The sequence below is a fragment of the Mya arenaria genome, chromosome 5, assembly GCF_026914265.1.
Source record: "Mya arenaria isolate MELC-2E11 chromosome 5, ASM2691426v1".
In the NCBI taxonomy this organism is placed as follows: Eukaryota; Metazoa; Mollusca; class Bivalvia; order Myida; family Myidae; genus Mya; species Mya arenaria.
The window spans coordinates 78,023,875-78,095,963 of NC_069126.1; the positions used below are offsets into that span (position 1 = coordinate 78,023,875).

Below are 72,089 nucleotides of genomic sequence, written 5' to 3' on the forward strand. Positions count from 1 at the left end.
TGTGGGCATTGCACTGGTCCTTATTGCCTGTTTTTCTAAAACTTGAGTAGTACCTGGATGTGTACCAGTTACCGGATTTGGTTAGAATGATATTTTTGACTACAAAAATACAAACTGACTGCCCACATTATGTTTTGAAAAGGCAAACTCATCATGTTCTAACTATTATTTCACATTTAAGTTATAGAGTGCGTCATATAAGCTTTTTTGATGTGCGTGTATACAGTATATCTTTAAAATGTTCCATTGCTATAATATTATTTTTTTTCTTTTCATGTGCATGTAAGGATTCCATGCATTGCATGGTTCCATAAATGACAAAAAGCACTGTGTGTCATAACTTTCTAACATTACTAACACATTTGTTTTACTAAGATACTAATCAAATAATGTCAAAAAAGATTTTTGTAGGAAAACCTGAACATATTGAATTGATACAAAGGCAGAATGCATGTAAAAAGGAATTAACATTGATTGAACAAAATGTGTATTATGCCAGGAAAACACCAATGTTGATCTTGTTAATCCAGCTGGATATGAAACATTTGTTGAAGATATTGAGCGTTATGATAGGTCGGGACTGTGTCCGTATAAACTGCATAGTTCCTTAACGGGTGAGAGTCAAAAAGTTGCAGAATGAATTACTCATTGCGCATGCTGCGAAATGGCACAAAACATGTAGAAACAATGTTGGATTATGGAAATATCAACGTGCTGTAAAACGCCAAGCATCCTCAAGCAATGATACAGAGGAAAACCTAAGACTAAAAGTGACCCGTCTAAGTAGCGGCGATGCTGCAGCTAAAGTAATGACAAAATGCTTGTTCTGTAATAGTGACAATGGCCAAATGCATCAAGTATGCACATTTGATATTGATGAAAAGATAAGGAAATGTGCATTGGCGATAAATGACACCCTACTTCTTGCTAAACTAAGTGGTGGAGATCTAATATCACTGTGCTTACAGTGTGTCATTATTATCTAAATTCATCTAAATTATATACAAGTTTTTGTTACTTATACATCGATGCATCGGCAAGAGTTCGGATATAGTTCCACCACCAAACGTGCTTATGCATCGTATTTGCATACCATCTTCTTTCTCAATTCTGTGGGGATTAATTTGTTTTTATTTATCATTCATTCATGTACCTCCTGTAGTAAATCCTTTATATTGAGTATGCATTATCTTGATGTATCCTTAAATTGTTCTTTTAAAATAAAAAATAACCCTCTGTAGATCGGAAGTAACAAATCAACAATGCCTGCTTTAGATTAGGGTGTAGTTCATCTAATATTGACCTTTATCCCCACACTATCGTTATATCTGACTTGTGTGATTTTGGAGTTGTAGAAACTGCTAAACATGTTTCCTTCGATGTCAATAAAATCATCATTCCGGCTAAACACTTGTCTCCATTCTCCCTTGTAGTGTGACCATGCTTTTCGCATCATATTAAGACGCCATGTTCTAAGTATGTGTTAGAGTTCATTTCGGTGATGTACGCAAATGGAGCGAGCGCGAGGCCTCATGTCGAGACATCCCGCACCATTTTCTCTAGATCGCCGAAATGAACTCTTTCTTATTTGGTGTTCGCACTTACTTGACCCACTAGCTCCGCCCTTTGTGTAGTCACGTGGTATTTTGGCGCAAAAGTTAGTTTTATTCAATGGATGTCGGACGATGGTAAATTGTCCCAGCTTTTTGATATATATAAAAGCAAATAAAAGGGATAATTGTTTGTACAAAAATGGAAAAGCATCAAAACATGGATGTTTATAATAGGTTTCATTTTAAAATCAGCATAATTTTGATATTTAAGTAATTAGAATTACCTAGGTGTGTGTGGATAGTACAGAATTATGCTGAGATGACCTCGTTAAGTTTTTATTCATAATGCTAAACAAAAGATTGCACATTTTGGTACTGAGCTTTCTTGATTGGTTGTAAAATATAAAGAGCACATAAAAGGAAAAAGCGTCAATGAAATTTGTATTTGAAAACTGTAACAAAAATGTTTAAACTGCGCACTGAATATGTCTCAATACGATTTCATAGCTTATTGCACATCTATTTCCAATTCAGGTTCATGACGTAAACTTTAACTGCCTCTAGACAACATTCATTAACTGACAATGTTACTTCACACATTCACAGAGGGCAGAGCGATCTATGAAAAATAGACGACTTTACCAAATCATGTAGATCGGCAAAACGCTCTCCACGAAAATAAATGTTATAAATTTACCGTCATATCTGTTTTACATGATATAGAGATGCAGTAAATCGGGTTAATCCTCGTTTGTCATTGGCCCAAAAATATCTGCGAACACTAAAGATACGTTCACTACCTAGAGCTAGAGAAGCTCTTACAGCTGTTACAAGACGAATGTTGATGCTAGGCATCAAAGACGCGGCTGAATGGGTTTTATTGAATATAATACGTGAACAATATCGATACTCAATTGGCTCAATAAAGTCATGTGACAATAATATACAATTGTAAACATTCCGAATAAACACGGACATAACCGAACTATGACGGTTTAATATTTTTTTCTAGATCGTAGTTACTCGGTCGTCTTCGGCATGCGAACATTTTTTAGACTGGTACCTTGCATTATCACCGATAAAATTATTGGTGTCTGGTCGATTCGGCCGAGATGTCATCTCGGCCGGATCCTTTTCGGCCTACTATTCATTAATGTTTGTTTTAAATCGTGTGAATTACGCTATGAACTTTCTTTTTATATCAGTTAAATTTTAAATTGTGTTAATTTCTTTATTGCAACTTATATTTGTTACTAAAATCATGTGAATTTAGCTTTGTTCTTTCATTTAATATCACTTAAATTTAAAATAGTCAATTAATATCGTGTTAAGACACTTATATTTGTTATCAAATGCATATTTTAAACTTTTATTCACAATATGCCCGTAAATTCTCACATGCTTATTTACTGCCACAGCGTATATATAAATCATTTTCACAGAAAGTAAATTTCTAAAATAACGAACTCGTATGACCAGCGACCAGTCAATACAAAAAATACAGTAAAATTTATCCGTATAGACTTCCCCATTGACAATTGCAAACATGGATCCCTATAGATTTCAGGCCGCGTCTAATAAAAGTGATTATGTGTAATCTCATGGCGAGCTTAAGAATGACAAAATCTTTCTTTTGAATTCTCTTATCGTGTTGCAAAACAGTTTATCTTTGCATTAACGATTGTAGAATCGAATTGTACACACATTTGCAAAACCATTATCAAAAGCTTCTGCTAGTTTGTCAACTTGGCGTATAAATTGTGAAGTTGCAATATACATGCATTTTGCACAAAAAGAAACTGCCAGTATTGAAATAAAGAATTCTGTAACTGGAGATTTATTTTGTAATAAAATCATAAACGAGTGTTCATGGCACCTGTGCAAACTGGACATACTGACGTGAGTTACTTATTTAAGGTTTAAGAAATATTTGATCAAGGAATATGTGGCGGCTTGGCAAAGTTCCACAAGGGGCTATGCACTGGTTATTCTTATGTTTAAGATTCTGTTTGTTTACAAAGTAAATGCTTATAAAATTGTGATAATAGATCGACGAACGCTCAAATTTGTATCATCGCTATGTTTGTATTACATTTGTAAAGCTTTCGGTCGGCAGACCTATTGTGCAAGTGCACTTTATAGCACTGCTTCTGTCTGCTTGTCACTATCTTCACTTCCGTGTATAGTTACTTTATACAAAACAAACCCTCTCAAACAGCTGCACATTAATACACTTAACACTTTCAGTATGTCTGCTCTGAGAATTTACTATGGTGTGCTGGGTGCACACCCGCCTCCTTAAATCCGCTGATAGGCCCTGTCGAAACTCATCTTCAGTATTAAATACAAATGCAATATCAACTCTTTATATTTTGAACGATATAACGTATTATGTTTCTTTTGGTCAAGCAACAAGCGCTTTTGCACGTTTTATGTTGCTTTTAATTATGGTGTTTATAGAACTACGTGTATTTCTGCTACTGCAACCAAAATTCACCATTACCACCGTCAATTCTTCTACCAGTACTACTGACAAAGTGTTTTGCTTTGATTGTTTATTAACCTGTAGTATTTATTTAAAAGTATTTATTATGCTGTCATTTTTCAGATGAGTGGTTTCGGTTTCCCCTGCGTGGTCCATTGTGTGATACTTATGATACCGTCTATTGTAAAGCAGTGCGATCGTTCGTCTGAGTTTGGAGGCTACATGTTCACTGTTGTTGCAACAATTATCGAGGGTGCTCGTTGGCATGGCGATTGTCCGCTCCAAATGTTATTTACATCTCGGACCACAGACAATGATCTGTGGAGACTATTTATATTGACGGAACTTCAAACGTTTGTTCCAACTATAATCCACATTTTCAGGATTTGTAGTGGCTGTGGACGGACAGGCCAATATTACGACGAGTGCACGGGTTGTTGCCAGGAATTTGGAAGCCATGTATTGTTGGTTGTTGGGTGTTGGCTTATCCACGGATTTGTGTATGTCTTACTTCTAATTATCAAAACATATAGCTCGGTGTATAATACATGACCTTTTGTTATCAAACTTGCAGTTTACTGTAATCAGAAAACTTCCTGTTATTTTTTATAATGTAACACGTTTTGTACCAAGATCTTTCTCGTTTTTTGGATCTATTAAAAAAATACCAATCGATACCATTTTATGATTTAATGTTTAAGATTACGTTATTTGGTCTGTGCACGATTAGTTATCGACACACATCATGCACGTTAAGATAATTGACGGACATCTTGTATAAACTGTTCAAAGTCCAGTTTGTATGGTTTAACCAACGGCTTCAAATTATGTTTCTAGACGCTAAACTATGAACACTAGGAATCAAGACTGTTCACGTTACGCCACAGTATGTATTTATTACACAAACTTACACATCACAATATCTTTACTGTTAATTTATAAAAGGCTACACATGTTAATTGATAATGACTATTTATGAATATTATTAATCTTAAGGTTTGGCAGAAGAATGCACGACTGTTTAAGGAGAGCGGGAGACGGGGTCGTCACTTGACCATGTATGTCATCCCTTTCACGAAAGTTCACAAAGCCACACATGTACACAAAGTCACGAATGTTTACAAAGTCACAAATGTTCACAAAGTCACAAAGTCACGAATGTTAACGAAGTCACGAATGTTCACAAAGTACACAACCGATCACAAAGTCACACACGTATTGAAACTTAGAATCACCGTCGGGACCCTGTTTTCAGCTTTGTTAGGCGGTTACCTAATTATGTAAAATGTTTTTGCACATCGAATCCGCCATATGGAGCCCGTAAGGATCCACCACCGAAAAGCTTAATCTAGGACCGTTAAGGACCCCGGAACACCTCCCAAAATACCTTTTTGGCGATCGATATGCCAAAACACCGTGCATTGGGAACTAAGATTATGTTTAGTGTAGCCATAGATGCATTTGTTGTTAGGTTTTAAGTACTTCACACATTCAAAAGCAAACAGGGGAGCCAAGATGTATGACTTCCTGCTGAAATGGCATTTCAAGCAAGTCTGAGACTAGAATGGTCAGATAGAAAATGTTAAATACTGGCCACAAGATTACAATAAGATTTGCAGCATAGCTATTCAGCCTTGTGCAGACGGATTACATGGCGTTCACGTCGGACGAAAATCGACAAACTTTACGTGGTAGCATTTGAGACCAAATGAACTTAGTTCTGGTCAGCTGCTGTTTCTTGAATTCCAACAGATTATCAAACTCGGACATAATATCGAAAGTTTGCACCCGACATATATCATTAGCCCTGCAATGTACTAGAAGGAGTAACCCGTTTGTTTAGCAAAAAAAGACAATACATTTTGACTTGATTAATGGACGTTCTCCCGTATGCCTGCAAGACGATTTCACCGTTTTTGGGGCCGAGATTAGAGCCGCCTGCCCGCAAACTTGCCCTTAGTATAAGTGTTTATATGATCGATTAACCGATTCACCAGACTGAAATTAGGGAAGCCCATTAAAATAATGCTATAGCTGGTTATTTGACGATTTGCAATACACAAGAACTTAAATATTAAACGTTTATGCTGACTATGTCAAAATGGGTCTAACTTTTGTCAGCCATGGCAAAATTCTGGAAGTTCATTGTAATGAATTGGTAACAGATCGGGGACCTTAACCAGATTGGGGCGAATGTATCTGCGGACGGCCTGTGATCGCCATCGACCGGCCCTCTGTATCTGCTCAGCAGACATTTCCTCAATAGCGGCTGTGGTGGCCGCACCAATCCTAAACATATGAGAACTGAATCGCGTAGTCAAAACCTGCCACTCCCGATGCTTTTTTGAGCACCGATGTGAACTGATGCTTTTCATTCCGATTGGCAGATATGAATCAAATGAAATCTTGTAAAACTTGTGCATCATCATTGCGTCTAAATAAAAAAGGAGATTTGTATTGTTTGAAATGGCATCAATTTACAAAAATAAAATGCTGAAGGTTTCAATTGCACTTGTGCTAGCAAACAAGGTACAATATTATACATTAATTAATATATTAATTAATTCGTTCGTTCGATCTTTCGTTGGTGTCAGCCGTCTGTCATTCATTCATCCATCCATTCATCCATCCATCCATCTTCATTCGTTCGTTCGTTCGTTCGTTCGTTCGTTCGTTCATTTATTCATTGGTTTTGTTCGTATCACTCACTCACTCACTCACTCACTCACTCACTCACTCACTCACTCACTCACTCACTCACTCACTCACTCACTCACTCACTCACTCACTCACTCACTCACTCACTCACTCCGCTCCGCTCCGCTCCGCTCCGCTCCGCTCCGCCCCGCCCCGCCCCGCTCCGCCCCGCACCGCCCCGCACCGCACCGCCCCGCCCCGCCCGGAAAAAAATAATCTTAATATAAATCAACAAACACATTCAATAATTGTCTCATATACTATTTTGCTAAAATGTAGTTTATTATTATTATTATTATTATTATTATTATTATTATTACCCGGGATTTACGAAAATAGCTTAAGTAGCTTATTTCATTAAACCATATTTCTTTCTAAATCTTGATTGTCTATAAAAATTAGTTTAACGTAATCGTAGTTGACATAATTTCCTTTTTAAGTCCACAAACTTTTTAAAATGTAAAACAAATTAAAACACAACAAATAATAGTCAGCTTAGCTTTATCCTGTTATATTGGAGCCAGATTAGTTGCATGATAGAGCCAAGATTAGCATATGGAAGTCCATAAACACACATCTTTTCTAATATAATATATTTCAGCTACTATTTCTATCATCTACTAATTGGGTACGAATTAGAATTGATGACGTTACAAAATAAACATATTAAAGTATCCGAAACTGTATATAAAATATATAGTATATACAATAAATACTAAGTACATCAAACTTAGCTTGTTATTTCATCGAGCCATTAGTAACTGTGTTAAATCATGATACCCATAATGTCCCTCATATAGTTTTGATATCATTTGATATCATAGCTTACTGATTAATGATATGTTAAATTTATGACCAACCACAATCAAATGTAAGGTTATTATTGCAGTATATAATTGTGCTCTTAAAATTTTCGATTGTATACCTCTAACACATTTTTGTCCTTCTCATGAACATCTTAAAACCGTTTCAACTGATACGAAATAATACAGATGTAACCGGTTGTAACCGCGTAACCCGCTATTTGAGATAGAAAAAAGCACTTTTTCAAACTTTTCAAAAGCTTTGCTGTAACTCATTGTAACTAATGTAACTGCATAACTCTAATTATATGTCGACCTGAAAACTTGATTTTTGATGAAAATTTTCGATGTAACCGATGTAACCAGTTGAAACCAATGTAACCGCGTAACCCGCTATTTCAGATAGAAAAACAACAACACTTTTTCAAACTTTTCAAAAAACTGTGCTGTAACTCATTGTAACTAATGTAACTGCATAACTCTGATAATATGTCGACCTGAAAACTCGATTTTTGATGAAAATTTCGATGTAACCGATGTAACCAGTTGTAACCAATGTAACCGCATAACCCGCTATTTCAGATAGAAAAAAACAAACACTTTTTCAAACTTTTCAAAAACTGTGCTGTAACTCATTGTAACTAATGTAACTGCATAAATCTGATCATATGTCGACCTGAAAACTCGATTTCTGATGTTGAACTTTGAAAATTTTCGATGTAACCGATGTAACCAGTTGTAACCAATGTAACCGCGTAACCCGCTATTTCAGATAGAAAAAAACAAATACTTTTTCAAACTTTTCAAAAACTGTGCTGTAACTCATTGTAACTAATGTAACTGCATAACTCTGATCATATGTTGACCTGAAACTCGATTTTTGATGAAAATTTCGATGTAACCGATGTAACCAGTTGTAACCAATGTAACCGTGTAACCCGCTATTTCAGATAGAAAACACACACACTTTTTCAAACTTTTCAAAAACTGTGCTGTAACTCATTGTAACTAATGTAACTGCATAACTCTGATCACATGTTGACCTGAAAACTTGATTTTTGATGAAAATTTTCGATGTAACCGATGTAACCAGTTGTAACCAATGTAACCGCGTAACCCGCTATTTCAGATAGAAAAAAAACACTTTTTCAAACTTTTCAAAAACTGTACTGTAACTCATTGTAACTAATGTAACTGTATAACTCTGATCATATGTTGACCTGAAAACTCGATTTTTGATGAAAATTTTCGATGTAACCGATGTAACCAGTTGTAACCAATGTAACCGCGTAACCCGCTATTTCAAATAGAAAAAACAACAACACTTTTTCAAACTTTTCAAAAACTGTGCTGTAACTCATTGTAACTAATGTAACTGCAAAACTCTGATCATATGTTGACCTGAAAACTTGATTTTTGATGAAAATTTTCGATGTAACCGATGTAACCAGTTGTAACCAATGTAACCGCGTAACCCGCTATTTCAAATAGAAAAAAAAACAACACTTTTTCAAACTTTTCAAAAACTGTGCTGTAACTCATTGTAACTAATGTAACTGGATAACTCTGATCATATGTCGTCCAGAAAACTCGAAACTCTGGTTATATGTCGACCTGAAAACTCGACTTTTTGTGGTTGAACTTTGACTTTGTTTTCATTGTATGTAATATGTTCTATTTATTTGGCTGTAACTTATGTAACTATAACGTGAGATGGGTTACAAAATTCGAAGCTCTCATTTTATGGGCCGATTTTTGGCGCTAATTGCACTCGTAGATACTGCACGAGAGAGCTTACGGGACAAACCATGTCGTTAGAACTTTTTATGCTAAGTGTTTCCAGAGCACCAAGCTGGTTTGTTTTTGAATGACATGATGTAATGTTAAGTGTACTTTCCTAAACGCGATGTCATTTATAAAACAAATATTATGTTGGCGATCCCCTATCCAGAAGAATCCAACAAATATAATGATAAAGGCTGTAGAAAAAGGGATGATTCGTATCTATTGGTGCAAACAATGAGTAACTTCGAACGTGCAATTCTTAAAATAGGTGGTGTGATGGGCAGGCGTGTGTTTTTTTCCCGCTCGTTGAGGGTGATAGCCTTTAAGGAGTTTTATCACTCTTAACTGAGTTGGCGGATCTGGTGCCCCCATCCTTTTGCCCTTATATTTATAACCGATTGCTGTAACATATAATAGTACTATGTTCGAAACTCGGAAAACTTGGCCAGATCCTGTGCATACGATGGCATGGTGTTTTGGGCTATAGCCGAGTTTAAGAGTCTTTCAGCTTCGGCGAGTAAATGAAGGTGAGGAATTCCGAAAGTAAAAATTCCGGAATTTGGCCCGCCTCTGTGGCCAACTGGGGGAACCTCTGCCATATCTTTCGTGTTATCAAATTGTATTTTCCTTGGTTGGTATGTAACGCGCTCTAAAAACAATGTCATGGGACATGATTCACAGAATTAAGGGGCGAAGTAGGTGCACCACGCGCTTTGATTTGGTGACTGTTAAGTTTTTTCACTAAGCCCATATTGTCAGACCACAAGATCATTTTTTAGCGGAGAGACGAAGGGCCCAAATGTATAAGGATATCCAAACTGAAACTAGCTCTAAAAATGGTATAGCCTTTTTAAAAAACACACAAAAAATTGACCCTGCAGTGCACTGACCATTTTAAGAAAGCCAACGCCCCTGCATGTAGTATGCCGCGCCTAAACCGTTGGCCCCGGCGCTGTCATTCTTCCATTCTAAGATACCATTTGAAATCCACACAGACTTTAGGCATGTGAACAATGCCGTGAAATGAGTTCAAAAAATAACCAGATCATCAAATATTTTAAAGATTTTGTTTTACGGACGTAGAAATAAGGTTTGTGAATACCAATCATTGCATCGTACAGTCGTCTGCTAAATGCGCGTCCCCCCTTATAGCTTGACAAGCAAAGCTAATTTAACCGGCTAGTGATTATAATTCCCACAATCTGATTTTGCTGCGATTTATGATTTAACTTATTGACCTTTGTAAGTCTTAGATTTTTTCAGCAGGTACTCGAATTGGCGTAGTTACCGTGTCGATTTCGAGACCAAGAAATGTTAAACAAGTTGTCGGACCAGCGGATTTTTTCTCCGAGAGAGGAACGAAGACGATTCCAAGAGTACGTGAACCCATCGACCAAAATACTACAAATAATGGAATCTGAATCCCGGGGTCCCGCGAATATGATATCGTCTAAATAATGATTCGGAGATTTTAAAATTTATGCCTCTGATAGGGACCAATGAAGGAATGTTGCAAACATTTCAAAATGAGCGGGCGCGTAGCTGCAACCATAACTCATACATTTGTCGAAATAGTATATTGCCACCAAATTTCATGCATAGAAGATGAAAATCCGACGGGTGTATAGGTAGTAACCTGAATGCGGATTTATATCCCTTTTCACCATTAAGGCCTTGAACCTTTAATCAAATATAATATCTGCAGCTTCATCAGAATTAGAATATTTCACCATATGATACATAACGACGATCAATCCCGGCGTTGACGTTTAGTCCAGGTGGGTAAGAGAGATGTGTGATTAAACGAAAACCACCGGTTGATTTTGAAACCACTCCGATAGGGAAAGTTCTAAAATTTGACATTAGGTGTATCTTAAAAGGGCATCCATGCGTAACATAGAATATTTTTTTTCAATTACCAGTATGACCGCCAGTACTTTGGGATGTAACACGTCAGGCTATAGGTTTCTAGGCACGCACGTGACAAAAAGCAACTGTGTAACCCAGCAGACCTTTAAGTTTCTAGGCACGCACGTGGCAAATAGCAACTGTGTAACCCGGCAGACTTTTAAGTTTCTAGACACGCACGTGACAAATAGCAACTGTGTAACCCGGCAGACTTTTAAGTTTCAAGGCACGCACGTGACAAATAGCAACTGTGTAACCCGTCAGACCTTTAAGTTTCTACGCAAGCACGTGACAAATAGCAACTGTGTAACCCGGCAGACCTTTAAGTTTCTACGCACGCACGTGACAAATAGCAACTGTGTAACCCGGCAGACCTTTAAGTTTCTAGGCACGCACGTGACAAATAGCAACTGTGTAACCCGGCAGACTTTTAAGTTTCTATGCACGCACGTGACAAATAGCAACTGTGTAACCCGGCAGACCTTAAAGTCCGTGATAAATAGCAACTGTGTTACCCGGCAGACCTTTCAGACTTTTAAGTTTCTATGCACATACGTGACAAATAGCAACTGTGTAACCCGGCAGAACCTTAAGTTTCTAGGCACGCACGTGACAAATAGCAACTGTGTAACCCGGCAGACCTTTAAGTTTCTACGCACGCACGTGACAAATAGCAACTGTGTAACCCGGCAGACTTTTAAGTTTCTAGGCACGCACGTGACAAATAGTAACTGTGTAACCCGACAGACCTTTAAGTTTCTATGCACGCACGTGACAAATAGCAACTGTGTAACCCGGCAGACTTTTAAGTTTCTAGGCACGCACGTGACAAATAGCAACTGTGTAACCCGTAAGACCTTTAAGTTTCTAGGCACGCACGTGACAAATAGCAACTGTGTAACCCGGCAGACTTTTAAGTTTCTATGCACGCACGTGACAAATAGCAACTGTGTAACCCGGCAGACTTTTAAGTTTCTAGGCACGCACGTGACAAATAGCAACTGTGTAAACCTGCAGACTTTAAAGATTTTATGCACGCACGTGACAAATAGCAACTGTGTAACCCGGCAGACCTTTATGTTTCTATGCACGCACGTGACAAATAGCAACTGTGTAACCCGGCAGAACCTTAAGTTTCTAGGCACGCACGTGACAAATAGCAACTGTGTAACCCGGCAGACTTTTATGTTTCTATGCACGCACATGACAATTAGCAACTATGTAACCCGGCAATCTTTTAAGTTTCTATGCAAGCACATGAAAAATAGCAACCGCAGTTCATAATAAATTTCTGACCTGGATTCCAATGAATCCAAGGCTATTCAGCATCTAAACTGCTTGTCATGGTTAACAATCCAGTTCTGCAGCGCTTAGCAGCTGTTCCTATGGTATTCATATATTTTAATAAATATTGTAGGGTTTTTTAGCATGTGCTGATAAAATAAATACAAAAATAGTGCTCGAGTATTCGGCAAAATTGAAGAAATTTTGCATGGAGACAGGGTTTTAGGGTAAGTGCGCCCTGGAAGAAAGTTTTACCAGACAGGAGCATAGCTAGGCCTTAAAAACTTGTATGACCGATGGATCTATGTGAGTTTGGGGATAAGTCCCCCTCTCCACCCCAAAGTTTCTTTATAAATAAGAAGCAAAATGATGAAATTCAGAAGCATTTCAGGTGAAAAACAAAACAAAAACACAAGTGCATCCATTTTATATGCAAATTACTCACACTTTATTAAATATGCAATTATTAAAATAAAATCACCTTGCACATAGTTAAAATAAGCACCGAACTTGCATTGATCATGATTAAACAAACTTTTAAATCTTTTTTGAGTAGCTATAAGTTTTTATTGCTTTATCGGGTTGTTTTGTCATTCTCCAAAAAAGTTGTAGGCCCAGGCCGACAAGGCCTGTATGTAGCTACGCCACTGCCAGATATTGCTGGAAGTGGCTGAAAATCTAGCAACTCGTTACCTGTTATTGTGGCGCCCTAAGCAACTTCGTCGGAAAATCCTTGTACCGGCGTAGGATCGCGATCAGGGCCTTACAACCGGCAAACCTATGTGAAGACCCTTGACCTAGAACCTCCGTGCTGACCGTAGCTGATGACGCTGTGACCAATGGCGGGGGAGTTGTCGGCGTTGCCCTCGCGATTGGTGTCTCGGGAGCAGTCTGCGAAGCCTTCCCGCGTGATTTGACCGCCAAATGACTCGACCTCGTGGTCTTGGGTGCGGCTGCATTAGAGGGGTCTCTGGGTATTTCTTCATAGCGTGGCATGGCCGGTGTATACTTGTAAACTGACACCCATAGAATAATGACCCCCCGGTCATTATTTTATATAGAATAATGACCCCTTTCTATAAAATACTGACACCCCTTATAAAAATAATGACCCCCCGATTTTATCTATAAAATATTGACCCCCACCTAACATATTACTAACATACTCTATATCAATTCAAGTCACTGTCGTGTTTCTTTTGCATATACTAGTTGTTGTTGTTACTGGTGCTGCTGCTGTGGCTTCTGCGTCTACAGCTGACACAACAATAGTATAACTTAGAGGCCCCGCTAAGAAATAAGCGTACATCTATTGAAAATGAAATTTAAAAATGGTTTTTATTTGAATAAGAAGTATTACAAAATAGGTTACTATAGAAATAGAGAGAACCGATATTTAGGCTGGATGATAATTTAATTTTGTTTACAAACAGTGTATTATCATCTTTTAATAGTCATCGGAAATTATTCTGGTCATGTTTTCATGATAAAAATTGAGATCATCCTTTAGAAATAAAGCGTTAACGAAAATAGAAACATTTGGAAATATATGAAACTTGTGTTACGTCGAATGACGTTTAGGCTTCTTCAATGATGCCCGCGATGCAAATATTTACTTCTACCGCCTTTTGTGAAATATTTCACGGAAAGACCCCCCTTTTTATTCCATTAACATGTTCGAAATTTTCGTAGCAAAAAGACTGCGTAAGTCGTTAGTAAATTGAATCGTTTTTCGTCGACTAAATCGTTCACCGAAGCTCGTAAGGTACTACTCTAAGGTCAAAAGAATCGCGCATTTAAAAAAAAAAACATTTAACACCCATCATAATGACATTTTATGAAATTTCCGATTGGCAACACTGACTTATATCATTCTGTTTCCCTTGTCAAGAGCATCCGAATGCTGTTTTTGAAACTAATGCAGCGAGAAAATAAGCCATTTTTACTCCAGATATTTTCATTAATTGTACGAAACCTTTCGAACATTATTACGTCGACCGACGACAAAGAAGACTGGCAAGCCACCTTAATGCACTCTATTCATCGAATTGCGGTAGCATAACAAAGCATCTTAAAAACCAGCTATACCGGCTGAGGCCGATGTTGTTGTTGTTGTTGTTGTTGTTGTTGTTATTTCCCAGTTTTATGACCCTCCAGCCTCTTTACGAGGACATTATAGTGTGGACATACCAGCTTTACACGGTGGAGGAAGACCCCAGGTCCCATTCCGGGCAATTTTCAGGCTCGGGCGGGCACCTGGGTAGAACCACCGACGTTCCGCAAGCTAGCTGGTTAGCTTCCTCACATGAAAGATCTTGACCGTGAGCCTCGGTGGCGGAATGATAGCGCGCTTGCTTATTAAAGCGGATAAGTCTCTCCAAGCGATATTGTTTCGCCGTATCAAACCATTGCCGATAGAAACAGATAACCTAATGGAATGGGGATACATACAGGAATCCTTTTGCAACTTGAAACCCCTGCAACTTTCAATGTAGAACATACTTAGAACAATGATCACAAAACCCTTGCTTTAAAGCTGCATTCTCACAGATTGAACGTTTTGACAACTTTTTTTGTTTTGTTTCGGAACGAGCCCATTTTTTTGCAAAAATCCATGGAAACCAGTTGCGAAAGCCTGCTGACAAAATTTAGATCGCAGATTGTTATATTTAAGTTCTAAAATTGATATTTTATGCATTTTTCTTTAACCATTAGTAACGGTTTAGGCCATAACACATTCATTTTTCATTTTTTCGGAAATATGAAAATCTACGTTGTAATTTTTTGTCAGCAATCTTATATCATTGGTTTGCAGATATTTACGCAAAAACTGGCTCTATTCAAGACAAAAAATAAAATAGTTGTAAAAATGGTAAATCTGTGTGAGTGGAGCTTTAAAGGTGCATGACTTTTTGTTAAAAACATGTTTTAAATCTAAATAGTTTTGTTACTATAAAGGTATCATACTTCAAGTATTTCAACAGGCTTAAGTTTTATTTTTCCAAGATTTATCCAAGATTCGTTGAGATAGCACCTTTAACAACCTCGTAACTTTGTGACATCGCATTATGTTACGCAAATATGTATATAACTATGAATTTACCTTCTGTACAATGTAGTGTAAGCATTCTGGAACTTATAGTTACGGCAATTTTGTCCGAAATTTGAGAAGAAACATCATTTTGTTATTGCATCTTACATGTTGCACTAATTTTGTAATAGCATGGGCTCGCGGACTTATTACGAAATAATGTTATTGACGGTAAAATAGTTCATTTTTTGGAGTGCAAGATTGTAAAACAGGCAATTCATACGTGGAAAAGCACAATGTTTTATTCCACACCTGAAAGTGATGTCAAATACCCTTAACCTTCTTTATGTCACTCATATATAGCTCCAAAAATAGGCGTAACGGGTGTGACGTAGCCCAGTGGTTTTATTACCTGTGACGCTTCTCGTCGTTAAAAAATATTCAAATTTCAGTATATTGTTAAAGATACATCCTTCTTTGGATTTGGGGTATTTGTGTCACTTTTCAGGTGTTTTAAGTAGAATAAAGTAAAAAAAAATATCAATATAAGGCAAAAAATATGCAAATCGGTTGTGGAGAAGTCCCATGTTGTATGACCTGTGACGCCCTTGGCAATAAGATGTCGTTCAAATTTAAGGGCCATAACTCCCAAACAAGTGGAGCAAATCCATTTGTTACTTTCTGCACAACTAGGCATCGGTAGTAGTAGTAATCCCTGAAACACCATTTTGATAGACGTACTTCATAATCAGTATGGAATGTGTGGTACTGCGTTGAATTGGCTAGAGTCGTATCTAAGACCACGGAATTGTAGAGTTAGTGTTAATACGTCTCTATCATCACCCCGTCCATTAGAATGTAGCGTTCCCCAAGGAAGCTGTTTGGGTCCCTGGCTATATCTAACCTATGCCGGTACTCTGTTTGATGTCATTCCTCCGTCGATTTCGGTGTACGGGTTCGCTGATGATCATATCGCCCACAAATGCTTTAGTCCAGCGTCTTCAATACATGAACAGCAAAATATTCACGAACTAGAAACATGTGCAGTTACGATCGACAAGTGGATGAACGCAAACAAACTAAAAATGAACACTTCCAAAACAGAATTCATTATGTTTGGCAGTAAGGCTCAACTAAATAAATGTGTCACTACAAACATAGATATTGCTGGTGATGCTGTACACCGAGAAAGCTGCATTAGATACTTAGGTGCCTTTCTTGACGAAACCTTATCCTTTAAGGAACACGTGAAGCGTAAATGCCGCACTGCAATGTTGAACTTTTTCAGGGTGAAGTGTATACGAAAATATTTAACCAGAGCTGCAACCGATATCCTTTTACTTTCAATTGTTATCTCTCATTTGGACTACTGTAACCTTATATTGTATGGTATTTCTGAGATAGAGTTAACCAAAATCCAGCGCATCCAAAATATGTGCGCAAAATTAGTTCTTAACCGAGGCAATTATGACGGGGCCAAGCAAGCTCTCTTTGATCTGCACTGGCTGCCAATAAAGGCTAGAATCAACTTCAAGAGATTGACAGTTATGTTCAACTGTGGCACTGGTAGGGCTCCTGCTTATTTGACTGAGTTATTGTCTGAGAGTGTAAGTCGTAGACAAGGATTAAGATCAGCTAGTGACCCTGGTATCAAGTATGATGTACCATTTAACAAGAGAACAAGGTTTAACGATAGAAGTTTTTGCACAATCGGACCAAAACTATGGAATAGTCTGCCATTGTATATCAAGCAGTCAGTGTCTATAGATGTGTTCAAGAAAAACCTCAAAACTCACTATTTTACACAGTTTTATGACTTGTTTTAAAACCGACTCCGATAAGAAATGTCTGATATTATATCTGATTTTTTAGAGTCTTAGAGTTTGTTTATTTTTCATTTTTTATCGGTTGCTTTGACCAATTATGTTTTTACTTCATGTACATATATTACTACTTTAGTCAATTACAATCTAATGAATGTTGCAAGTTTTAATATATTATTGTTTAACTGCTTTATATTGTCTTATATCAAAATATGTTCAAATATTATGTTGGATATATAGAGTATGCATGTATTGTACAACGCCATTGAATATTATGTATAAAAATAGGCGTTTAATCAAATTAACACGTTTAACGTTTTTAACGTTTAAAGTTTGAATCAGTTCCGCCCATTAATGAGTGAATAGTTGCGGTCACAAAAAATGTTGCACATACGCACGCACGCACGCACGAACGAACGGGTGCCATTACCATATTCTCATCCGATGCCTATCGGTGGGGATAATTATGTTGTAAGTGTACCTTAGATGTGTTAGGGTGAGGGTTTGGGTTTGGGGGTCGTTATTCCATAGGGGGGTCACAAGTCTATGTGAGGGTCATTTTTCTACGTGTGAGGAAGTCATATTATTATGACCCCCCGGTCATAATATTATGACCGGGGAGTCACTATTCTATATGAAATAATGACCGGTGGGTACTTGAGTGAAGATTAATTGTAGAAATGGCTAAACAGAATCGATTTCTTACTTATACTTATGATATCGTCTTTCATAAAGCAGTGCGACCCTAAATCTGAAGTTGAAGCCTATATGTTCACTGTTGTTGCATCAATTATCGAGGGTGCTCGTTGGCATGGCGATTGTCCGCTTCAAAAGTTATTCACATCTCAGAACAAGGACATTGACCTATGGAGACTATTTTTACTAACGGAACTAAAAACGTTTGTTACGACTATAATCCATATTTGCAGAGTTTGCTGTGGAAGTGGGCGAGCTGGCCAATATGACGACGAGTGCACGGGTTGTTGTCATGAATTAGGAAGCCATGTCAGAGTTGCTTGTTGTGTATGTCTTACTTCAAATTGTCAAAACATATATCTCGGTGTATAATACATCACCTTTTGTTATCAAATTTGCAATTTACTGTAATCAGAAAACTTCCTGTTATTCTTTATAATGTCACACGTTTTGTAACCAGATCGTTTTTTGGATTTATTAAAAAGAGCTGTCTTATTATTTCCTGCTGCCCCAGTCCTGAGAACCTTGTGTCAGTCAAATAAAGATACCAATCGATACTATTTTAGGATTTAATAATTCAGATTACGTCAATTGGTCTGTGCACGATTAGTTGGATTCCAAAGAACCACACGATTTTTTATGCACTGACCAAGTGGTTTCATACACAGATGAACCGTAATCAAAAAAGAAATTTAACATTCAACAACGTTTATCCGAAGTCGCTGAGACACAGATAGAAACGTTGTTTTAAAGATATACTAGATTAACCATTTTTAGAAAATGACCGAAGAATAAATTCTAAATACTTTCGGATAAACGGTGTTCCGATTAACGGTGTTTAAATTTATTAACACTCGTTATTTGTGAAGTTTCTCTTCGATAATCAATACAGGTGGAAATGTTTACACAAAAAGGAGGTCAAGTAGTTCCACCATGAAAAAAACCCTCTTAGATCGGATGAATCTACAAATGACAAAATCAATACAATATTATGAAGTTTACCAAACAAACCTGTCAAAGACATGCCACATAAGCAAATATATTAAATCTTTATCAAGCATTTTAATGAAAAGCCTTGAATTCATAGATATTAGGAGCGATAGTTACAAAAGCATGTTTGGTGAAACTCTTGGTACTTTATTGTTCATAAGTACATTGTGGAAAATAAAGCCATTTTCTTAGAATGAAGTTATTGCTGATCTCGTAGCATAGATTTTAAGTTTATTAACATAGAAGTTGAATGAGGGTCCATTATGTATTAATTAAAATGTAGAAAATAGTATACTGTTATTAGCAAAATGCCAAACTTTGACAAACTTTGGAGTGCTTAACATGAGGCATTTAAAAGACATGGATCACATTTTATTTTTTGTATTTTAGATATAGTTACCGGTTACAGAAAATAGCCAAAAAGAGTATAATAGTGCTAACACTGTTTTATGTCAGATTGCTTATTGTATTCATAAGATCGACTTTATTTGTAAAAAGGGATCATAACCGATAAATAGTATGTACTATTCAAATAATGATTTGAAAGTTCATCAGAAATACTTAGAAAATAAAAAGATTTTCTATACATTTTACTTATATGACTATTGAATAGTAAGAAGACATGAAGTAAAATCTTAATGATTGAGAATAAGCTGAGTGTGTACAGCGAACGATCCCTTCTTTATAAAAAAAGATTCTACTTCAGGTCACCTTACTGACTTTAGTATACAGCCTCATTGGCTGACATAGCTGAACATGAATGTTGTATTCTTGAAAATGTTTTAGAAACATTACAAATTATTTACGTTTTAGCCCAATTGTCAAAATGTTGATACATCTCCACGTATCTATCATTATGGTAATTTTTCAGGAACACCAAAAAACGTTCTTTAAGTAACTAAGTTAGTTGTTTCAAATGTGATATTTTCAATGGATATTTAAGTATCGTCTCTGGAATTAGGCTTTTGAACCATGTTCATAATTTGATAATCGATTGCACTTAATTTAAAGTATTAATTGTTTTGTTTTGGCATTTAAAGTGGAAATAATATGTCAATTTATGTTGAGACATAACCACGCATGTGCAACTAGTTGGTTTTGTCTTCACATGTTTTAAAACAGTTGGCATATTGCACCCGACAGAGTCCGATATCTGGAGGAACAGTTCTGTTTGCCCGGAAATAAAAATAGTGGTGCAGTTGTTAGAGCCAGGATCAGGTATAACAATATACAATATTTTTGTTTTGAAATGTTTTCAAAAAAGCGTTGAAATTAAATAGACAGTAACTCGTGCTAGAGGATGTTCTGTTTAGGCTTTATCATCAAACATATTTGTGTAGGAAATTTATTGGGCTATATAAGAGTAAATGGTCATACAGTGATATGGCAATATATCTAATTTTGTAACAAAACGAAGCAAATAGTTCAGCAGGACACGAATCAGTAATAGATGTTCTTATTTTAGAGCAATAACAATCCACTTGTAAAAGACTCAGACTTACTTATCAGTTTATGTTGCTAAATATGATATTTCCTAAAAAGTCACGGTTTAAACTAGAATAGTATCCACAAAATGATCACAGGATAATCAATGTATTTATCGATAGTTTATAAAAATCAACTAATGTCCGTGTCGACCACGCTCTCATCCTCGTCTGATACAGGAGGACGTTCCTAAATATTCTGACTAGCTGGGAGACTCGGGCGATGTGATGTTATTGAACATTTTCTTTTTTGGAATTGCAATGTACGAAAATCTGTTGTTGTGTTTTTATATTTCAGTTTAGTCTTCATGAACTAACTTAAACCGACTAATACTGGACGTTGCTAGTGAATTTCTGTATATACATAAATACAGATGCAGTAGAAAAGAACCTTGTATGTTTTCAAAAAAAATAATTTTATGCTCGTAACAATGTATCTTTTTGTTTCATTGACACATGACGCAACCATTACTTACGTTTTAAACTGAATATATATGCAAAAAGCTACAGAAACATGCTCAGTAGCAAAAAGTTTAAACATAAACCCGGTTTAGTGGCAATGGGCAACGCCAAAGACATAGAACACAAATTCACAAACAAGAAACATAGAACAGCACACAACTCTACAAACAGCACAGTGCATAAATACTATATATAAACCTTTAACAGAAAAGTAATGGATATATCTAGTTGTGAACTAATTGTTAATCTGGCGTGTCCTTTTAGTTCATGTTTCATATTCGAATTGAAATAAAAACTTCGTTAAAGGGACTCACTCACGTAATTAAAACAAAAAAGTTTTCCAGGTAATGAGACAAAAATACAATTATAGTATAAAAAGTCTTTTACTTTTAGTGGGGTGCACACCTACGCCAGTCAAGTCAAGAAAACGAAAGGAAACAGACGCTTTAACTACTAGCACACCAGGACTTTACAAATGTGATGGATATTTTGACCTTTTAAAAATACATTGATAACTTTACGTGATAATGTCAATAAACCAATACCGCAACAACAGAGGCTTTATTAACTTTATTAATGCTTATTAATATCATGTGGTCTTCAAAAACGATATTTGAGCAAGTAAGAACATTTGCTGAATGGTGCTAGCTTTTGGTTTACTAGTTTTAACACTCCTAATGATTTACCAGACTTTTTTGTCATACAAAAAAGTGCTTTTTACAAAACATGAGCAAGTCCCATTGAACTCTTCTACAATGTTAGATAATTATCTAAAATGTATAATGCTGAATTTTGGGCGTGTTTTATACCCTTTTTCCTTCTTGTATATTGAAATTAAAAGTGAACTTTGACGATTTAAGGTGGAGGGAGGTGCCGGGTGAGTTCCCCGCCCTGGCCCCGCTAGTGTCTACGTAAGTATATAATAGTTTTATGAATAACGTTAGGTTCATAAGTCCAAAGTCCTACAAGGCATTTTGCGCTGATTATTCTTGCGTTTATGTTAAGACTCTCTTTGTGTACAAAGTAATTTCTTATTAAATTATTACAAAAATGAATCGACGAACGCTCAAATTTATATCACCGCTATATTTGCATTCCACGTGTAAATCTTTCGGTCGGCAGACATACTGTGCAAGTGCACTGTTTCTGTCTGATTGCCAATACCTTCACTCCATGTGACTCATATGACATTTTACAATGCGCAGTTGCAGTTGTGTTTGTTTACGGGGTGAAACAGTCGCTGTCAAACTTCAAGTTTGATTGTAATAACTTTTCTTGTGAAAAGATGTATATTCCTGGAGATACTGATGTAAGTTTTAAGATTTTAATGTTTCTATTTTAGTATAATCATGTTAAAACATATTTACACTATTAACTTCCTTGTTACAGAAATGCAAATCATTGAATCATGTTGGATCGTACATAAGCTGTTGTATTACTGCAGCCAAAACGAAAGCAGACGATATTTGAATAGTAATAAAGTGGGCTAATGCAGTCAAAATGCAACTGGTTAACCCCTTCTACATGTCTATCTATACACGTCCATCAACTTGAATTGAGTAAATTTTCATATCCGTTCGGACTAACACTATCAGATTGCACTTCTGAAACTGGTGTGAGGGTATACGTGTTTTTTTGTAGTTAATAATTATATGATTAAAATCAATAAGCGGTTAAGTATTAGACCAAAAATTCTCTATGCATCCGATAATGAGGAAAACCATTCTTTCTATTATTAAGATTCGGAACAATCAATCGTCGTATCCCAGCGTAGACCTATTAATCGGCTGGGAATTCCAGGGGTATATTTATAGTATACGGATACTAGTCAAAATAAATAAGTCTTAATAGGACATCTAGGTTTAAATTTCTCGAAATGCACATAATAGTCAACTTATCAAAACTTTTAAGTTTAATTATATTTAATTAAATATGAATATTAACACTACCTATGCGCGCGTAGCAAAACATTCTTATTGATTGCACTACATTGTGCAATATGTGGTATCCCAACCTTTTCCATAATTTAACAAAGTTCAAATTACAGCATTTGAGTTTTTTGAGATTATTCTCCTCTCAGACCTGAGCAGACGGATACCCGTCATATTTGTTTAAACCGAAACGTCTTTTGTTGGCAATAACCAGCCGATGATGTTGTAATTATCTTCAGATGTAAGACTTTTGAGCCTTCAAATTAAAGTAGAATAACTTTTCATTGAACCCTATTAACATAAAATCTGAAAATTATAAAGAAAATTGAAGCCAATAAGTAATTATTTATTATTGGTTTGGTAATAAAATAGGAACACAACATGATAAAGAATGTACCGTTTATTAAAATAATGGCAAACATGAATCAACGTTAACTTTTTGATTAACATATGTTTATATTAGGGTATTAATGATACAGATAATCATGCATTCATGTATACAATATGTAAAACATTAGAACATTGTTTTCTACAGCCCATATGGCCTTTATATTAAAGTTCAGTGAAAACGCGTTTATCAAACACAATGTTGTAGTCTGTAACTTTACGTTTAATCATCACACATCGAACGGTATGATTATTTACAATATGTTTGCATATACAACAAAGATACGACTAACTTTGCTGTTAACAGTGATCATGTCTTTAATTATATTGAAAGTTATATAAATCCTCTCAGTCCTGCACAACCACCCATTTTAATCCGCTGATAGGTCATGGCGAAACCCTTCTTCAGTATTAAATACAAATAAAATATAACCACGACAGCATTTGTTGTTAAAGTTAGACACCACTTAATAAACTTTCTATATATTCTAAAGTCAATTGACCAATTTGCATGGAAGATTCCATTGATTTCTAGTGCTTCACGACCCCAACCTAGAGGGATAAAGTTTCACTCATTTTCTAAACATTTAACAACAGTAGAGAACAGTTACGTTTCTCCTAAGAAAAAGAAATGGTTGAAGGTAACCCCTGTGTATTCGGTAAAATGATAGTATCTTTTGTATACGGACAAACAATGTAGTGCAAATGTAAACAATACAATTTAAGTAGATCAAGTAGATCCAGCTTATTCAGCCTTATTTTGAAATCACAAACCATTCAGCTTAAAAACCTACAAATATGCGAGGTAGTCAATGGTCTGTGATGGTTAAGCCATGCTTTGATTTACTGCCATGTTTCAATTACAAGAATTAAGGCATGTTACAATTTTAGTATTAATGGATCATGCATGCAAAACAACTAAGAGGGTATGGGTCCAAGTCCAAGAATAAATATTTGTCAACTAGAAGTATTTTTTTGTTATTGAGTGGAAACATTAGGCTGGGACGGGGTGCCAAATGTATGAACAGTTTTCACCGGAAGTGCTGGATAAACGCCGCTGGCTGGTCCCCATGATGAAGGACGCCAGGAAAGAGGACAAGCGAGCATGGATTGCTTATGACACCCTGTACGTGGACGGCAAGCTGGTGCGGCTGTAGGGGCACGTAGGGGGTGAACTATCCGTCCTTTCGTGGAATGTCCATGGACTTACAAGGGAGAAGAAGGAGAGCATTGAGTTTGTAAATATTTTAGAAAAACACGATATTTGTTTTTTATACGAGTCATGGTGTGATTCTACTAGTAATATAGATTTAAATGTAATAATAAATCGTATAATTTTTATCGTAAATTTCAACATAGGAACGCTAAACGAAATAGTGGTGGAATAGTTTTACATTACAAAAACCATTTAAGTGATGGTATTGAAGTAATTAAAAATCATTTTGATACAATAATTTGCCTTAAACTTGATCGCAGCCTTTTTAACATCCCTGAAGATATTTATTCATGTGGTACCTACATTTGGGGTGAGGACTCGCCCATAAACAATACTGTTTATGTTGATTTATTTGATATCTTAGAAAATGATCTGTTTTATACGATAGTCTTGGTTGTGTATTTGTTTGTGGTGATTTGAATAGTAGGGTTGGAAATAAAAACAAAACAAAACACTATGTTATTCATAATAAATATAACTCTTATACTGATAGTCATGATTACGAATCTGTTTGCACTCCTGACAGGGCCTCAATCGACAGATCAAATAATAATCATTGGATAAAACTATCAACATACATTTATGTCACATAACGGCTATTCTTTGATTGACTTTTTTTCGAGTGAGCGAAATTTTTCACAGATTAAAGATTTTTCTATAGAATCATTCAATGAATGGAGCGATCACGCTCCGCTAAATATTTCATTACTATGTAATAGTATTGTACCTGATACTACAAACTACTCAGAGATTAAATACAAATGGAAGGTCTCTTTTAAGGAGCAGTTTCGCTCCGGGATTATTGCAAATTTACGTACTTTTAATAATATTGTTAATAGTGCAGATTGCTCAAGCAAAGACTCTGTTAATAATATGTTACTTATATTTACGAACACAATACGGAGTGTAGCCGACCCATTGTTTTCTAAAGAATGTTTTTATAAAGATGAGGTATATTTTACAAATTATACAAATAGTAATAAAAACTGGTTTGACCAAGATTGTATTGTTGCACGAAACCTGAATTATAAGAATATTGTCCGTAAAAGGAAGAATGTTGATTATAAAAAGAGAATATGCGATATTGAAAACATAAGAAAGAGCAAACCTAGAGAGTTTAGGAAACATTTTAAGTCTAAATCCTCTAATGAATTAAACAAAATACCACTAAACGAATTTCGGGAATATTTTGAAACAGTTAGCAATAACACTTTTGGTGGTATTAATCACGATGCAGAAAATTTTAATAATGATTTTAATGATCAAAATAGTTATTTTCCTGAACTGGATGAACCTATAACTGTACAAGAAATTATAAATGCTGTTAAGTCATTGAAACAATGTAAAGCCTACGGCAGTGATTATTTGTAGAATGGATATTTTATCGAAACTGTTGATATATTATCTTCAAATCTATGCGATTTGTTTAACGGGTCATTTTCCCGAGCAATGGACTGAAGGTATTATTTTCTCCTTCATAAAAAGGGTTCAGAATCTGATGTCAATAATTACAGGGGAATTACTTTAGTTAGCTGTTATCTCTGATACAAAATTATTTGTATGAAAATAAAAGACTATATATTATTTTTGTCGATATGATGAAATGTTTTGATACTGTTTATAGAAATGCATATTGGTTGAAGATGTATAAATGTGGAACACAAGAAAAATACTTAGAATTGTTCGAGACATGTATCAAAGAGTTAAATCATGTGTTAAATCATTGTCATCATATTCTGATAATTTTAATGATATTAATTGATGTTGATAGATTTATATCAGTTTTCAAATGTAGAATACATGATGCTTTTAAACAAGATGTATGGTGCTTAAGAAAACAGCACAGTGCCAGATAAGTATGTATTTTAAGGCTAGTTTTGAATGTGAAAGTTATTTAGACATTTTACCTCAACGTTTACGATTTTTTTTGTAGACTAAGACTCTCTGTGCACCCACTTCATATTCAGACTAGTAGATACGCTAGAAATAATATTGTTCGAAACCAAAGATATTGTCTTTATTGTAATTCCAATGATATTGAAGACGAATTTCACTTCATCTGTGTGTGTCAAGATTTTAATGATTTTAGGAAGAAATATATTAAGAAATGCTATTATACAAGACCATTTGTATTTAAATATTTACAACTCCTGCAATCTAATAATAAAATAGAGCTTATAACCAGGGGGGAGAATCGAGCTTAACCTTAGCATTCAAACAAGATGGCGGCGCCCATGTAAAAGGTGAGTTTTTCGGCGATTTAAAATTTTGGAAGCCAGTTTAGACATTGGCATATTGTGAAAAACCTGCTAGAGAAAATTCCACACCCATTGATACTTGGATCTCCATGAAACATGCTGTAGTTTTGTCAAACATTCGGACATCGGCATCGACTCGAGAGGAAAACGAACTAAAAGGCACGGCTAAGGTTAGGATCCCTCGATAATATTGGCCTGTTTTGACGATTAGCAACACTATTCATGATTGTTGTGTCAAGTTGGTGCAATATAAATGTGTATTGATCAAAAGATATCCGTCTAGAAACCCGTAATGACGTATTTGTTTCAAAATTAGTATTTATGCACAATGCTAAGGAGCAGTGCACGCAAATAAGTGGCTAAGGTTAGGTGCCATTTATTGAGAGAGGCGTTCATTACCTCTGATATTTAGATAGATGATTTTTGTGTCTATATATGTATGTATATATATTCGTTTGTATTACATTGTTTGTTATTATGCATACACGTTGACATTGATCATTATAAACATATGTGTTGATGACGTTGTCGAAATAAACTGTCTGTCTGTCTGTCTGTCTGTTATTGTGTTCCGCCTAACAGGTCAATTTCCTTTAAGGCATCCTATCTGTAACCGCTGATCCTTGGGTAAGTCTCATCCATGAACTTTTTTCCTTTCATTTAAATGTTTAAAGAAGAACATTAATGACCCTAAAGCCAAAAAAGATAGATGACATCAGTTTGCAGTACTTACTTCAAGCGAGTCAGTTCCAAGTCCATTTGCAGTACTTACTTCGAGCGAGTCAGTTCCAAGTCCATTTGCAGTACTTACTTCAAGCGAGTCAGTTCCAAGTCCATTTGCAGTACTTACTTCGAGCGAGTCAGTTCCAAGTCCATTTGCAGTACTTACTTCGAGCGAGTCAGTTCCAAGTCCATTTGCAGTACTTACTTCGAGCGAGTCAGTTCCAAGTCCATTTGCAGTACTTACTTCGAGCGAGTCAGTTCCAAGTCCATTTGCAGTACTTACTTCGAGCGAGTCAGTTCCAAGTCCATTTGCAGTACTTACTTCGAGCGAGTCAGTTCCAAGTCCATTTGCAGTACTTACTTCGAGCGAGTCAGTTCCAAGTCCATTTGCAGTACTTACTTCGAGCGAGTCAGTTCCAAGTCCATTTGCAGTACTTACTTCAAGCGAGTCAGTTCCAAGTCCAGATGTCACTAGCACCTGACTGTACCTGTTTGTATTTGTTTTACTTTTGCAGTAAAAACAACAACTGTGTATAAATATATATGTTATATGTTGACCTTTTGTAGCTGTCCGATATATCTTAGCCTAAATATGACAATTAAAACTTCTTCGTTAACTGTATATGTTGAGAAAGCAGTGTTAAAGCCAATTTAAAAAACAGTTATGATATCCATGCTTTTGAGTCAAGTGAATACCTATGTTTAAGTGGCACTGTTTAAAATTTGAAATTGATGTTCAACCTCAAAGGTTGGAGAATATATAAATTGTTTTGGAAGTGTTGCCTGAATGGCTACGTGGTTATCAATGTCTTTAATGGCATAGACCATGATAAAACGAGTATGTAATTACAACAGTAAATATAATGTAAGTGAAGTGGTGTAAATGAAGGATTGAAAGTCCGAGTTTGTGAGTCTTTGTCCATGGTAGCGATCCAGCTATGAATGTCTAAATCAAAGACGTTACAGTGTTGAAATTTCCTCAACTTTGATATATAAACATGTCGGAAGTGCACCTCGCTAATAATCCGACGGTCGTTAACGACGCCGGTGCAAGCCCCATACAACTTATTTCAAGTTCAGAATGTTTTCATGATAGACCTTATAAAATAAAGTTATTATTGGCAAGTATTAGAAGGGTAACACGTAAGGTGAGCAGCACCCTTCATCCTCGCACCCTCTAAATCCGCTGATGTGTCCTTGCCAAACCCTTCTTCTGTTAATTATTGCACATACATAAACACTATGTGTATTATTATTCAATCGCCAATATATAAAGGACAGGTTATGAAATACGCATTTAGGTTTCAAAGCGGTTCTAATTTTAATTAAATTTGATAAGAGATCAAATGATTTATTCACACTTAGACTGACTGTATTTGCCCGTCTACAGACCTTATCTGTTTGTACTAAAAGCTTTTGTTACTTTGCCAATTTAGCTTGTATTTTATTAAGCAGTGCAATCATTGCACACTTTCAAATATTGAGGTAAAGTTTTGTAAATATAGTGGAGAAATATATTTCTAAACTTCAAATCATAGAAAGTTTTAATGGCGCCTGTTATATCTGGACATAATGTTGAGTTTCAGGTTATAGAAATAAATGGTAAAACATTTTATGTTGCTATTTTCACGCAATAACCGCTGTCGTACGTATATTGTTGCCTTTTTAGTTTTTATCATGCAACGCTTTTGTTCGTATTGTGATGTTATTTACCATTCAACAACCGTTGGTTTTTATAATACTTTGCTGTATAATTATAAAAAACGATATTTTTACGTATTACGTTGTACTTTCACCATTAACAACCGCTGTTATACGTTGTTTTATCATTAACAACCGCTGTTATACGTTGTTTTTATCATTAACAACCGCTGTTATATGTATTATTTCGCTTTTTACAATGTAACATCCGCTGTTATACGTATAAAGTTACTTTTGTTAACAACCGCTGTTTTACATGCTATGTTGATTTTATGCAACAACTGCCGGTGTAATATTATGTTGTTTTATATCATGCAACAACATCTGATGCTGTACTTTGATTGTAAAACATACTACTTATATTATTATCGCTTACAAGCACCACTACTTTCAGCACTACTATTACCATACCACAACCTCATGTCAACTAATATCACTGCTACTTCCACTTCTATTTAAACTACTACCACTATTACTATCACTACTTTTCCATAACAACTACCACTACTACTACCACTACTACTACCACTACCACTACCACTTCTATTTCTTTTGCAGCACCACCACCACCACCACCACCACCACCAACACCAACAACAACAACAACAACAAATACCACAACTACTACCACTACTACTACCACTACTACTATAACTTCTATTTCTTTTGCACCACCACCACCACCACCACCACCACCACCTCCACCTCCATCACCATCACCACTACCACCACCACCACCACCACCACCACCACCACCACCACCACCACTACTACTACTACTACTACTACTACTACTACTACTACTACTACAACAACTACTGATACTGATACTTCTACTTCTACCACAACTTCTTCTCGCATAATTTGACATCTTATTGTGCCTTTGATATTTTCCTACTCGTATTTAATTGAAATACTTGGTTTTTCTGCAGATGAGTGCGGTCACTTTCCCCTGCGTGGTCCATTGTGTGATTTTGATGATGCCGTCTGTCATAAAGCAGTGCGATCATAGGTCTGAAGATGGAGGCTACATGTTCACTCTCATTGCAACCATTATCGAGGCTGCTCGTTGGCATGGCGATTGTCCGCTACAAATGTTGTTCACATCTGGGAAAGACGATGAATTGATCCGGTTTGGACTAGTTGAACTTTTTACGTTCATACCGACTATCATTCACATTTTGAGGATGTGTAGTGATTGCGAAAATACAAAATTATACGAAAATGAATGTTTAGGTTGTTACAGCGAATTAGGAAAACATGTGTTTCTGCTTCTTGTTAGTTGGCTTATCCATATTGTTGGCTTTGGTATAAGGCTGAAAAGGTGAATGAAATGACGCTTATTTAATTTGGAAGTGCATAGCACATTTAAGTATATGATTAAGTAGATGTCCAGTGTCATAACTGTGACTTAGATTTACCTGATAGCCGTATTTAAACAATAACGTGGTTTTCTTTCTTTATGAAGTATTATTGTTATTATAAAATAAACATAGCTGTTTTGCATTCTATATTGTAGAAAGCCTACCAAAGTTTCTCACTAAGTCTAGTACAATGTACTTCACACAAAGTTTAAGGTGGACGCCAGCTATAGCAATGGCCTAAGTTTTCCTATATTGATTTACTGCTTACCATTTCAGTTAAAATTCGGTGACCGCCTCAACTCTGATCATAAAGTTGTTTTTTTGTGTGTGTGTTTTTTTACATTATGCTACCAACTTCGTATTGAACACAGCTTGTATACAGAATATATAATAAACCTATCAAACCATGGAAAGTCAATACAAACATATAACCCATGTTTGTCGTGAAAGCATTTAACTAATTTTGAGAAAATTTAATAATTATCAAGGGAGGGAACTCTTTCTTAGCGCCGAATGTTTAATTGTCCGCCCTTCTTTATTTTGGCGCCTTTCTCACTTGTTCTCTAGTTTTAATCCGGTTCGGACGTGTGTTTTCTCCCTCCCTCCCGCCCGATTCTTTTCTTTCTTTTTGTCGAACAAGTTCTCAATTTTATCTTTGCTTACATAGTTACCCCTTTTATTCCCTCTTTTATTTAAGGATATTGAATATTATATTATGTTTTTTTTTCACTTTATTATGCTTTCTGATGTAGTGTATCCTTGCATTGAGGATTTTTGGCTGCTTTTGACAAAACTTTATATCTATGTTAATTTCATTTACAATCTAGCAGCCCATTATTTCGGCCAAATTAAATTTATATTTTACATTTGTCTTTGTTTTTCCTGAGCGCAATAATTTTACACAGTTTAAGGTCACTGAAGAGCTCAAAGGCGCCCTGTGTTCGGCGTCCGTCGGCAACATTTTAAAACGTAAATAAAATCCTTGATTTTTGGTGTGCAGCTTCATGTTCGGGTTCTTAAACAAGACTGCTCAAATTGTGCCCATAGGGTCAAAGGTGGCCCCGTTCAATGGTTTATAAGTTTTCTATATACGTGTTTTGAAAAGTTTCTTCTCTTAAACTACAAGGCTCAGATCCGTGATATTTGGTAAGCAACATCATTTAATGATTATTTAAGAAAATTGTTGAACTTATGGCCCTGGGGTCAAATGAGGCCCCAGACCAAGGAGTCTCATGTTTTATTTATATACTAATATAGTAAATGTTGAAAATCATCTTTGAAAATGAGACCATTAATATTTTGCATGTACACTCATGATGTGGATTCTTACCAAAGTTGTTTCGATAATGCCCTTTGTGTCAAAGCTTGCCATGCCCTGGGCCTTGCCATTTTTTTAATAATTATCGCAATTCCGTAACTCTGATGTTGGTATTTGAACCTTGGGTTTCGAGACTTTTAGTTTAAAGACAACATTATTTCGCTTTCATACATTAAACCATCGACACCAGTGTCAGTAAAACCAAGGCATTGTATCTTTTAGCACTCTAAGTGCCTTAATAATGTTGTTTCTGTATGGGCAATCTAAGCGAGATAACATACACAAGTCACCTAACTTGCTCACCATTTTTAACTACCCTTGGTTATATTGTATACATGTGTATCCTGTCACTTGCACACTTGTACCTGTCCAATAACAGGGTGCAGTGTAAAATTAAGTTTATTTGGATAGTTGACACCGTGCTGCTTATATACATGTACAGTCCGTCGGTCATGTGGATGCGAAAATGGACTTCTTTTTGTTTCTGAAATGTCAAAAGCACAATTAATGCTTGAGAATCTTATCAATAATCCGCCAAAAACCGACCTGATTATGATTTACACATATTCACTTTAACTATATGCTTAGTGAGTATTTATTTATGTCAAGCCGTACTTAAATGCTATTATCATTATTAGTTCAGTTTATACACAGTTCTAATACTTTATGTTAGGTAAAGCTGTTCAGATAAAAAATTAAGTGCGTGACTCCGACTCACTGCCGACGAAACTCTTGGCTCATAAGCCGAAGGTTGGCGAAACGCTACTGCCACGGAAATTATGGCAGTGTCACTCAAAAAGTTGGAAGTGCCAAACAAAACGACGGAAGTACAAAAATAAATGAGTGGCAGTCAAGTGACCGCTACAAATAATGAAAGCACTGATAGTGCTGAACGGCTTGAGCGATGATTCCTTTTATTGAATACTCGCTCGATAAGACCACGCACTTACCGACGCACTCATACACCCATAATAAGCTAACTTTTTCACTGCTTCTGATCAGTGCAGAAGGGAGAAAATCGAATGAATTAATTTTGTATTGGATATCTGATTTTCCTCCCCTTACCTTATTTTAGAATTATTATTCAGTATAATTAAAATTATCTGCCAGGGGTTTTCCAGTTAATAGGAGTTTACCTTTCTGTATTTACTGTTAATATACGCAAACTATTACGCACACTTACTTTTGACTAAACATGGACTTACTTTTTAAATCTGGAACATTCTAGTATGATTTTCAACTCCACATGGACTCAATTGAAATTTTGTGGTCTATAACAAAAGTCTTGAGATAAAGCTCAACCCTTAAAATACGTCTTTGAAAAAGTACGCTTATTCCTTTATTCACGTTTATATCAATATGAGTGATCATAATTATTTCTCATGAAATTTAAAAAGTTTGAATCTGAGTCTCAAACTCAGACTAAATACGTTAGTGAATACGTACACAATTGCTCGTGCTTGAATAATTGTAAAGCCATACACCTTTTAACTTTGAAATAACAGACGAGTGGCGGTTTTCACTACATGGCTTGATTGTTATTTGAAATCAATGCAATATCAGATTTGTCATTAATGATCTTTTACCTTTTTCCATTGTTTTCAAAAGGTATTCAAATTTGTGGAAGCTCAGCTTATTAATTAGGATGTTGACATATCGATAGATGGAAATGTTTATTATATCAAACTATCTATAATCGTAAGAAGCAACGAAACAATAACGTGTTTGCACGTATCTATTTATTTTCGTTCTTGTTTTGTTTCCAAATATAGATATTTCCTTTACAAACTCCTATGTACAGTTATCTTTGTTCATCGTTCGATGGATGTGTTCAGATGTTCAGTCTTGATAGTAAGAAGTTTAACGGATATCTAATATTAAAAAGGTTTCCAACCTCTAAATTTGTCAACCCTTTATAAACGATTATAGAAAAACAAGAAACAACAAAATGCAATACAATCTTATCAAATGAATGTCCATTTTCAGACTATCAGTCAATGTTTGATAAGGCCGTAAAAAGAATGACTTTTATAAACAGGATTTTAAAAACACTTCAAATCAGCCTTCACCTGTCTCCGAAATAGCACCGAAACAAAAAGGAGTATTAGGAGAAGGAAGAGCATGATTAACTACGTACATCAATATTGCCTTTCTTGAGTATGTCGACAGTGCATTTTGTCAATCTAATTGAATGCTATGTTATAGCTCCGTTAGACTACGTTTCCCCGAGGTATTGAAAGGGATAATGTTGTTCGGTTAGCACACTCGCTTCTTACCTAAGCGACTCGGGTTCAATTCCCGGCCTGGGTGCATGTAAGTTTGGTTTGTGGTCACAGAGCCGGACAAGTTTGTTTCCTCTGGGTACTCCGGTTTCTCACACAAGACAAGACCACACTCTAAAGTAAAATCGTGCCAAGGATAGTGATTAATATAATGCTATTTTATTATCTTTATAAATTAAATAAGATTTAAGTAAACAAAAAGAACGAGATTATGTGGACTTTTAAGAAGGAAATATCTATTTTGTATCACCAATCAATTTTCACGATATTTTATTATACTAAAGTTATAAGCTAAACATAAGACATTAATATTTTTATTTTGAATAGCTCTTTGTTACACCACAATAGCTAAAATGTATTTTAGAAACTTATCTTGCAATAAGCATTTACTTTCTTTAAGCATAATGAATTGACCTATGGACAACGTGAGACAACTCGTCTCTACATATTCACATATTCCTTTTCCTAAACCATTATCTTTAAATTTAATTTTATCATTATCTTTCATTTGTAGAATGGTGAAAAACAACACCGACCAAAACACATATGCCTTTATACCGCGTATCCTAAATATTTTTACAAAGTCACCAACAACCAGACACCTACCGGTGTGACCAAGATGAGGAGGCAGAAGCTTTTGAAGTAAGCAGTAGCCGTACCAGTGTCTAAAGACTATTGCGTTTATAATATTGTTGGTCATAACACAGTGATGATCGGATAAAACGGAGGCTTCATTGTGCTTACAAAGTGCATGTTAGCGCGTTTGACAATTTCAAGGGCAATATCCAGTTGGATTTTTCTATTTATTGAAAGGAACCCAGCTCTCATAGATTTCTAACTTCCGTTCAAGTTTGATTAAGATACTATCAACACCGAAGATTTTATTGTGTTTATAATATAGTGGGTCATAACCCAGTCATGCAAGCAATTGTTTACGGATGCACGGTCGACTGTCACAATAGACGCATGGGCTTTTCTGGAAATTGGTAAGAAGAGATAAAAATGGAACAAATGGCATTTACATAAGAAATACCAGAGACAGTGTCATGGTTTAAACACATGCATTTCTACTTAGTAAGACATATCTTTACACAAAATTAGAATACAATGCCCAAATAACCTTTGTACTGCACTCCACCTCAATCAAACCTTTCTGTAAATGCCAAGCTGTCACAGTTGGTGGCGAATGCCCCAAAATGCCACAAAGTTCAATATATTATGCAATTACTAATATGCCTACAATCAGAAACAGCGTACACGCATATGTCGTTATTTCCCCGTTTCCCGAACACATGTGCTATACAGCGTGCGTTATACGTTATACGTTTATGCAGCAATCCATATTGACTAAACGCAAAGAAAGGCCTTGACTTTTGAGGTAGGGATGTTGGTTTTTCAGACGACACGTCGTCTTTATGTACCGAACTCATGTGCTAATTCATTATAAAATATCTCCGTGCACCATGATACAGCCCGGACACGATCAACTATACTCTTATTGTTGTGCATATATGCAGAACTTCTTTATGATTAGTGTGACGTTGCATTTCATTTAGGGTCATACGTCTTTAACGCGACACATCGCCATTTTGTTCCAAGCACATGTGTCATTTTAAATCCCTCCGTGCATTTTACAGCCTTGACACGACTAAATTTACTGTATAAACAATTGTTCAGCATTCCGTAAGGTTAACTTGTAAGTTTGATCTGATCTTTAAAGGTGGAAACGTAGGTCTTGCGAGAGACACGTCGTCGTTATATCCATGAGGAGGTTACAGACTGTACCCGACCAGCTATACAGCGTTTATGCAGCAGTCCATATTGACTAAACTCAAAGAATGGCCTTGACTTTTGAGGTAGGGATGTGGGTTTTGCAGCCGACACGTCGTCTTTATGTACCGAACTCATGTGCTAATTCATTTTAAAATATCCCTGCGCAAGACAAAGGTACGGCCCGGACACGACAAACTATACTGTTTATTCAGATAAGTATCATAAACATCAATAATTCAAATATAGACTTGTCACCTTGTTGATACTTCATTAAAATACATATTTAATAAAGTGTTAGGATACTGCGTTTTACAGTGTAATTAAAATTTATTCAAGAAAAATGACTCATGCTTGGGCACCTTATTTTGTTCGTCACCTGTTATTATGATGTTGATGTTTATTGTACGGATGGCCAGATGTCAATATATTTAAAGGGGAAAAAGAAAAAAAAAGAAAACAAGTTTGAGATGTATTGTTCATATCGTGGTTGCATGTTTAACATGTATATTTTGATCAGAGAATTAAAGCCATACCTTGTTTTAAGTTTTTAATATAAGAACAAATGAAAACTTATTTGAACTGCGATATCATATAAAATGTGAAATGTTACTGAATAGTGTTTTAACTTTAATATAAGTTAAATTTGATTCATGAACTGTTTAATATATATTATTTAGACTAATGATAGTTCCCAAGACGAATTATATTATTACTATTATTATACCTTTATTTGAGTCTCGTCCATATACATACTAAAAATTCCATGCAATACATAAAACATAAATTATGGCCATTCTATACAGAATAATAAGGAACTATTTGACATATTCACAGAACATATGATCACAATTTAAAGTATTTATTGTTATAAAATGTGTCACTGATACTGACTGATAAAAACAACTGTACGTACAGATTAAACATAAATATGCCACACAAACAATTTTCGTCCATCAATGAAAATAAGATTTGCTGTTACAGCTTATAGAAAAAGTGAAACAACCGACTTATTACTGACAAAAGCTCCCAGAAACACTAAAACAGGTAGGTGAACTTGGAATAATAGACCAGTATATAGAAGGTTCACCTAATAATAAGGAACCAATATCATTTGTGTGACGTTTTAAAATATAGCCCTCACAAAGTACAATAAACAAACATCTACACACTCAAAAGTATATACATGACCGCAATGACTGTTTACACAGATACAACAGTTTAAAATCACAGGTTTTGGCAGCAAGTCGTAGCAATGCAGAATGGCAGGGTATAAATTTCAACTTTTCAGTATTACTCATAGTTAGAAATAAGATATCAGTTTAACGGCCTTAGCAAACCATGTAACACGGTAATCATCATATTCTTTACACTCAACGATAACATGAGACTCATTTTCTACAGTATCACAAAAAGGGCATTTTATAGCTTCAACAGGTAAGTTTTTATATCTGTCAGTTTCAATTCGTAGAGGGGCTTCACCACATCTAAATTTACTCAGTGTCGACCTATGAATGTCTTCGTATAAATAACATAAAAACACCCTTTCCCGCTTTTCAATTATCGCTTTAAAGTGACAAAAACTGCCCAAACCAGTTTTGAAATGGCAACGTTGAGAAAAGTTTCTCCCCAATACGATAACGGGGAGAATAGCATCAATAAACTTTGATAAAAGCTATTGACCAAACATGAAATGCTTTTCATCTGCTATTAACTAAAGGTAAATGGAAAAATCATCGGCCTCTTTATACAAACTACAAATGAAGAAATGAAAACGTGAAAACAATAAACTTGAATCAAAGATTTAGAGTGTTTTTAGTTATGGTCATACAAGGTGCTGATGTATTATATGCTTTGGTCATCTTAACATTTGCCACATCATTATTTTAGTGCAATTAGTATTTTTCGTCTGTATATGGTCGGAAAATCTTGTCCCTGGTATAGTCTCCACTGCGGCCATACCAAGTCATTCATCTCTTGCCATACATTGATGAAGCTATGAGATCTTCCTGCCTGCCTAAACATCTCCTCCACCTCTATTCCAGGTAAGCAGTAAGCCCACCACATGTTCCACATCTCCACCCACAGCTTCTCGAGCTTGTCCCTCCATCGCCCCTGCTTTATCAGTTCAGCTGAAGGCATCTGCAAGGCTAAACGCACTTTAGGGCATCTCATAATCACAATGGGTCCTTCTTGTATCAGCTCATCTAGCTTAGCAATCAGGTGATGATGTTGTGTCAGATTAATTCTGCCTCTAAGGAGGTTCCTGCCCCGGATCATGTAATATGGAAGGTTGTTTTCTCTGATTGATTGTTGTAGCATTTTTAAGCAGGAAATGATATTAACAACCAGATTATGAATCGAAAACGATTCACGTGAAGTAGATTCAACATACCAGAATACAACATTCTTCATAATGAAGGATGACATGTCCTTACAAATAGGCTTAAGAACATGTTTGTTAATATATTTAAGTAATATGTATAATTTATACTGAGATTCCATGAAACTGTCCGTGAGTTTTAGTTCACCTATGAAGCACACTCTCCATTCCATGTGTTTATTTTCACTGCTCTTACAACCAACAGGAACTAGGTATGCTGGTAGCTGCGGTATTTCCTGTATCAGCTCCGGCGATGGCCAGTTGTGGTACCTGGGTCTGTTAATCCACTCGGAGAGCAATTGTTTTTGACTGATGCAAGGTAGTGCAAAGACATAGTCCCAACTTTGATAATCGTTGCATTCTGTCAAAGCAGGGCCTGATACGGTGCTGAGGTTAAAAGACTTACGAAAGAGGTATGTGTATTTTTCACTAGAGACATATTCTCTTCCATTGATGTGTTCAACCATTGCAGCTGTAATATTGGAATCTTCTCCTTCAGCCTTGTGTTTAAGTTCCAGTCTGTAATACCCAGGGTTGCAGTACTCATTGTCCATGATGAACTCGGTGTGAGTGTCAGGCAATGGGCTGCTTCCGGCGACTTGCAGTCTACATATGACTGTTTTGTGGATAAACATCACGTCTCTATCACTCTCAAAAGGGCAACAATAGCCCTCTTGCTTACTGCCAATAGTGATCCCAAAGTAGTCCGTCCGGTGTCTGTTTAGTATCCCATCCAACCGTTCAGTCGCTTCACAACGATATCTCACCATGGACTCACTGTAACCCAGCTGGTCTAACACCTCTGACACACGCACGGACATTAAGAATAGTTCATCTAGCATCTCTGAAACAGCATAAAACTTTACCTTAAAGTGAACAAGATAATGCCAGTTCATTTAATTAAGATGTAATTAGCTGACAAAACACATTTTATTCTGAAATGTAGGGAAATACTCACTAAGGTTTTCTAGTTCTCCATACACTCGGACTGACGCCGACGAGACATTATTTGGCAGTGCTGAATATTAAACCATGAGATGAATATAGTTATACTTAAGGTATCATAAATATATACTAGACATAATGAAATCGTAGATGGTTATTGACGTATTTCTTTACTGTAACGGTTATATAACTTTATCCGCAATTCATTTACCCTTTTATTAATAACATAACTTGTGGACTGTTATGATATGTATGGATATTGTTTCGACAACAACAGCATTTTATTTTTATATAATTCATACCATCTGCACCTGTACCGAAGTGACCGTTGACAACGAATTCCATCAAGTGGTGTTTTGGGGAAGCGAATCTGCATGAAAAAGCTTATTTGTAAACAAATGCACAAATAAATAATTTACCTAAGGATTAACATAACTATTGCGTGTTTTCAGGGGCCTCCAGAACTGTACCTTCCATCAACGATATTCTTAATGATACCCTTCAGCCGAAAGTGATTCTAGATTAAAGATTAAAGATTAATTCACAGAATATACAGAAACTCATGGCCTATGTGGATGAATGAATATACAAAATAGTGTAATCAGGTGATTCAATGAATATATATTACAGACCTAAACAATACAAATAAACTAGATATCGAATAAACACAAACATCAAGTTAAACATTAGTTAAAGTGACACTCTATTCAAATGCAATACATATACATGTTTAAGAAACATCAATTTTGACCGATACACCTTTAACTACTAACTAAAAAATGCATGTATGGAAAATGAATTACTGATAACAAGATTGTAACCGTGTATTTAATAGCAGAAAGCGCAAAAATATAAAATGATTGGTGAATGCCAAAAGATTAACTGTGGTCTGCTATAGTCTCATAAGGTAGAAATACCGTGTTTTGTGCTCATTTCTTCAAATTAAACTTGGTATCATTCATAAGAACCATTGTTTTCGACATTTGTTCATCCTTTTTGGAACATGAAAGCAACATTATTAAATGTGGTAAATCTCCTTGAGGGTAAGAGTGCATCTTTAAGTAAATAAGACATATTAAATAAAATTCAAAATTCATTCTAGGATGATAGTTATTAATAATTAAAAAGAACTCACTACATCGGACATCAAGTACAACTCGAAACTACAGGGAGCGAAAAGGGAAACACTCAATCTTTAAAATTTACTTTTGTCATATTAATATGAAAAAGCTACAGAAACAAGCCCAGTAGCAAAAGGTTTAAACACAACCCTGTTTAATGGCACAGTGTAAACTTTAAAGACATAGAACAGAAAAACAAACTATTACAAACACGAAACATTGAACAACAGCACAAAACTCCACAAACAACACAGTACATATATACTAAAAAGGTGTGTTTATCAAGGATTGTTAGGTAATAACTTAGTCTTACCTTAATCAGGTACGATAAGTTTCAGTAACATACTTAATAGATTCATAGTACGTGAACATTTTGCTTAGATAAATTCAGTCTCATAACGAAACAGAAAGAAAGTATGTGTCGAAGTGAAAAGTTACATTCAATACAAACTTATTGATTTTAGCAATTATGTTTACTATAAAAACGTACTTATTTTGATTCAGGTAAGAGTTAGTACACCAGAAGTATAGCATATACTATAAATATTACTATTAAAGACTTTCAGATTTGTTTAACTATACCCTTAAAGTTGCCTACTCGCTTATTTTTATGTATAAATATCTCATACATTTATGTAAAGCAAGTAAATATTTCTTATCAGTTTACAATATTAAAATGATACATGATAAAAACGAATAATTTACATTACAAATACAAAAATAATAACGCAGACATGTCAATTGATTTAACTAAAAATACATAGTAAACATATATACTAAGCTTTCTTAATATATCATCAGTCGTAAATAATTGGATAAATTCTGACCGGCATGTCTGGTCTACGTCAATAAAATTGGGATACGACGAAATAAAGTGTGGAAAATCATAACGAGTGTTAAAATCATGATACGGTGGAACCCTTTAGCAAGAAAACATATTTGCTCAAAAAAGGTTTTGAAAACGACAATTTTCATTTTCGCGTAATCAGCTCAGTTAGAGCGTGATTGGTTGATAAAAATTATCACGTGATTTTATCAATGTATGCTTATTCATGATAGTCCTCGTGGTATTTAGGTAAAAATGTATTGCCATAATAGGCGTGGGTTCGCACCCCACTAAAACCCCTTTTTGTTCTTTAAAATCTGCAAATCGAGTGTTAAATAATGATAAAATAAGTGTATTCAGATGCATTACCGGGAAATTGTTAAAACCAAAAACATCTGAGTTTAAAATACGCAATTCTAATTTAGTTATTCTAAAATCACGTGAGATATATATATATATATGTAATTCGATTTGCAGCACGGTCAAACCGACTGTCTTTGCGGTGTTGTCCCTTTGGCGACAAATCGCCAATACATTAAGGTTGAATAACTCTACAAAATATGAAGCAAAACGTCCGTGTTAGAGTTTAGATTGTCTAGAAACATAAAATATTGATAAATCCCTACGATTTTGCTATGCATATTGGCAATAATGATAAGTCCTTTGTGTTTGCTTGTTGCACACTCAGATAAGGACCAAACTGCGTTCCATCTAATTTAACACTTAACAACGAGTCATTTGGCTGCAATACTCATAAATTAGAGCTTGCACATTAATTTCGAACATAGGATATTACTCCACCTGAATTTCAAGTACCGCTTATAAGCGTTTCTTTTAATGTTGAAATCTGCTTTTTAATCATTGCTACTTAAGTTTCAGTTAAACATAATATATCAGTCTTATCGAATATCGACCGTAGACTACTGTTATTAAGTGGTTTTTGTTTTACACTATAACGTTTTTATGATGACATTTTCTTAAAGTGACACTCTCATTCAAAATCAATACAAACAGAGGTATAAAAACATACATTTTTAGTGATAAACCTTTAACTACTTACTAAATAATGCCTTTATGGAAAATATTAATTACTGATATCAAGATTGTAACCCAATATTTGAAATCTGAAAATGCAAAAAATGTTAAATGATTGGTGAATGCTTAAAGATTTACTGTGATCTACTATCATGTCATAAGGTATAAATACCGTGTTTTCTGCACCTTTCTTTCAAATGAATCTCGGTATCATTTATAAGAAGGTAAATTAAAACACTTCTTTTAATTGTGGCAAATCTGATTTGGGAGAAAGAGTGCATCTTTAAGGCCAATTATTATTCTTATATATCTTTTCGTTTCCGATTGTACTGCCTCAAACTATTAGGGAAGGTAGGTATGGATTTTTACTAATATTTTACTTTACGGTAATAGGAAAGGAAGGTAGGTATTTTGTTAACACTTAGGTAATTTTGTGTCTGAATAGCATTGTGACACCTCCAAACGGAGCACCATGTCCTGTTGCGCTCTACACAGTTACAATCATACTGTTTACATCATCTGGTGAATGTACAACGGTAGTAACGCCAGCGTTTTGAGATCGGTTTACTACACCAATTGGCTGTTTGAAATTGTAGCGACTTCTGTTCCCATTAGAAGAGGACTGGCCATATAACATATAACTATGGCCGACCATTTTAACTTTGTTAATCAAAATCATGACCGTTTATTGGTGTGCTAGAAATCGATGGAAGCTGTAATGTCTGCGAATTAGTCTGGAAATCCACAACACGTGAAATTTATCACGTTTCTATGGATATCTACCGGTCATGAGGGGCGAATGAGGGGCGAAATCACAGTAAGACTCTTGATCACCGGGTATTAAGTTTTAAACACAACCGACGCTGACTGACGGCTGTAATACTAGTGCATCTTCAACGGATACATAGGCTAAATTACGTCGTTGAGAGAGTATCTCTAGTACGTAAATACGGTATGCTAGTTGGTAAACTCATCAATTATCATGCTTTTGTTTATAGCTGACGAGATAAGGTTAATATTTTCGATGAACTTTGTTCGAATGGTAAGATTTTTAGTCCTTGCATGTTGGCAATGGTCATTTTTTTAATATTTCAAATGGCAGGTGTTGTCTCGATCAACCATGTTCCGTGAGCCTGCGATGTTTATCGCGAGACACATGACTGCGTCCACTTTAGGTTGATAACCAATGCGTGCTCTACGAGGGTGCCGACAGCTGTAACCGTTTAATATGTTTCACATGAAATTCACTCTGGTCCAGGTTCATGTCATAGATAAAGTCACGCACTAAATCATTCTTTGTGCAGGAATTAAGATGCCTTCGACACAGGGATTTTTACAAAGTCTCTCATCCAGAGATAAACTTGCAATCTGTCAAATTCCTTTATAAGGGACAAACATGGGCATGTGCATTAACAAGCATACAAAGTAAAACTGTTTTACAAAATAATGGTATACGGATATTGTTACCCATTCATAGTCTTCATTATTCATTCAGTTATTAAACTTAAATTTTGGGAACAGGTAAAACTCCTAAATAAGATCACTTATAACTTTTATGTATAGGGCATGTAATCAATCTGTATTGAGTTTTACAAACTCTCCGTTCTATTCAGTGTATCAGTGAAAATGCATTTAAATTAGCAAGTATTTTATTACAAAGGTAAGTCTAAAATCTGACATAAATAGAATTGAAAGAAGGTTACTTATGCTAAGTAAATAATCTTTCTTCTCACCTTTATTTTTAAGTTCTTCTACAGGTGAATAGACATCTATTTTCTTTCACCTGCCATATAAAATGATTTGGACAGCTTTATTCGCATGTACCTGTTTCAGACTTTATATTGTTTTCTTAAGATACATTTTAGAAATGTATCTTTTGTAAACAATGAACATATGTGCCTACATAAGATAACACGCATAACCCACTTAATGTTATATGAATGTGTCTATGTATATAATATATCACATAGCGTCTTTATACACTATACATGCGAAAAGAGTATTCACTGTTTTTGTCATTTTGATACATTTTTTCTTATTATGAATACGCGTTGAAACAAGTAACATTTGAGTTTAATCGTACCTTAAGCATCATAGCACTGTCTGAAGAATAAATTAATGTATCTTCCAATTTCACAAAATCCAAATTAGCTCTCGCTAAATTTGAAATTGAAAACCAGACTATTTTAAGGTTTGCTTATTTAAAAACTGGGGTTTATGCAATAAGTGGCGTGATCGAAACCTGCATACTCGTTTCAAATTTCTTTATGTTTTTATGCTAATAACTTATCTTAAATATCACAACAAAAATTCAAGACAAAAATGTCCATGAGTGTTCTGATTTAAAATAGAAAATGTATTAGACAAGTATAAAGTAATAAATTACATTACGAATGCATTCGTACTACCTTTTGACTGGTTTAAGATGCACTCTTACTCCCAAATCAGATCTACCACAATTAATAATATTGATTTAATTTTCCAAAAAGGATGAATAAATTTCGAAAACAATTGTTCTTTTGAATAATACCGAGTTAATTTGAAAGAAATTGGCATACAACACGGTATTTCTACCTTATAAAACTACAGTAGACCACTGTAAATCTTTTAGCATTCACCAATCATTTATTGTTTTTGCGCTTTCTGCTATGAGATACACGGTTACAACCTTGTTTAGTGAGTGATTAATATCAAATATTTTCCATAAATGCATAATTTAGTAAGTAGTTAAAGGTTTATCACTCAAAATGTATAAGTGTTATATATGTGTATGTATTGATTTAGAATAAGAGTGTGCCTTTAACGCAATTTTCATGAGTCATTGATTGCAGTTATATTGCAATCAAACAGAAGTGACAATATTCTTATTTTATTTATCAAATCCAACTTGAATCATGATTAAGACAACAACATGTACGAGTTATAGTAGAAGTATTAATTATACACACATTGGATTGATAAAAACATACCGAAAATATTATAATTAAAATGTAAATAGTTCCACGTTTAGCATGATACATGTAGACATTGAACGTAAATTAGACTGTGAATCAAGCTTATATGTGTACTTTTAAACTAAACACAATTATTGTAGTGCAGTTAGGTTTTAGTTCCGTTCTTTTTTCTCTGGTTCGTCTATTTTCAAATCCATACAGTGTGTGTTTAACCCCAATGAGAGTTCTTTTTTCTAACTTAAAAAATATTTAGGCTTATCATTTAATATTTAATTATTTAACATTAAATTGAAGAAATAGGGATTAAAATCGGTCTGAAATTATAATCGATCACCTGAATGAATTAGTTAGGCCATTTCGATCATTTTCTTTTCATTATATCATCGAAAACCAATGACCATACACATGTTAAAACTTTAACGGTATAAAACACCTGCATTTTAATGTTAACAAGTGTACTAAACAAGAGTAAAAATGGAAGAAATTTTGATGTTGTGAATTTGTCTATTAAAAAATAGTATGTCAACGAAAGCTTTGAGGTTGAAGCTGAAAAGCAAAAATAACTTTGCAATTGCCAATACTGGTTGTTTTATCTGAACATTTGAATGTAAATGTGGCAATAAATAACAGTGTTTAAAAACTGATTTGATACTTTGTAATACCCATAACATATTTTGACCCGAGTCATAACTTTTATCAACTCGACAATTCAAACTCTTTGACCTCTTATCAAGCCAGATAAATTGCATTTAATTAGATCTGTTAATTTTTGATATGGTATTTACCCTAATTATTAAAACGAAAAATTTATTCAGTTAAAACTATTTGACGTTGTTCGAGTGGTAAATCTCTTCAAGTGGCGATCCTTTTCAATGCTTCACTGTAAGCCTGGCGTCATAAACAAAAATTGTTTTAATTGAAAAGATTTTGTTAAAGTGACACTCTTAATCAAAATAAGTCAATTCATTTTGATTAAAACTAAATTTTATCATTTTCGCGAGATTGAAGTGTATTGTTGTTTGTCACGTTGCTAAGCAATCGGAATACTCGGTCGTTACCGTTAATGCTATGACGGACATTTGACGGTAGTTTAAGGTACAATTTTTACCGATATTAAACCGGTCAATGAATCGTGAATCACAGTTTTATGGTAAACTTTGTGATTTGCGGATCGAAATAAAAATGACCGCCCAACCCGCCCAGTACTAAAATGTTTTACATGTTAATATTTATGCGAAAAGCTAAAGAAACAAGCTTAGTAGCAAAAAGTTTAAACATAAACCCGGTTTAATGGCACTGGGTAAACGCCAAAGATATAGAACACAAAATCATAAACAAGAAACATAGAAGAACAGCACAAAACTCCACAAACAGCATAGTTCATACATACTATGTATAAAAAAGTATGTTTATCAAGGATTGTTAGGTACCGCCTTGGAACGGTCAGTAAATTTACTGGGGGTTTTAACCAGTTTAAGTGCACAAACCTCATTCTTATCCCAACAATCCTTAATTAAGATAAAGCGCAAAAGGAACATTTTATCAAAGAATGCATTAACTTGAGGAAACTTCACAATAAAACAAATTATAAAAAACTTATTAGTTAAACCCCAAGTACTTCTACGATGAAAGATCCCAACTATATCTGCAGACTGAGGAATACAATTCAGAGCACCTAATGCAAAAACTTTTCAATGGCACGATGCAGTCATTGTTTGAAACTATAAATATCACACACAGTCTGCCTTATAAAATAAAAGGTTTAAAACTGTGTGATCATAGAGTTCACAACTGGGAAGAAATAAAGAAAACATTATCAAAAATAAAAGCGATATGTATAAGCTAATTTTTCCTTCCAAATTTTTTGAACATGTAAATATTTGAAGAAAATGAAGTCACATGCTAAAACACTCCGAGTCAGTCAAAACCACCTAGCCAAAAAAGGTTTTAAAGATAACATGAATTAGCAAAATCTTCATAAAATCAAAGGACTGAAAGCTTAGTTATGCAAGGATGCTATATTCAACCCAATATTTTGTTTCAGGAATTCATCGTCAAAAACTAGAAGGCAAGTGCTCTTCAAAATATTGCCTTTATATCCATGGTTTAAATAAAATCCAAGTTATTCACTAAGTCTATCTGCCAAACTACCTGCTGGAAACATTTTAATTTTACGAATTTTCTTTAAAACATCACACTAAAAATCGAGATTAGAAGTACTATTAGCAATCAATGATTTAAGACTACTTTTGTACTTTGATATGAGATTATAATGAACATTAACAAATTTAAAGAAAGTGTTTTTTAATTTATAATATCTGTAACCCTGTTTTAGAAGTTTTTCCGTCATAAGTTTACTGCGAGAGCTGAATTTTTTAACATCTGTACATAATATAGCAAATCTTATCAATTGTGCAATAAAACACAATATGATTGTAAACTAGGAAAATCTCCATCTAAAGTAGGGTAATTAATTATTTTAAAATTAAAATCATCACGTTTATCATAAAAATTGATACTCAATATATCTTTCTTTACTTCGAGTTGCAGATCTAAATAAGATGCTTTTAAAACGGATGCATTTGATTTATTAAGTTGCAATTGTGAAGGGTATATCGATTGAATATAATACCCTCTTTAGTAGCTACATGTTATATATTGTATTTAAGTAATTTAGTTTGCTAAACTTTGGTTTAATATATAGTTCCCGCGTTGCTGTTTTGGTATTTTGTATTTTTCAGTACTGCATCCCAGCGGTGAATCGAGTAGGTCCACATACACGTTATGGCGGATTAATGTCTCTTCAGGGGGTGTTCTTCATGATAGAGAATAGCCTTCCAACAGTCAGGGAACAATGGAATCTTAATCGCAAAAGGGATTGATTTTGAGTGTCACCTTGTATTAACCGGAATGAACTCCAACATTTACGCGTGCAACTGCTATGTGGAGTAATACTTGTGTCGATGTTATGTAACATCAACACATAAAACTATTACGTAGAGATAATTGTGATGAATCATGACTGGAAACTCATGTGCATTTGGGTTCCGTACGTGACACTCAACCGATGCTAACATAAAGAGGACATGACAGATTGTTCAACTCCCACTTTAGTGGAAATATTTTTGTTTTAGATTCATTGTACTGGACCAGCCTTCTTTACATCGTGTTAGGGTTGGTAAATTGTACTTTTGTGGAACTAATTTTGTTTGAGATTCATTTGACTGGACCAGCCTTCTTCACATCGTGTTAGGATTGCACACATGTAGTTTCTTTACATGTGGAATGTGCATCTATTTTGTTCTTTTATTTAACCATGTCTAAATAAGGAACCATGGACATCGGAAATAGCTTTCTGTTTGCAAAAATTAGCTCCATCTTTGCTAAACAATGAACTTGCATTATTTGGATATTAAGGGTAGACGGCACTTCCGTAGTATTTGATATTGGTTTCCGCTTTGCAAGGTTCAACATGTAATTCATAATTCAATTTTAGTCAGTCGTGAAGAAGGGGAAAAGTTCGCAAGCCGAGATTTGGTTGGGCTGTCTTCCATTACAGTTTAAAAATGCATATATACATATATTATTTGTATTTTAGTTGTATTTGGGCTTGTCGAGACCTTCACCTTGGTCGAGCACCTCGGTGCTAGTACTCACTGGGTGAGGGAATCCACAAATAGGCTATAAATATCAAATTGGGATTTATACACTAAAATCAATTATTTTTTATAGAATGTAGATATAAATATCACTGATAATTCCGATGCTGGAATTACAAAGTCAGAACAAGTCTGCTGCATGTATATTTCTCAAGGCCGGGAACGTCCAAGTACTTGGCGTCCCGAAGGTTACATAGTTGCGTTTCGTTGCATTGCCAGGAGATTGCTGATTTTGCATTGGCTATTGGCAATTGGTGGTTGCATGATTGCGTTGCGTTGCATTGCCAGGAGATTGCTGATGTTGCGTTTGCTATTGGCAATTGGTGGTTGCATGATTGCGTTGCGTTGCATTGCCAGGAGATTGCTGATGTTGCATTGGCTATTGGCAATTGGTGGTTGCATTGTTGCGTTGCGTTGTGTTGCCATGAGATTGCGGATATTGCATTTGCTATTGGCAATTGGTGGTTGCATTATTGCATTGCCAAGATATTGCGGTTTGCATATCGGATTTTCCATTGACTATAGGCAATATGATCGTTTAAATGCAGACAGAAGTTGCCGGGTTATCCCACTTTGCTTAACAGGCTATTCCAGCACGGGTAGGTCATAGGCCACTATAGCATTAGCAAAATGTTATTACACTTTGTATATAACATTTTGTGTCACTTAGACCTATTATGGAGTTCGTTCGTTTTCACGGCCATATCTTGCCAATCCTTTTACTAACTATTTGTTAAGCTGGTGTACCTATAGCGGTTATTGTATAATAGGGTGATTATGCTCTATCACGTTGGTTATTTAGAATTAAATTCAAGAACTTTCAATGTCGTTTTGTAAATACATACAAAATACAGCAAACAAGCAATACGTTTACTGCTCAATCCTGCATATAAGCATATAGTACATGCACATTCACTTTGTAGTATTATACATTATACTGTGTTTTCCAAGATTATGAGTACGTCATTTTATATACTTATTGAATTAAGATCATTAAATGATATTGTTTCAACTATCAATAAAGGAACTAAAAGACGACTTTAGGAAAGTAATATATAGTATAATCATGCATTAAAGAAAAAATAACTGCAATGCATGATATATGGTTCTGTTAGCCTATACAGTTAACAATTCCGCTGAAGAACAGTGTTGGACCCCTTGCAGATTGGTTGGGGTGACACACCTCGCGACAGTAATCGGTTTTTGGATGTCATAGCCATCCAATGAATACATTTTACAACTAAATTGGCCTTGCTCGTCATTTACTTTATTTTAATTATTTCTGAACTTTAGTACTTATTTTTCCCAAACGTGTATGAGTATTTTTTCCACGCAATAACTCGAGAACGGTTCCAAGCGTCCCGTCCCGTTCCGTCACTTCCCACATACATATAGCGTCGCATGTACCTCCCGAACTGTCAGTTTTGGTCAGTCTGTTGTGTACACTTCACTTGGTTTAACATGATTTATTACCTTTACTATTACTTTTGACTTAGTGAACGAATATCAAGATAAATATATTGCATATACACTCATGAACTTTTTAGGAATGCTGGTCTGCATAGAGTGTTTTGCATTCGCCATTTTCTTCACATTTTACTCGGTTTTATAAATTGCACATTCAGTCCTGAAACTGTATAGGAATGTTGGTCAGCACGGGCAGTTTTGCACCATTTCTTGGCACACTTCACACGGAGTTATGTTATTATTAACAAAAGAATGGTATCAAAATATTATTCAACATTTAACCATTTTTGTTATAAGGCGGCGTCTTGGGTATTCAACACTTCTTTGATAAATGTAGTTGATGTTACGGCAAGGATTACTGTCACTAATGTCATATTTAACAGTCTTAAAGAAAATAGTTTGACCTACGAACATGAAACTTCAGTGGAAAGTTGCATTTGACCAGTAGATGACCCCTAATAATTGATAAGGTCAGACGTTCCACACGGTCAGGTTTTATGCACACTTTATCCGGAAAATGACTTGAGTACTGTATGATCTAGGACCATAACACTTAAGTAGTAAATTGTCATTGACCATAAAGGCTCTTTATTTTGAGGTCATAGTTTGTGTGTCAAAATTCAAGGTCACAGTCAAATGTCTTATGAGAACTTGCGCACTTACATGAGAGCAGTGTGACCTACCACCATAGAGTGTCAGTTGTAATTTGCCCTTGACAAGTAGATCTCCTGTTGTTTTTGAGGTTAGAAGGGTAAATATCAAGTCCAACAGTTTTATGAAAACTACATTCTGTTTTACTGTATTATTCAGGGACCTACTAACAATATTAACAAAGTATGAAAACAATATTACGTATTACTCGTATTTTTGTCAAAACAATGCCTTTCATATATACAATGTAAAACCTTTTAAACTTACATTTCATAAAAAGAACATTATAGTTTATGATATCAGTCTATACTTAAGCGCCGCTTGATATGATACTTAAACCAATACTCATAATACAATTCAAACTACAGAGACGACGTTCATCTAAATGGTATAATGATGGTATCTATATTTTCGCATGAGATAATACAAATCAATATATCAATTCAATTAAATCGAAACTAAAAAACCCAAGATTTTAGTGCCACGTCTGCACTGCCAAGGAAGTTTCTGTCTTTGTTTCGTCTTAGACATATAGATACTATCGGAACTTTATGTGCAGAAATGGTAAGTAAGCTTTATTTAAACTCCTTATAAAATCTAATTCACGGATATCATATTTAAAGTTCAAGGTTGACCGAATGTTTTGTGTTGCGATGGTACACTATTAAGATTATTATTACGGTATTAAGTGAAAACAGTGACTCTTGTGATTTGTGAACAACTAATGAAATATAACATCAATAGCGTACTTAAATATTATTGGTTACATGGGCGTTACATACACACGACCGTATATCTGTTTAAAGTGGGCTTACGATTTTTAGACGGGCACTTTGAAGGTTGCTAACTCTACGTTTACAATATACTGATAAAAAAGTAATCATTGTCGCCTTAATTTATCTTTACGCATTGCTCAATCAATGGTTTGTAAATTGGCGTTATACAGTGAATAAGGCGCTTGACATAAATGATATTTTAGCAAGGTGTAGATGGTTCGAATCAGTGAACGTCTTTATTATTTTTATATTTCTTTCATTATTTGTTAAGAAATTGAGTTAAATTTTTTGTATCATTTTAGAACAAATGTTTAATGCAACATCTTATAACAAGAAATTACAGTTTAAGATATAGGTGAAAACAGAGCAACGCAGACATATTCCAGATAGTTTATTAAATAAAGTATTGATATTAAAGATTTTTAATTAAGTAAGGTTTTTTTAAATGTTTAGAAAAGTACACGTAAGTGGAAATCAAATCCGCTACCGGTAAAATAAAGACTGACTTTGGATCATTACCACTACACCAAGCAATGTTTTGTTTAATAAAGTATCTACTCAAGGTCATTTTCGGCTTATTTAAATACAGGAAAAGTGCTCGTAGAAGACTAAATATATTCGAGGATCAATAGTGAATAAATATAGTAATAGAAAAAAAGTTTTTCATATTGATACCGTAAATAAACAAGTTTGAACTTATTAAATAATCGTTTAATTAAAATGGTATGATCTCTAATTATGTACTTTTTTAACGTACTGCATCTATTTCAGGGTACATATCATCATCTATTTGGATGCCTATTTCACTGCCTCATATTCGCATCGCCATCTATTTATAAACTAAAACATAAACTGGTACATGGAAGGAAATTAAAAAAGGACCTGGAACTTAACATGCTCGTGTTTTACCTCATCAGTGCTTTTCTGTTGTTTGTCGATGCTTCAGGCATATTTGGACGATGTCCTATTTATGACTATATAACGACAAACGAGAATGATAACGTGCTAGGCATTTTGAAAATCTGCATGGCTGAGTGTTCTGCGTGTGTGCCAACATTTTATTATATTGGGATGATACTATGTGATGATTCTCCGAATTGGTATAGAAAAGGCAAGGGTAAAAAATGCTTTTCAGAATGCATTAAGCATGTCGGGTGGGTAATTGTGAAAATCGCAATACGTTGGGATATGCGCGATTTAAGACTGGCATGATAGCTATTTGTATAGCGTGCCTATGACCTCGACATTAACTTGTACATTCAAGAAACTTTTAACTTTTAAACATGTATTGCACTATCTAAAACACGACACTAAAGCAACATGTTAATTAGAACTTTGATGAATATTGTTTTTACCTAAACTATTTTGCAGAATGTTACTCAATATAATTAAATGTTACTTGTGGTATGGATATATGAATAAATCTGTGTATATGTATGTCCTGTACGACAACCCACTGAAATATGATATATGATATATACGTGTATGTTATTATTTCCATGTGGCTTCAAATAGGTGAACTAAGTGACCATGTTTCTATGAATATCAATATCGAAAAGTTCAACACTTCCGTGAAAAACTACAAAAACAAGCCCAGTGGCCAAACGTTTAAACATAAACCCCGTTATATGGCACAGGGTAAACGCCAAAGATATAGAGCACACACCAAAAAATCACAAACAAGAAACATGCACAACAGCACAAAACTCCACAAACAGCACAGTTCATATATACTATATAAAAAAACTAGGTATGATTATCAAGGATTAATGATATATTATGAGTCATTATTTGTGTCTGTCTATAAACACTATATACATGACTGTATATAGTCAATCTTTTTAACGTATCCTCTGTTTCTTTTTAAAAAAGATACGTCTTCACAAAGTGTCCTTCTATGAGTTCGAGTACAGCATATTGAAAAGCTGCAGTGCACTCTAAAATTACAACATTACACACGCATTTCTTATTAATCTCGTTTTTCGTGCTAATACATCTTATCCGTGATCGTTAGCTCGCTATTAAGAAATGACGTGAGAGTAGTCTAGTTGTGAAGGTGTCTGTCTCTCACCGTTAAGGTTGTGAGTTCCCACCAGGGGTACTTCAATGCGGCCACTCAAAAGTATTCAATACTGGTTTCTGCTTAAGATTTGCAGTCGAGAGTTATTCATGTAAGTTAACAGCTGTTTTAACAATCATGCTTATTCAAATCAATAGTATCATAATTTCGCTGGTATGACGCTCTGACGGTATCTGAAGATATACGAGCTTCCATGTATGCAACCAGACTTTCAACTACCGAGATTCTAGGTTTTATGCAGGAAAATGAGTAATTACATACATGATCGAGAATATTTTTTAATTTATCCTTTATCCCCATACCTGCATCACCGAAATATTTAAACAAAATATATCAAGTAACAACTACGCATGAAACGAATGCAATATAATACTGATGTATGAGGTCGCTTCCAATGAAATGTTAAAAACAATCACATAAATATGTGATTTAGCCTGACCAATCGATGTGTGCGATTTTCACTTCCTTTTCTAAAATTAAAACAAGACCGGCTGGATCACCATGAATTGTTCCTCTGTGACCCAAAATAAGCCACCCGGAAGAGTTTATCAAACAGCTCGGCTATTCTTGTTTTAAGTACGTAAAGCTTTAGCAAACTATTTATGAAAATACTTGATTTTATCCAATATTGACAAAGCAGTCCGAAGGACGGCTATATCCCCCGCCGTTGTTTTTAAGTATTTTGTTTTTCTCGCAACCTGACTGTTACGTTGAATCTGACCAAAATTGTACACAACCACTGGTCAAGAGTGGGAATATAGGAAATATAAGTTGTTTGTTCGGTACCCTAAATATTCTTCGATATATGAACATATTATAATAGGATATTTGTTAAAGTTATTCATATTGTGTGTAGTGTAAGATCAATATCAAGTTTGTTTTGGCTAAAACGAGCATGGGTACTATGACATTTAACCGTCAGATGTGACCTTGACCTTTGAGGTATGGCCCCGGGTAAATGTTACTGCACATCGTCTCAATCAGGACAACATTTGTACCAAGTAATATGGTAATCCATCAATGCATAAGTAAGTTATAGCGCGGACACGAGCATGTGTACTCTGACCTTTAAATGCCTCGTGTGACCTTGACCTTTGAGGTATGGACCCGGGTCAAGGTCTGTAAAATTTCGTGTCCGGGCTATAACTAAATTATGCATTGATGGATTACCATATTACGTGGTACAGATGTTTTCCTCATTGAGACGATGTGCAGTGACCTTGACCCGGGTCCATACCTTAAAGGTCAAGGTCACACGAGACATTAAAAGGTCAGAGTACACATGCTCGTGTCCGGGCTATAACTTACTTATGCATTGATGGATTACCATATTACTTGGTACAAATGTTGTCCTGATTGAGACGATGTGCAGTAACCTTTACCCGGGGCCATACCTCAAAGGTCAAGGTCACATCTGACGGTTAAATGTCATAGTACCCATGCTCGTTTTAGCCAAAAAAAACCCTTGACATTGATCTTACACTACACACAATATGAATAACTTAAACAAATATCCTATAATAATATGTTCATATATCGGAGAATATTTAGGTTTCCGAACAAACAACTTATATTTCCTATATTTCCACTCTTGACCAGTGGTTGTGTACAATTTTGGTCAGATTCAACGTAACAGTCAGGTTGCGAGAAAAACAAAATACTTAAAAACAACGGCGGGGGATATAGCCGTCCTTCGGACTGCTTTGTCAATATTGGATAAAATCAAGTATTTTCATAAATAGTTTGCTAAAGCTTTACGTACTTTTAACAAGAATAGCCGAGCTGTTTGATAAAGTCTTCCGGGTTGTTTATTTTGGGTCACAGAGGAACAATTCATGGTGATCCAGCCGGTCTTGTTTTAATTTTAGAAAAGGAAGTGAAAATCACACCCATCGATTGGTCAGGCTAAATCACATATTTATGTGATTGTTTTTAACATTTCATTGAAAGCGACCTCATACATCAGGAATATATTGCATTCGCTTCATGCGTAGTTGTTACTTGTTATATTGTGTTTAAATATTTCGGTGATGCAGGTATGGGGATCAAGGATAAATTAAAAAATATTCTTGGTCATGTATATAACTCCTGCATAAAACCTAGAATCTCGGTAGTTGAAAGTCTGGTTGCATACATGGAAGCTCGTATATCTCCGGATACCGTCAGAGCTTCATACCAGCGAAATTATGATACTATTGATTTGAATAAGCTCGATTGTTAAAGCAGCTATTACCTAAAATGAATAACTCTCGACTGCAAATCTTAAGCAGAAACCAGTATTGAGTCCTTTTGAGCGGATTATTAAGTGTACCTTCTCAAACGCGATGTCATTTATAAAAATAATATTATGTTGACGATCCCTTATCCAAAAGAATCCAACAAATATAATAATAAAGGCTGCAGAAAAAGGGAAGATTCGTATCTATTGGTGCAAACAATGGATAACTTCGAACGTGCAATTCTTAAAATAGGTGGTGTGATGGGCATGCCTGTGTCTTTTCCCGCTCGTTGACGGTGGTAGCCTTTAAGGAGTTTTGTCACTATAAACTGAGTTGACGGATATAGTGCCCCCATCCTTTTGCCCTTATAACCGATTGCCGTTAAAAATATAATCGTGCAGTGGCCGGAGCGCTTGACTGAAGTTACATAAATGAGATGAAGAGTACAATGTTCCAAACTTGGAAAACTTGGCCAGACCCTGTGCATACGTGTTTTGGGTTTTAGCCGAGTTTAAGGGTCTTTCAGCTTCGGCGAGTAAATGAGGGTGAGGAATGCCGCAAGTAAAACTTCCAGAATTGGGACTTTCGTGTTATGAAATTGTATTTTCTTTGGTTGGTATGTAACGCGCTCTAAAAACAATGTCATGGGACATGATTCGCAGAATTAAAGGGCGGAGAAGTTGCACCTGGCGCTTTGAATTTGATGACTGTTAAGTATTTTCACTAGGCCCATATTGTCAGACCACAAGATCAACTTTTTGGGCGGAGAGACGAGGGGCCGAAATGTATAAGGCTGTCCAAACTGGACCTAGCTTTAAAAATGGTATAGCCTTTAATAAAACAAAAAACAATTTGACCCTGTAGTGCGCTGACTATTGAAAGAAAGCCAACGCCCCTGCATGTAGCATGCCGCGCCTAAACCGTTGGCCCCGGCGCTGTCATTTCAACATTCTAAGATATCATTTGAAATCCAAACAGACTTTAGGCATGTGAACAATGCCGTTAAATGATTTTAAAATAATAACCACATCATCAAAAATTTTAAAGTTTGTGTTTTACGGACGAAGAAATAAGGTTTGTGAATACCTATCATTGCATCGTACAATCGTCTGTTAAATGCGCGTCCCCCCTTATGGCTTGACAAGCAAAGCTGAATTTACCGGCCAGTGATTATATTTCCCTCAATCTGATTTGGCTGCGATTTATGATGTAACTTATTGTCATTAGATTGACCTTGTCTCAGATTTTTACAGCAGGTTCACGAATTGGCATGGTGACCGTGTCGATTTCGAGACCCAACAAGTAGTCGGACCGGCGGATTTTTCCTTAGAGAAAGGAACGAAGACAATTAAAAGTATACGTGAACCCATCGACAAAAATACTACAAATGTCTGAAACCCAGGTTCCCGCGAATATGAAATCGTCTAAAATATGATTCAGAGATTGCAAGGCCTCCGATACGGACCAATGAAGGAATGTTGCAAACTTTACAAAAAGAGCGGGGGCGTAGCTGCAACTATAACTCATACATTTGTCGAAATAGTATATTGCCACCAAATTTCTTGCATAGAAGATGAAAGTCCGACGGGTGTATAGGTAGTAACCTGAATGCGGATTTATATCCCTTTTCACCATTAAGGCCTCGAACCTAATCCAATAACATATCTGCGACTTCATCAAAAGTAGAATATTTCACCATATGATACATAACGACGATCAATACCGGCGTTGAGGTTTAGCCCAGGTGGGTAAGAGCGATGTGGGATAAAACGAAAACCACCGGTTGATTTTGGAACCACTCCGATAGGGGAAGTTCTAAAATTTGACATTAGGAGTATATTAAAAGGGCATCCATGCGTAACATAGAAATTTTTTTTTCAATTATGACCGCGAGTACTTTGGGGTGAACCCGGCAGACTAAGTTTCTAGGCACGCACGTGACAAATAGCAACCACAGTTCAAAATAAATTTCTGACCAGGATTCCAATGAATCAAAGGCTATTCAGCATCTAATCTGATTGTCATAGCTTTACAATCCAGTTCTGCAGCGCTTAGCAGCTGTTCTTATGGTATTCATAATCTTAATAAATCTTGTTTTTTTATGCTTACAAAATAATTCAATAAAAGTGCCCGAGAATTCGGCAAAATTGAAGACATTTTGGCTGGAGACACGGGTTTTAGGGTAAGGACTCCCTAGAAGAAAGTGTTACCAGACAAGGGCGTAGCTAGGCCTTAAAAACTTGTATGCCCGATGGATCTATGTGAGTTTGGGGATAAGTCCCTCTCACCACCCCAAAGGTTCTTTATAAATAAGAAGCAAAATGGTGAAATTAAGAAGCATTTCAGGAGAAAAAACCAAAAGCACAAGTGCATCTATTTTATATGCAAATTACCCACACTTTATTGAATATGCAATGATTAAAATAAAATCTCCTTGCATATAGTTTAATAAGCACCGAATCATAATAAAACAAACTTTAGGGTTATTCTATGTGTTTGATTAGCTATTAGTGTTTATTGCTTTTTCGGATTATTTAATTTTGTCATTCTCCAAAAAAAATGAAGGCCCAGGCCGACAAGGCCTATATGTAGCTACGCCACTGTTACTCAGAAATTGCTGGTAGTGGCTGAGAATCTAGCAACTCGTTACCTTTTATTGTGGCGCCCTAAGCAACTTCGTCGGGAAATCCTTGTCCTGGCGTGGGACCCTCAAATAGGGCCTTACAACCAAACCTCCGTGCTGACCGTAGCTTATGACCAATAGAGTGAGAGTTGTCGGCCTTGCCCTCGCGATTGGTGTCTCGGGAGCCGTCTGCGACGCCTTCCTGCATGATTTGGCCGCCAAACGACTCGAACTCGTATCCTTGTGTGTGGCTGCATTAGACGGATCTCTGGGTCTTTCTCCATAGCGTGGCATGGTCGGCATCTTTGTTCTTGTATGTTTCTCAGTGATAATAAAGAATAATCAGCAGGAATTTGACAAATGATTTAGTGTAATTTTTAATTGTATTCAGTTTATCTATGACCCTCACTTCATTTACCTTTTACATTAAACCTATAACTGTTCATGAAGTTTGATATCCCAACGAGGCGTAGCGTGCATATATTCAAGGGATTACCTAAGCCGGAAAAAAATAACTAGCCATTATTGATTGAAATATACTGATAATGTTTCGTTTAACGTTTTCATTTCCCAATACAGAAGTACTTGATAGAAGATTGATTGAAGAAATGGCTAAACAGAATTGATTTCTGGAGGAGGAATAAAATGCGTTACCGTTTGAGAGAATTTCAGAAAGGAAAAGGAAGTAACGTCATAATTTCTTTCGGTACATTATGCGTAGGCCACACACAACTGACAGTTGACGTGTGGTTGGTAAATGATGCAGCGATAAAACATGTTACTGAGAGCAGTAACCCTAAAAACCTTCCATTTGAATAACAGTTGTAATCACAACAATGATAATAAGAAATATTGTATTCTCGCACAAATTTACTTTTGATCTGATATGTCTATTGATATGAGTAACCAATGTTTACATCTGACCCGTCTGAGCCTCGTTCTGTGAATGGAATGTTAACACGCATAACTATTGAGAAAGGTAAATAACGATCTATTTAGCTGGTTAAAATAGTAAAAGAGTAAGGTAGTAATCGTTATGATGAAAAGGTTAATTGTTTTAAAGGGTTAGAGCAAATAGCGATCAACACGTAGGCTTCGGAACATAAAAGTGTTTTGCCAAGCCGGCAAAAGGTTGTTCCTCTTAGCAACGTAGAAATTGTCACGTGCTTAAATGCAACTGAAATAAAATAATTTTAAATAATAAAACTTCAATAATGATCGAACAAACAAAAAAAATACAGATAATGCAAACATGACAGTTTGAAAGAATGTGTTCTTACTCTTGAACAAAAAGTATCGTGCGGTTGGATGGTGCGATTTTAAATGCACTGTTGAGAAAACACACAGGCGCACCGGATCCTCTTTGTCTTTTAAAAATAACAATTGGTGGTCCTTTTCTTTCAGATGAACCAGATTAGTTTTCCATGTGTGGTCCACTGTGCGATTCTCATGCTCCCGTTAATATTAAAGCTCTACGAACCTCAAGTAAAAGACGCAGCATACGCAATCAGCTTTTATGGATGCATATTCGAAGCTTTCGTTGGCATGGTAACAGCCTTTTTCAAATGTTATTGGCGTCCCAGAACGACGAATATCTGAACATGTTTATACTGACAGAACTTTTGACATTTGTGCCAACTTTCATCCACATAATAAAGATATGTTGTGATTGTGATAAAGTTAACACAAACCCATGTTACGAGTTAGGATTACATTGTTTGTGTTCTCACAACTTTGGTTCTACATGGCGTTAGTTACGTTTTTAGTTACGCCAGTATGCACACATTAATATATAGACAGCAATTCAAACGCATATGTGTTATTACATCTAAGTATAATATTCTATTTTATATTGACCTTTTTCTTTATGATGTTTAAATTTATATATTTAATATTCTTGTATTTTTTAGGAAGACGCTTACAGAATTTGTTATTGCATATGGTTTCGAAGCCAATCGTTGGTATGTCGATTGTCCAATCTAAATTCTAGTGACATCTAACGGCGACACACATTTGGACACTTACATGCTTACGACATTTTTATCAGTTATTTAGCATTATATTTTGACATGTACGTATAAAGATGTTTTAATTAACCTAGTATTGTAATGAAGGAAGTTCCCGATTAATATTTGCTGCACTTAGTTTGTCTGACAGGCGGTGGTCGGACAAACGTCAAACAGGCCGTTGCCATTCAATAACTTCAGTTTACATTACTGGATAAAAATAAATTCGGGTTGTAGGTTGCTTATTTGAACAAGGAAGGTTTAATAACTCTTTTGTGATTTTTGTGCGACGTTACGCAATGTATTGACGTAACGCCCGGAATGTTTATTTTCTAACATAACGTAACTTCCTGTGTGATGTTATTGTATGTATGATTTTAATAAAGGAAACGAACGTTCACGACGTGTTTTACCTTGATCAACTCAAACAAACCCCTTCCACCATTGAGTCCTCTAAAATCCTTCATTTTCTGCTCAAGTCTAACATGACAAAACTATTTTATCATTTTGAGTTTTTGCGAACCGCGTTCTTTCCTAGAGTTTTCTTTTACCAGCCCTCGAAAACCGCGTACTAAAAACTACGTAGATTGGGATTGCTTAAGGTGTTGGTTCGGTCATGGTTGTTGTTACCAAAAATAGAAACTATTTCTCTGCTCTATTAATCTTGTAAGAACTAATTGTAAATGATGGCACTGAACTTGTAAGAAGACGTAGCTTGGAATTTCTCTTGGGGTCGATGTCGTACAGGTGGAATTTGCTAAATTTGAAACACTCAATAACTTGAATTAGAAATAACGCATAGTGTTGAAACCTGATACATCGATAGCAAAATTGAATGTGAATAAGTAGATTGAAATTGGATATGAATTGGATCAAGATCGAAGACGCTGTAAAAATAGAAAAATAGTGTTGTTTTATTTCGCGTGTGTTTGAATATACGTATAGTGATGCAACTTGTGGTCAGAAAGCTTATGTGAAGAAGACCTTTAAAGTCTGTTGAACTATTTGGGGCTTGGTATCAATAGGGTCATGGCCAAGGTCACTCTTACTAAAATAAAAACAATGGTTGCCGCTCAATAAAAATCTTCAGCGATATTTTGTTTTATTATATACTTATTAATATTCTGTTAAATTTATCCCGTGTAACACGATGCAGCTTTCTGTCTCCGTATTACACACTAGACCGGGATTACATTTTTTAATCATACATGTTCGGTAATTTCCGCCATTCCGATTCTATTATACTTTAATGCAGGAGGAATATCAGACATTCCATCAGAAAATCAAAATACAAATATAACTAGACAAACCTCGTCCTTGGCAATACCGGCTAGATTGGATGACATCGCCGCCCCAATGCATTCCAAAATCGCAAACCACATCCTTTGAAATAATTTCCACGCACACTTTCTCGACACAAATCCTTCAAAATGCTCGGCAACTCAACTTTTACATCACTATAAACCACTAAGACAGATCGCCACAGATACACAACCGTAGACGGATTCGTGTAATCTATAGTGACAGTGATTGTGTGCCCTTAATATTATTAGTTCCATGAATAAAACTCACATTTACGAGTTCGACAGTTCAACCGTTTACTTATTTTAAAATGGCGAACGTTTACTTTCGTTTTAGTCAGATTCATAAGTGACGTCACACAGATTCGCGTGAATTAGTTATATTCATACGCCATTCACATTTTTTATTTTATCGTATTTTATTTTGTATGTTTACCTAGATTAGATATTGTTTAGTTGCTTCCGTTTTTGTGGGTTCGATATAATTAAAGAGTAAACATAATTTGCTGTTTTTGTTCAGAAAAGTTTGAAGGTATATAATAAAAGGATAATTATGTTAGTCGGTTGATTTGTGGTGTTGTATCACTCCTCGTTGCTTTCGGAAGAATCCGTATCGCACTTGGCCGTCGGTCGCGTGTTATACGGATTCTTTAACAAGCAACGAGAAGTGATACAACACCACGGATCAACCGATCATAGTATTCCCTATTTGTTTCTTCCTGGGAAATTTGTGGTCACGTAGCGTTTATAGGTTTTGTTGTTTGGATTATTAAAAATAAGTGACGTTATGTCACATTCGTTGTTAGGCCATGGTCCTTTTGATTTAACGCAAAAATGAACTCATTTGGCTTCTGTTATTTTGCTTTTATTTTTAATTAAGTGTATTACAAAGTAGTAGTTTTGTATTGGAGCTTTGAATGGCAGTCTGACAATTTTAGTAACGATACTTAAATTGGTTTAATAATGGGATGAAACATTAACATGAAAATATTCCTATATTTGCTTTTCAAAATGACACTACCAGTGCTTTATCCATACCTTATATAAACTATTGAAATGATAAACAATAAATGACAAAGTACGATGTAATCATGTATTTCAAATACATCGACTGTTCTGACTGTTAATCAATTTTTACAAGGTATAGCACGCGTATCTTTTATACCCAGTCTTTGGTTAAAATGATAGGGTTGCACAATTAATTTTGGGCACATTGTCAAAGTGGCCTTATTCATATCAGACCTCTATTTAGCTGCGTTCTAATTATATTTTTCATACGGAACTTTTCTGTTCGGAAATACTGGTATGTTACACGTATTAATTGTTCATAAGATAATAATGCTTTATAAATGTTTATAGTACAGAACATAACTTGTATAACAATGTTTAACGTTTTATTGTAGATATGAATTAAAATTGTCTTCAGCCAAAACAACGTAAATGTTAAGTAAACGATATTGACACAATGGACATGGACCTCGTCTTAGTGCTTCGTCCTGATGGTTTGATATCATTAAACGATATGCTCAAATTTTTCATAATAAAGCAAAATACATGACCTGTGTTAAGATAGCTAAACTTTCGACATTAGGCATTTGAATTTTAAATAAAGGTATAAACTATATTCGTAAATTTTGATATCAAAGAAAACATGCGACATTTCATGACGTTTTTCCTATTTTTAAGCTGCAGTTAATTGTTAATTCTTATTCATAAATGTTATGAATGTTGCAAGTGTCATGAATATTTTGAATGTCGAAAATGTTGTTAACGTTGTTAAAACCCATAGTCGCAAGTATTAATGGCATGATTTTCCGAATATTTATATTGTCTTGAATAAAGGGAATATTAGAATGTCCCGAATGTTGTGAATAATGCGAAATAAATTAGTCTTTTAAATGCTGTGGATGTCGTGAAAAAGTATAAAGGTATGATTTGATATTGTAGGGAAACAATATTAAATCTATATACACCTATGACTCTAGTCTAGTGCTTATTTTTTCATCCATTACGTGTTTCAATAAAACAATACTGTTATTTTCAAACAATGTAAGCCTAGCATTTTGGTCTAATCTTGTGCTAATATTTTATGTAAATTACCAGTTTTAAGCATCTTTTTTCCTATATGCCGACAGTGCGAAAGCATGTGACAGTACTTTGATAAAAGTGAATAATCACCCTCGCCATTTGTTTTCGTATGAAATAAGCCGGTGAGGTTATACATATTTAGCACTGTCATGAAATTTGAAAGGAAAGTTGGTCAACATGCTATTCCGATTTGTTGGACGTGGTCTTACAGCAGTTACAACATTTGGTTCAGTTAGAACGTGTCTGACAAACAGTGTGTGGCATGAACCTAATAGAGTATTGCACCTACATGATATTGAGAGCTTAATTGTGCCATAAGTGGCGTACATTAAAATACAAAGACATTTTTTTAAGAAATATTGCACACAACTGTGGGTCATGTGAAATTTTAAGGAAAGGCCAGACAACCCCCGAATGTGTAGATTTACTGAGGCGTAAGCCGAGGACAAATCACGTTCGAGTGCTAACTAGCCGGTACAATATGGCCCAAAGTGTTATATCTCTAACATTATACCAAATTATCCAACCAGCGCCAAGTAAAAATAAATCGCCGTTTTCCGGTTTCAACAGGTACTCAAAGATAAAAGATGGCGGATTCCGAAGCAAGCTGGGATACGTTCTTGAACTTTCTTGAGGTTGTTTGGTTTGTAGTCATTTGAACATGTTAAATTATATATCATTCACATTATATGATAAATTAGTTTATATATCAACCAATTTAAAATATTTGTAGTCTAATAATAAAGATGATGTATACCTTCCGACCTAGAGTACGTCGTCAAAGGAGTGGTTTCTGTCTTTGAAACGTAGTTATTCATATCAATTTTCAGCTGTCTATACAATTTAGCATAAATAAGAGAAGTAAGCGCATGAATATTTATGCAAAAAGCTACAGAAACAAGCTCAGTAGCAAAAAGTTTAAGCGTAAAACATTTGAACATATGAACGCTAATCAAGGCTTCTTCAGAGCCTCGGTGATCTTTTTGACCATACCAAAGAACAGTCAAAATTTATTAAGGTTATAATGTGCAGACAAACGATAATGAATATTCTAACTTGTCACCGTTGTTAAACATCTAAATGGCAATACATTTTTGCAATGCGAGATCAGCAAACGGTCCAAATTCTCGTCAAATGCAGCTTACTATTTTTTGGGCAACACGAGTGTTTCGCAATATACCAACTGTGACAACAAATTATCAGACTCAAACAGTAGAAATGAAACACGTATCGTAGTGTGCATGCTTCAGTAAGAGATGATGCAGCAAGATGTGGGGTTGCAATGCGAGATCATGAAACGGTCATAATTCCCGTCCGAATTATTTTACTGTTTGTTGCAAAAAGCAGTTTTTTTCATTTCAGGTCGGAGTTCAGTGCATAATTCACTGTATGGCAGTTATTTTGAAGTCAGTGTCGGGTCCAGGTGACTTCTTTACCCTTTTGGTATTAGGCGTGTGTATTTCATTTCTGGAAGCAATGACTTGGAATGGTCACTGCTTATTTTATAAGCTTTTTACCTACATTCCTAACTTGTTCACACCTGCAAGTTACTGGTTGTGGCTGATAAACTTCGTTAAAATGAATGTGATTTTAGCCATTGAAGCAATTGTGTTGTATATGATTTCATTTTTACACAATCCAAACAAAAGAAGCACAAATGGTGATTTTAAAACAGAAAATAAAGCTTTTAGAAAAGGATTAGCTAGATACGTGCTGTCTCACATTGTCCATGGTGTAATTTATTATTTTTTTAAAAGGTAAAAGGGATTGCCACAAATTGACTTTATGAAGTCAGTGAAACATTTAAAAAAGGACAATTTAAGAATATGATATTCTGTATGCTAACTTTAGAAAAGGAAAGTGTGCTTAAAGTGTTTGAAGTGGTTTAATAAAAAAACATGAGTTTAATGAGTTGGTTGTAAAAAAAATTTGTTTGCTCACCTTTTTTTGTACAGAAGTTTGTTATTCAAATAATGCGGTATTATTGACAATTGTGTCGAGAATAAAGGTAATTTTATAATAAAGACGGGCTTGTCACTTTTGCTTCGGAACAATCATCACGCCGTAAATTGTAACAGATCATGACCACTGATTGAACGAGCCGCAAACCTCTTAACGCTTCGACTACACTCTTTGGACTTTTTACAGCATCTTACTAACAGCAGCATATATAAACAGTGTTTAAATACAGATCATTCATATCTGGTTACAATTGCTCTAAAAATACCGCCTAGACTCATGAAACTTGATAAAAATATTGGATACTATATGTAAGTATACACACGCAATTTGTTTGAGAGTTCCCTGCGGTCTAAAAACCTGAAATAGAAACAGAATAATTATAAATGCTTGATACAGCAGGGTAAGTTATTAGAATATTATCGAGATAAAACAAAAGATGTATAAAATGAAAATTAATATTGTTATAATACCGTAAACAGAGTAACCGGTCTTGTACACTTGCCTGCTTCTCATAGTGATTTGTCTGTGTATCGGGCTTGTTGTCAAAATCGTCTGAAGTTATACTCAGTACAAATTTAAGTATAAAAAGGGACATATGGCAATTTCCCTTGAAGTTATAGTTCCAATTAATGCATTTTACTAAGTAAGATATATCTGCAAATAAAGTTTTAATTCATTTACTCAAAGACATTCGCACGGCCCTCATCCTGCATTATCTGCAGAAGCAATAGTGCATTTAAAATTCAGCCTTAAGGAAGAAAACACTCAACGGATCAATTGCATATATCTGCGGGACATGAAACAAACGTCTGCATATCGCATGTAATACCTTATTTTACCAATGTAGGACGCAATATTTTCCGGGTTTTTTTTTACCTAGCGTGGTCTTTTTTTACAAAAACACAAACGAACAAAATTTGAATTTCTAAAATCGTATATGTGCGAAACATATTCGCAAAACACATGCGAACCTGCCCAAAGTCATCATCTGTTCTCATAGGTTTTATGTACATTTCTTTCAAATGAATCAGAAGCAACAGCTTCATACCAAGTTTTATCATGTCTGCATACTTCATCAACTTATCAAGCTCCCTGTACTAAAACTGATACTAAATCATGGAACAAAAACAGGAGAATAATGACAGAAAATCAACTTAAAAATTATTCACAGTATTCACGCCAATGACATCAAAATTGAAGCAACAAATCTATATAGTATCACCGGGACCATAAGAATTGGATATGACTATTGAAATACTTTAAAAGGCTGTTCATTACTCCAATACTCCAAAACACAGTAGTAACAGTACTCGACTTTTTAACATGTTCCACGGCTTTAAAATGTGTAGTTGCCCGTTTATCAGCTCCCAACCCCTCAAAGTTATATCAAGAGGAGTACATAGTTGACCAATTCATGTAATTATTCTCGAGGGAGCATTTTTGAAGGAACATTCGCCATCAAATATCTTGCAGGTGATTTAAATAACCCATTTACTTATAAAATTTCACTTTCCTCTTTTCTCATTTAGAATTTATGATAGTTTTTCTATTTTCGTTTTCTTATTACTTTCCTTTTTTAATTATTCAAATCACCTATTATTAGAACAAAAATCAGTAAGTTTAATACTTTTTGTCAATATAACACTTAACGTAACTTAACTTAATCAGCATGATTAGTATTAAACATATGTAGGAGGAAAAAACTATTGTTGATATATTTAGATAATACAGTAGAAGCTACGGGATCATGCCGTTTTATAATAATATGCTCTTATCTCATGACATGCATAAGTTATTAAGTGACATAAATTTGCACACCAATATACTCTAATATGTTGGTATGTATAACAATAACCCTGAACATAGCTATTGACAAAACATGAATAACTTCAATCAGCTATTGAATAAATACAAATGGGGAAAACCCACATTCTCCGTATACAAACTGCAAATTGAAAAAGTAAACATGTATACACTTATTTCTAATCTTTTAACACAAATATTAAGACGTGAGTAAGACGTACAACCCATTACAGTACAAGCGGACCGACTACATGTACATTGAAAGTCTTAGTACAGAAGACTTAACCAAGTCGTACGATAATTCATTATTCGCGCACAAAATACGGATAGGAGTTCAGCGTGCCTTAACATTATTAAATTTATTTTCCGTTTATATATGTCCGATAATTGACAATAGGCAGGCTGCTGTCCGGGACTATGTAATAGAAAAGGCGGTTTTCTCTGAGTGAGATGTAGCAATTTGAAACAGAAAATGATACCAACATCCAGATTACAGTCGAACCTCGTTATGTCGACTTTTTCGGGACCTAGTGAAAAAAGTCGAGATAACGAAAAGTCGACTCATCCGAATTACAAAAAATATCACCAATCCAAACACATTTGAGTTGGATTGTACGATGTTTACATCCACAATTGAACGGTCTTGTTAAATATTTTCGTCGTGAAAACAGCAAACTTATTATTGAAAAATAAAGTGAAACAAAAAAAGAATTATTTGTGTCAAATTTATTCCTTTTACGTTTATGGATCACACAAAACACATATAAAACCACAATTGCATACATTTGTACATTGTAAGATTTTATACCGGGTCCTTCTCTGAATTGGTCGACCAGAGCAGTGGAACTAACATTTGACATTTTGTAGTTATTCTTTCTGTTCCCTTTCGGGCTTGATATCTAATCAATAAAATGTTCATCTTTTATACAATACCAAAGAGCTTGAGCAATAAATGTCTCTTTAAATAAATACATAAACAACTAACTTTAATTATTCGCACTTTCCAATTACATTTTTGTATCCCCCAGTTATGACAGTTTGTTATATTGACACGCACGGTAATTTGCGACATGCCGCAAACCGTCATGAATATTTTCACACCTACGTCTCGATCTACAGTTCGACATAAAGAACATAGGTAATGTGTGAAATTCGACCTCTGGGACTGAAAAACGAGGTCGACACAGCGAAAAAGTCGACATAACCGGAAAGTCGACTGATCCGACGTCGACATAGCGAGGTTCGACTGTATCTCTTAAAATAGTTCACGTGAGTTAGTTACAACAAACCAACATTTCTTTTTCAAAATATAGCATGACATGTCCTCCCAAACAGGCGTAATATCCTGTGTGTAAAATGTTTTAGTAGTATGTATACTTTATACTGGGATTCCTTGAATTTGTCCGTGAGTTAAATATCCCATGAAACACACTCATCATCCCACATGTGTTTATTTTAACTGCTCTTACAACTAACAGGAACGAGGTATGCTGGTAGCTGTGGTATTTCCTGTATCAGCTCCGAAAGAGGCCATTTGTTGTACGTCGGTCTGGTAATACTATCGGAGAGCAGTTGATTTGAGTAGTAAAAAGATCATGCAAAGGCGTAGGCCCAACCTTGACTTCCGTTTTTTTCTGCCACAGCACGGCCTGACACATATAGATTTTAGCAAGCATGTATACATTACAAAGTGTACTTAGTTTGATTCTGGTAAGAGGTATGACGCATTAGGTCGCATTCATGCGAATTGATCTAACTAAAATACATGATTAGATGTAAATCATTCGATGAACTATTGCATGTTTGGTCTTTGTCTATAAAATAGTGGTATATATTTACGCCTGATATCAGAGTGTTTGCCATGTTCTAGAACACAATGATATTCTTCTTCTTATACTTGACATTGTTTCATTTATTCACATCAGTCTATGTGCTGATACAAGTAACCTTGATAAACTTTTATACTGCATGGGACTGAATAATGTTGGAGTCTAAAATATTATTTTTTGTATAAATATATTATTCATTCTCCCCTTAATATAAGCAAGAAGTAATTTATCATTTCCGCCGTTAAGGAAGATCCATGCATCTTTAAAACCGAGTGGAATTTACAGATCTTGTTATAATGAACAATATAATTGCGATACCTTTCACATTTCTTCAATAAAAGTAAAGATGTTTTGAACGTTAGAAATAACTATTACTAATCAATATTATATTATCTAATTGTCCGGTATTAACACGTCCAAGTCCACCATAAATAAATCATTATGTGTACTTCTTTTAACACCCAACAAACTTTAACAGTATTGCAAATTTATTCGCTATATGGCGTTGCCTTTGACAAAACCCCAGACTTCACTACCATAATACTTGTTCATCTTGATGTTTTCAAGCTTGATCTAAAATTGTATTTGTGTCATCTGTAAATGTGCCCCCATGATTTAAAATCGTTCCCAGAAGATGAAAGAATCTGAATTTCATTATCATTGTTTATTATTTATGTTTGTTGGAAGCCTTCCTCAAATCCTAAAAAAATATTTTTGTTTTTGTTTTATCAGTATTCACAACTTATCTCTCACTTTCACAATACTCTGATAATAATTAAGACATTCTTGCAATTCCGCAGTGTCATACGCAAAGACAAGCATATCATTAAAAATAAGTATAAAAAAAATCTTTGAACAATATTATATTAGTATTAACAATATTCATATAAAAACTACAGAAACAAGCTCAATAGGCATAAATATAAGCCTCGTTTAATGGCACAGGGTAAACGCCAAAGACATAGAACACACAAACAAAAAAATACTATCATTAAACATGGAACAACAGCACAAAACTCCACAAACAACACAGTGCATATATGCCATATAAATAGTAAGTGTGTTTATCAAGTAGTGTTGTACCGCCTTTGAATGAAATTTTACTCGGAGTTTAAACCAGTTTGCGTGCACAACCTCACTCTTATCCCAACAATTCTGCGTAAAGCAAATACGTATGCAATTATTTGAGGAAATGCATTATTAAAACAAATAATAATTAACTTATAGGAAATCCCCAAGTACTTCAATAGTAAGGGAGACTCTATCTGCAGACGACGCAATGCAATTCAGAGAACCTAATGCAAAAACGTTTCAAAGATACGATGCCAAATCAATAAAGATATCATAAATACCTTTTTTATTGAAAAGAGATTCGTAAGACATTTGAAATCATTTAGAACACAAAATACCATAACAATTCTCCTTGTCGTACGTATTACACTTTGATAGGAAACAATTTATTGTTTTTCAATGCTCCCTTCACTTCACTTAATACAAAGCAAATAATCGAGAGCAGAAGACGCCCTGAATTTAGTGCAACGGATGCATTGGCACATTTTTGTCAAGGTTTTGTCATACATAACTTCTTCACCAGTAAATAACGTGATCTAATCCATTTGCAAACATGGTAAATGAGCTTTGATTTGGAATATGTTTCGCATTTCAAGCGCGCTGTTTTCATATATAAATTCAAACTTTATTGATATTTTGATGTTGCGCAACTACGTTAGTATAACTATACTTTTTTACGATATTTCGCGTAAAACATAAACTGGATTTTGGAATATATAAGGTTATGGACATTGTTGTCTTATTTCTAAATTTGTGAAAAAAAGTTAAACCCATGGATCATGTGTCTCATGAACAACTTCTCTAATCATGTTACTCAAGAACCGTTAAAGCCGTTTTATATCACATGAACGGTCGTATATGATCTTTACATCATGTATATAGTTCCCAAGCGATCATTTAGTCTCATTCAAACACGTTCAAGTTGGATAATACTTATAGAATAATACATGGTGTCCTATATAATACATATGTTTTGTCCTTTTTCAATGATTTCAAATGGATTTAAAAACATGATTTTGTGGAATAATGAAGAATATGTCATATAAGTAGCATGTTGTCTGAAATTCTTAAAAATGAGATATCGATATAACAAAATGGTTTTGAATGGCATTAGCTGCGAAAAATAACGAGTGACTGGAAATCGAAATAGCAAACTTTTCGTATGTGTTTTCAGAATAAGCCTGCAATTTTTCCAGTCTTCCAATATCTCCTGTTTTACATCGGCTGATTTTGTTGTTCATTTCAATAAGCGAGCACAGCTAGGGTCAATCAAGCCTATGAGCAGTTTGATAAGAATCTCGGCTTGAATGACCATAGCCATTTCGCCGGAATAATTAAC

At 35.1% G+C, this 72,089-nt stretch overlaps 1 protein-coding gene and 2 long non-coding RNA genes across 3 annotated transcripts; 2 read left to right on the forward strand and 1 right to left on the reverse strand.

Annotated features, from left to right (window-relative positions):
- Positions 1-22,180: 22,180 nt before the first annotated feature.
- On the forward strand, positions 22,181-31,445 carry LOC128233658 (uncharacterized). Its single transcript, XR_008260743.1, has 2 exons — positions 22,181-22,310; positions 30,150-31,445. It is a non-coding gene; the product is annotated as an uncharacterized LOC128233658 (long non-coding RNA).
- A 5,518-nt stretch (positions 31,446-36,963) lies between these two features.
- Positions 36,964-39,632, reverse strand: LOC128236220 (uncharacterized). The gene is made up of 3 exons (XM_052951101.1): positions 39,582-39,632; positions 39,293-39,352; positions 36,964-39,178 (listed from the first exon to the last, which is right to left on the reverse strand). Exons 1-3 carry the CDS (start codon positions 39,622-39,624, stop codon positions 37,833-37,835), a joined length of 1,449 nt encoding a protein of 482 aa, XP_052807061.1. The 5' UTR covers positions 39,625-39,632; the 3' UTR covers positions 36,964-37,832.
- A 23,561-nt stretch (positions 39,633-63,193) lies between these two features.
- On the forward strand, positions 63,194-65,963 carry LOC128233988 (uncharacterized). Its single transcript, XR_008260838.1, has 3 exons — positions 63,194-63,300; positions 64,656-64,720; positions 65,448-65,963. It is a non-coding gene; the product is annotated as an uncharacterized LOC128233988 (long non-coding RNA).
- Positions 65,964-72,089: the final 6,126 nt, after the last annotated feature.

What these genes read in the sequence shown, in the direction of transcription:
- LOC128236220 (XM_052951101.1), bottom strand. Translation starts at nt 39,624, where the DNA reads ATGGAATTCGTTGTCAACGGTCACTTCGGTACAGGTGCAGATG. An exon ending in CTTCGGTACAGGTGCAGATG is followed by an intron (nt 39,353 to 39,581) that starts GTATGAATTATA and finishes TTTAATATTCAG; the next exon opens with CACTGCCAAATAATGTCTCG. An exon ending in TGGAGAACTAGAAAACCTTA is followed by an intron (nt 39,179 to 39,292) that starts GTGAGTATTTCC and finishes ATGCTGTTTCAG; the next exon opens with AGATGCTAGATGAACTATTC.